The sequence below is a fragment of the Hordeum vulgare genome, chromosome 2H (assembly GCF_904849725.1).
Source record: "Hordeum vulgare subsp. vulgare chromosome 2H, MorexV3_pseudomolecules_assembly, whole genome shotgun sequence".
Lineage (NCBI taxonomy): Eukaryota > Viridiplantae > Streptophyta > Magnoliopsida > Poales > Poaceae > Hordeum > Hordeum vulgare.
This window is the reverse complement of record NC_058519.1, coordinates 217,212,042-217,284,130: the sequence shown is the minus strand read 5'-3', so window position 1 is coordinate 217,284,130 and position 72,089 is coordinate 217,212,042. Positions and strand designations below refer to the sequence as shown.

The window sequence follows — 72,089 nt, the reverse complement described above, 5'->3', positions numbered from 1 at the left end:
GATACTTCGAGAGAGATTGTCCGTTTTGTACACGAAGTGCATCCAGTTTTCGTTGCTCAACTTTTTAGCACATGCTATGTGGGTGAAATGATGATACCATGCCAACTTTCAACATTTTCAGAGTTCATTTTTAGTGCTTTTCAATTTCAGGGTCAACTAGCTCAAAAAATATAAGTAAATGCACGAAAAATACCAAATGAAGTCAGAAATTGTTGAAACTTTGTGATGTGCCTTTGAATGGTGCATTTTGAACACACAAAAAGTATGGAGTTCAAATAAGTTCAAAAAAATGAAATCCCTTTGTAACACATGAGTTCTCGTTCGAAACCCTCATACTTCGAAAGAGATTGTCCGTTTTGTATACGAAGTGCATCCAGTTTTTGTCGAAACCCTCTCAACTTTTTATCACATGCTATGTGGGTGAAATGATGATACCATTCCAACTTTCAACATTTTCAGAGTTCATTTGTAGTGCTTTTCTATTTCAGGGTCAACTAGCTCAAAAAAAATAAGTAAATGCACGAAAAATACCAAATGAAATCAGAAATTGTTGAAAATTTGTGATGTGCCTTTGAATGGTGCATTTTGAACAGACAAAAAGTATGGAGTTCAAATAAGTTCAAAAAATGAAATCCCTTTGTAACACATGAGTTCTCGTTCGAAACCCTGATACTTCGAGAGAGATTGTCCGTTTTGTACATGAAGTGCGTCCAGTTTTCGTCTTAACCCTCTCAACTTTTTAGCACATGCTATGTGGGTGAAATGACGATACCATGCCAACTTTCAACATTTTCAGAGTTCATTTGTAGTGCTTTTCAATTTCAGGGTCAACTAGCTCAAAAAATATAAGTAGATGCACGAAAAATACCAAATGAAGTCAGAAATTGTTGAAAATTTGTGATGTGCCTTTGAATGGTGCATTTTGAACACACAAAAAGTATGGAGTTCAAACAAGTTCAAAGAAAAGAAATCCCTTGGTAACACATGAGTTCTCGTACAAAACCCTCATACTTCGAGAGAGATTGTCCGTTTTGTACACAAAGTGCATCCAGTTTTTCTCGAAACCTTCTCAACACATGCTATGTGGGTGAAATGATGATATCATGCCAACTTTGAACATTTTCACACTGTATTTGTAGTGCTTTTCAATTTCAGGGTCAACTAGCTCAAAAGAATAAATAAATGCATGAAAAATATCAAATGAAGTCGGAAATTTTATAAAGTTCTTTTGTTAAAATATTTAATAGAAAACAAAAAAAGAGTCAACTAAAAAGAATCAACTAAAACATTAACTAAAATGAATGAATTAAAAATAATCAACTAAAATTATCAAAGTGTTTATTTGTTAAAAAGAATCAAGTAAAACATTAACTAAAAAGAAACAAAAAATATCAACTCGAAAGAATTTTCATAAAATTTTTTTGTTCAAATCCTTAATAGAAAACTATAAAGTAAAGTTATTCACAAATTTCAAAGAATTCAAATTTGAAAACTAAATATTTAGTTGTAAGTATTTCGCTGTAAGTAGGAAAAAAGAAAATAAATAAAGCAGAAAACAAAAATAATGGAAAAATTGAAAATAGATGCGAATTTATAGAGAAAATTCAACCTAAATTCAAAGTGCAGTTAGCACTTTGAATTTAGGTTGAATTTTGTCTCTAAATTCGCATCTATTTTCAAATTTAGGCACACAGAGTGCATTTAGGCCCGTAAGCGTGCAATTGAGAGGAGCTCAAGACGGTTGTGGACAGCGGGGCTTATAAACCAGTTGCAGCTCCTCTCGACAAGCAAGGTGGGACTAAACTTAGAACTTCCGCCAGCCCAGGTCTTTAGTCCCGGGTCGTGGCTCTAACCGGGAGTAAAGATCCCCTTTATTCTGGGTCGTGGCTCGACCCGGGACTATAGGGGGTCTTTAGTCCCGGTTCGAGCCACGACCCGGGACTAAAGCTCCGCCTACATAAGCGGGAGTTGGAAATTTGTGATGTCAAAATCGCCGGTTCGATCTTCTTCCTCCCCGCGACGGACGAACGCCTCGACGCCGCGAGGCTGCGCAACGGAAGAGCCCCGACGCCATCACCGCGCTCCTCCCCACCGCCGTCACCGCGCTCCTCCTCGCCGTCACCCTCCTCCCCGCCGTCGTCGCCGCGCTCCTCCTCATCGTCTCCCTCTTCCCAGTCGCCTGTGTTGTGCGCTCCTCTGCCTCGAGCCCTCCTCCCCCTCGATCACCGGTGTCGCGCGCGCTCCTCCCTGCCTTCGGCATCCTCCTCCGTGCCGCCGGTGAGCAGCTCCTCTCCTCTCGATGGATCGTCAAATATGCAAGTTAATTTAAGTGATATTTGTATAGATTATAGAATATTTGTAGATATTGTACATTGTACATTGGTGAATTTTCTTGTAGATTGTAGAATATTTGTAGTGTATATGCACATGATTCAATCTGTAGAATATTTATGGAATATTTGGTGAATTCCATGAATATTTTTAGAATATTTGTAGTTTAAGTGATATTCAAATATGCAGATGATTCAAAAAAATGTGGAATTTTAAAAAGATAAAACAACGTAACGAAATGTAATAGAATATTCACGGAATTTGGATTCAAAACCTAACGAATATAAAAGTTGTATGTTTAAAAAATATAATAAAATGTTACAAAGTGCATAATTAAAATTCAAGTTTAGTTACATTCATGTGATTTCTCAAAAAACTTTATACAATGTCATAATATGTCTTTTAGGTGTAGGGTAATCTAGAGGAAACAACATTGTTAGTGTTAATAATGGATTTATCAAGACTGCCACATTATGTATGTGCACAAAAGTTGATTCAATTTTTTGATCTCATCTATGTAACCTAGCTAGCTAGATTTTATATGTCACGTTGTTGTCTGTCAAAGTATTGAAGAAATACATGGCTTCATCATTACATGGTAGTAACAGCCGCATGGTGCTATCAAGCTCTCGAAAGTTGTTTTGGAACGGAGTTTCGGATAGAATAATTCGCTTTTTGGTACGAAGTTAAGCCAAGTCCTTCCAAAGAGTGATATTCGGATGGCTCTTTTTGAACTGAGTACCAAAAAGCTAATTATCCTATTCGGAATTCCGTTACAAAACAACTTTGTAAAGCTTCATAGCATCATGCGCCTCTCACTACTAGGTAATGATGAAGTCATGGTCCATGGCTTCATCATTACCTGGTAGTAACAGACGCATGCGCTATCAAGCTTTAGAAAGTTGTTCTAGAACGGAGTTCCTGATAGAATAATTCGCTTTTTGGTACGAAGTTCAGCAAAGTCCTTCCAAATAGCAATATTTGGATGGCTCTTTTTGAACTGCGTACCAAAAAGCTAATTATCCTATTCGGAATTCCGTTACAAAACAACTTTGTAAAGCTTCATAGCATCATGCGCCTATTACTATATACTAGGTAATGATGAAGTCATGGTTTTCTTCAATCCTTTGACAGTAGACAAAGTGACATATAGAACAAGGGTAGATGATATCACGAAAAATATGGATCATTTTCTACACATCCAGAATGTCGCCATTTTGTTAAATCCCTTAAATTAAGGTTAAGGGAATCCGTTAGACGTATTTTAGAGTATAGATTCACTCATTTTTCTCCGTATGTAGTTTTTTTATGAAATCTTCAAAAGGTCTTATATTTTGGAATGGAGGTAGTACAAGTTTAGAAAAGTTCATTAAATAGTAGGAACTTCAATAGCAGGACATACGATGCCCCGCCCGCATCCTCGTCGTCGAATCGGTGGCGACCACCTGCTTGATAGGCGCCAGCATGTGCGGAGCTAGGCTCCGTCGGGCTGGCACTAGGAGGAATTACCTTCCGGGGCATGCAGCTTGGTGAGGAACCAGGCTCCCGTCATCGACACTGAGCTTCTTTGGTGGCGGTCGCGGGGCCACTTTCGGTGCCTAGGTTGCCGGGCCCTGAGGAGGACGTACGTCGCCATGTCAGGGAGGAGGACGAGCATGTCCGTCGGTACATGGAGGCGTTGGATGCCAGGTTCTCCACTACCTAGCGGGTTCTTCAGGGATCTCACCCGAGCTATGATCTGGTGATGGTCCCTGCTCTTTGGGTGTCCACCGCTCGCGCCTTAGTACAGCGACGGCTCTTTGTTGGTTGATCAGTTATATATTATTCGGTGTATTACTGTATTCGAGAGATATATTATTTATCTATTCCAGATTATATATTCGATAATATTAAGTGGATTATTCGATGATGCATTAGTTAAGTGGATTATTCGGTGATGTTTAATTAATTTGTAGATACTATGGATCCAATACACGGCAGAGACGAATATCAGGAAGACGTGATGCATGGTGTCATCCGCGGGATGATATTTTAGTTTGCGATGTCGATGTCACGAATCAGTTTCTGAACGAGTCCGGTGAGGGAGATGAGTCCCTCAACACATGAGGTAGAAGCTCCGGTGATGTAGACGCCCACGCCACGGGCGAGGGAGGAATCGGCGGCTCCAATGAGGAAGAAGTCGACCGCTCCGGCGAGGTGCATATATATAGTAATAAATTAATCCTCTGCTCTCTATATACATATATTAACACTCTTTCTTTTAGCCCTCCGGATCGAGCAAATCTTCAGTACGGACGAAACGAGGCCCAACCAAGAAGTTGGATGATGGTAAGAGATACAGGATCGAAACAATCTCAAATGTCGGGCAACCAATTGCTCCCATAGATGTAAAGCAGAAGTTTGTGAAGGCATGCGGAGTTGTTGTTAGGGACCACGTCCCTATCACCACTCGAGAATGGATTAAGCCAAGGGAGGAAGGAGTCTCATATGTCGGCACAGCAGCCAAAGAAAACCTTTGGAGAAAGCTCATGCTTCATTTCACCCTGCCGGCGCCAGAGGTGGATCCAGATGAGGAGGAGCCAAATGAGGAGGAAATGAAGAGGCGAAAAGAGGCCCTAGAGAAAAAAAAAGTCAAGGAGTGGGCTCTCAAGAAGATGGCCGGTCTATTCAGGGGCTCGAAAAAAAGATTGCACCAGGATTTTATCTTGAAAGATAAGACTCCAGATTTCGATCACGGCTATGAGAAGATTAAAGACTATTGGGCCGAATCTGTGGCGTACAAGAAATCGGAGGACGCCTTGAAAAAGTCTGCAACAAATAAGACGAATGCAGGTAAGAAGAAGTACCACCATATTATGGGGCATGGTGGCTACGGCAGTAAGATGGCTAAGTGGGAAGAACTTGAGGCATCATTTCTGGACAAAAATATCACTCCAGAGCCCTTAATATGGCTCGAACGGGCAAGAAACTGGTTTTACGGGCATAGGGGCTTGTTGGACGCAAAAGGGAAGGAAATGTATAACCAAAGACACAAAGATAATCCCCTACCCATCGAGGAGATTAGACGTGCAGTACAGGATGTCGAAGAGGAACCGTTCTTACCCGATAGAGAGAACGACGAGCTCACACGCGCCCTTGGGAATAAGGAACACAAAGGGCGAGCACGAGGCTTACCAGGCTCCCCGCCATGGATTCTTGCGTTCTTCGAGGAAAGGAAGATATCTCCCGATTGAAGCCATCAGAGGAGAAAGGAAAAGGAGGGACGTGATAAAGCGGCTGAGGCAGACCGGCTGCATAATCTAGAAGAAGCAGTAAAGCGGCTGCAGGAGGATCAAATCGATAAACAACAAGGTAGCGGCAAATCTCAGTGGCTCATGATAGAAGATGCATCGAATCGGAAAAGCAGTGTCGCTTCCACGCTGCTCCAGGATGATGGTGATGATGCACTGACGATGGATCCTCCTCGTCAGTACCCAGTGGATGATATCACAGAGAGCACACCTTGTGAGCTAAAGGTGAAACTTACTAACTTAAGGTTGACAGTGGCGGTCGGCATGGCCTTACCAATTGGACATAATTCAACTTGGCATTGCTCTCCGGTTCCACAAGGGTACACTGTTGTCACGGTGGATGAAGTGATGAAAGATTATGAGGAGTTGAAGCTCGACCACCCTACAGGTGAAGATTCGGATTTGACTCAACTTGGAGAAGTCAAGAAACAAATCGTTGTATGGCCAAAGGAGGACATCTTGCTTCCAAATTGGATGCCAAGCCCACCGACTCCTCATAGCAGCAATCCTTCTTTGCCTCCACCTCACCAGTCTCCAACGCAACCATCGTCTTTGCCGACTAACCAATCTCCAGCGCAACCGTCGTCTTCGCCGCCTCACCAGTCTCCAGCGCAGCCGTCACCACCACCGCATTAGCCGTCTCCACCGCCCCGTCATCCGTCTCCATCCACTGAGGATCAGAGCAAAAAGCGGAAACGTACCCCCGCTAATAGTGGCGGCAGAAAGGGGATTCGATAACCAAAAATTAAGTTCTTGCCCCTCCCAAAAGTACCTCATAAGAATATGAAGAAGAGACCTTGGGACTATACTGGAGAGGACAATATTAAGAGGGCAGACGCCCAGCATCAATAGTGGAAGGCTCAAGTGGCTAACAAGAAGAAACCGAAAGAGCCAGAGTTCCCGGACACCCCAGAAGAACATGCCACGTGCGTGAAAATGCTAAAAAAAACCTTGCAGATCCCCCGTCACCGCCAGCAGACTATGAACGCTCTATTCTCAAGTCGGCTCAGGCAAAAAAGCAGCGGTTGAAGAGTAGTATGACCAGCGGGAAATCATTTGCCCAGCTCAGACAACAGAAAAACCAATCGTGCCCCCCGCTCAAAGTGTATTCCGATACAAATGTGTGCTCGAGTGGAGCTGTGGTCCAGCAAAGGAATGATGAAACAACTGGCATCGATCCGTATTTTATTGCACAATACGGAGAAGCGGCCAAGGCTCAAGGCATGTCTATTGATGAATACTTAAACCATTTGGAGGTATTCACTGACATAGCATACACGTACCGGTACGGGGGTCCTCTCATCAAACCTGAGTTAGTCAACGAGCTACCAACAAAGATGCGAATATGGCATGACTGGTACATGCAAGCATGTGTTCAACAGGCAAACTGGATATACCTTGAATTTAAAAACAAGCATTTCGGGCATGGAGATGGCGTGGTAATGATTGAATTCGATGAATTATTTCAATTATACCAACAAGACACCCTCGACAAATCTATCATCAGTGCCTATTGTTTGTAAGTATTATTAATTTATGTCATTAAATCTTACTCAGCTCATTCTTTCATGTATAATCTTACTCATCACTATATTAATTTTGCAGAATGAAGATTCTCGAATGCAAAAGAGGACAAATCTATGCCATTGGGTTCATTGACCCATATTTCATTCATCACCAAAGTCTCGCAACGAATCCCCGTGATACACAGAATAACTTGGTACAAGGGTTAAGGTTTTCCGGTACCAAAAGGGAAATACTATTTCCTTACAACTTCAAGTGAGTGTTACTACACACATTCTATTTTCGCTTACCCGATGTTATTATAAGTGTATAATTGACTCGTTATGCATGCACATGTTCCACTTTATTTTTTTAATCATTGTACTTGACAAGGGAGAATTAATAGTCATGGACCCGAAACGCACACCCCTCGATGAATGGACGAACATGCAGGAATGCCTCCAAAGGTAATTTCAATCATTATGGCACTATATCGGCAACTTCCCGTTCATTTCCTGATTGTAAGGAATTAATATAGAACTCCTTTATTCATTTCCTTTTCTTGGCAGGGCTTGGAAATGGTTCACCGCCAAGGCTCGGGGTGGTTGGAAGTCAGAGCTTACATTTAAACAAATAGATGTAAGTAACTACTAGTTAGATCCGCGCATCTCTTTATTCTAGTTTCAATACCATTATAATTCTTGATTATGTTTTTGATTGAACTCTCTTCTCGTAAACTGCTTGAGGCAGGAACATGGGAACAATTTATGTGGATACTATGTTTGCGATTTCATTCGCCACACGACCCATGAGAAGGGAAAAAACCGGGACATAAAAAAATCAAAGTATGATAAACAATACTCACAGCTTTACTTAATTACCGTGAATTGTGTTCGGTTTCATTGATATATATATTGACCCATTCTTTAAATTAGATCAAACAGTTGAGGAAATTGTCGGATTCTTAGATGCAGAGGTCCTAGGTGTGAAGGGAGAATATTATTGCCCGTCGATGAGAATGGTATGAAATGTTATAGTGTAAAAGAGACATATGTGCATATGTGTAACTCGTCTCTACATTTTGTAATATGTTCGACAAAGCACGACGGGTGAGATGGTGTAATATATTCGTGACGATGATGTGCAATATATTTGTTCTTTTATTGTTGTGTATGTACCATCCAATTTAATGCAAAATAAGAATTAAAAAGTGCCCAAAATAAATAAATGGGAAAATTGGGGACAGCAAAATAGCCCCATCCAATTTAGTGCAAAACCCGAAACCCTAAAAATTGCTCAAAAAACAGCGAAGAAATAGCCCTGGTTCGTAATACGAACCGGGACTAATACCCCTCCTCCCCCTCGCTCCTAGCCCCGGCTCGGGGCCGAACCGGGGCTAGCATTAGTCCCGGGTGATTAGTCCAGGTTCGCGAACCAGGACTAATGGCCCAACCGAACCGGGGCTAAAGGCCCTTTTTCTACTGGTGTCTACTTGATCTCAACCCTGTTTCTTCCAAGTCAGCCTCGGCCTTGGGGACTACTCACTAACCAGGACGTTTGAAAGGCCATTATAAACATGTCCTCAGACAAACCTAAGGATTTGCAAATCAAATGCAAAAATATAATTAGTTGCATGAGGATAAAGGAGTACCTCGAAGCTTGTAACGAGGCCCTTAAATACCTCATGTATTCCGGCCTTTGTGGACCGGAAGCCATGTAGCGTCGTGCCTATCAAAGCACGGTGCTCTTCCTTTGGGGAGGAGACCTTTAAGGCCTCCTATACCTCCTCGGTTCACCCCGTGTTGGCCCTTCCTAGGGTAGTAGTTGGGAGTGGAAGGACCTCGGACCCGAGCACCTAGATGTTGGGCAGAGGGGTCTTTGGTCGTGGCATGGGAACAGGGGTACACTCTGCATGGGACGATGAGTGGCCCAAAATTTCATGGGCAATCTTGGAGATTTCATCCCTCGCCCTGTAGGACCGAGGCATCAGCCTCAGCCATGACGGTCGACCCTCCGACCCCCATTGTGTCAATACGAGGAGCTAGAGTAGAAGTCGCCTCTCCCGGCCCCTCATGGGTTGGTGAAAGAGGAGAGAAGTTCGGGGATCCGCTTGGGATGGTAGCCCGCTTGAAGAATAGCTTGGGCATACATTTGGAAGACTGCGAAAAGATGCTCACATAAGCTTACTCCCAAAATACAGTCTTAATAAAAACATAGAACGTGGAAAGCGGTAGCATACCACTGGGTGTTGGTTTCTTCCTCCCCAGGACAAGGGCATCATCCTCAGAGTCATCGAAAAGCACGATCCTTCCCAATGACTTACCGGCGCCCACGCCAAGGTTTTCTTCAACCTCTTTTGTCCTTTTAGCCACGTACCAGCCTCAGCGTCTTCTGACGCCGCTCTCTTCCCTTTACAGAAGGTTCGTCCTCCACCTCTTCATGGATGGCAGAGGTATGGGTCTCCTCGGACCAAGAAATTGAAGCCTACCGCTTCCGGAGACCCGCCCAGCCCCCGTGGGACTTCTTCCCCTTTGGGACCAACACGTGCATCTCGTCGATCAGGAGTGTCGTAAGCTGAGGGGTTCTTTCCTCCTTAGGGAGTGGGGTCAGGCACCGCATGTCGTGCAGTTTGGCTGACCACTTCTGTACAAACCAAGCAAAATGATTCATTTAGGATCGGTCTCACCATGTGTGTAAGAAAGAATACAAATACGTGTGTTCGAACACTTACCAGCGGAGCTTCATAGCCGACTTCAAAGCCGCGGTCCTGTCCCTCCTCGGGGATGTCGACCTCGCCTAGCTAGAATAGTCGCGTACACATGCTGGAGAGGTTGGTATGGAAAAAGTGAACAACCGGTCCCGCCTCCTGGGATAGTACGCCATATCATCTTGGCCCAAAGTTGGAGTGGGAGTATCTCGCGGTTGAGCATGACGTTGATACTTGTGATCTGCGTTGGGTTTTTCTTGAAGAGGAACAGGTGATGCGACATAGTATAGATAAGTATTTCCCTCAGTAGAGAACCAAGGTTTATCGAACCAATAGAAGTAAAAAAACCTGTCTTCAATGACTACACACAAAGAAGCAAACACTTGCACCCAATCCTGCACTCCAGTGCTCTTGGAGTGACTCGGTAATGGCTGGAAGGGGATAATGGGTTTCGCTTGAAGGAAAGATGCAGGATTGGATCCCGGCACCAGAGCTCGATGAAGCAATATACAGGGGAGGGGATGAGAGCGTGGTTACTTATGCCATCTCTCTACTCTCTTATAGGTTGTTGAAAGGCTAAGGGTCTCCCTTACTGCGTTAATAAAAGCGCCACTCTCACAAAGATGTCGTTATGCGCATGGGGGGAACTTGATAATATTGCTAATAAAATGGGCATGATTTCCATCTCGATGGGCCTTTCTAGTAAAAAAGGATGCCTCGGGTCGCGATTTGAGGAAGACAGTAACTGCTCGACCGCTCAGTGGATGTGCCGCTTCGATAAAGTTGTGAGGGTAAAACGACACTATTCACACCTGCGTGATCGGCCTTCGAGGCTAAGCTCACCCACCTCTTCGGATAAAAAATAGAGTTTGGCTCGATCTTGTTATAAGGAACCATTTTCTTTTCACGATAGTTCGGGCATTTTGAAATCATGAAGGGGAACTCGTCTGCCAAGCCAAGGTCTTCAGATCTGAAGTTATTTTCATCAAGGGAATTGTCCTTGGTGTAGAAGACCAGATCGGGGCTATTAACGATGTCATGGACTAGGGGGTCCTAACCTAGCTAGCCTAGTCTCTTCGGGCTGAGCCGAGGAGTCCTCTGTCCTCTTGAGATGGACTCGACAGCATGATGGAACTTGATGAAGACTGCATCTATCAAAGGATTGTCGTATGCTCTAAGACTTCTTTGCCGCCTTTACCCTAGGATTCTGACCTTGTAACACTAGATACCCTACTCGGCGTGTATATAAGACGTGGGGTTTAGCCCATAGAGGGACTCAAAGAAGACATTACTCACCTAGCCTTAGGGTTAGAACATATCTCATGATCTCGAGGTAGATCAACTATGTATTCTATACTTCTTCATCAATATAAACAAGAGAAGGACGTAGGGTTTTACCTCCATCAAGGGAACACGAACCTGGATAAAACATTGTCTCCTTCGTGCCTGTTACCATCGATCTGAGATCCATAGCTTGATACCCCCTACCCTGAGGTCAGCCAGTTTTCACACGGACACTAGAGTAGTCAGATGGTGTAGTTCCAAGGAAAGCGTGGTAGCAACATCTACATGTGAGGAGGAATATATAGTTGCTTCGGAAGAAGCGTAGGAAGGTGTCTGGATGAACCAGTTCATGATGGATCTAGGAATTGTGCCTAGTGCATCGGATTCGATGACTCTCCTTTGTGCATGGGACGAGGAGGGGTGGACCAGCCCCTAGTGGGATAGGCACCACTCCGTGCCCAAGGCCTATGTGCCAAGGGTGGGAGAGGAAACTGGAAACCCTAAAGGGGACACCCCCCCCCCTTGTCTTGGGTGCCAAGGCACCCCTAGGACACCGACCCCTCCCTTGGAGGAGGGGCTAGGGCTGGCGCCCCTCACTCCTTGCCCCTACATATAGTGAAGGAGAGGGAGGGCAACCACACCCTAAGTCATGGCGCAGCCCTCCCTCTCGCCCTACCCCGTTTTCTCCTCCATCCACGATGTCGGAAAGCTCGATGAAGCTGTGCTAAGATAGCACCACTACCATCGCCATCATGTTCTCGTGTTGTTAACGGTCCCATCTACTACTCCTCCCTCACTTGCTAGATCAAGGAGGTGGAGACGTCATCGAGCCGCATGTGTACTAAACACGGAGATGACGTTCGTTCGGCTCTAGATCGGATCAGATTGCGATTGGATTGTGAAGAGTACGACTACATCAACCGCATTATATACACTTCCACCTAATGGTCTACAAGGGTACATAGATGCACTCTCTCTCTCTCATTGCTACGCATCTCCATAGATACATCTTGGGTGGTTGTAGGAATTTTTTGTTTTCCATGCTTCGTTCCCCAACAGAAAATGGTCGCTCTCTCGGTTGCGATTCAACCTTGGAGTGTGCCCTGGATCGAGCCTTGGAACAACTGCCGCTACCTACTAAGGTGGTCATGGACGACCAACACAACATCCACAATATCCTTGTTGTCAGATAAATAATTATTCAAGTCGCAAATGAAATTGTGGAAAAATAACTCATCGGTAGAGTCCATTCGTACCTTGCGGCCAAACCTTCAAACAACTTGCATGCGTCGTAAAAGATGCTGGCCGGCGAAGATCCACACACCGCCCCTCGACCTGGCAGCAGGCCTTAGCGGCATCCCGCGAGCGTTGTTGCATCACACGAGCGTCACAGCATCGTCGAAGAAGATGGACGAGGGCGCGAGGTGCGAGGTCATGCTGACGGCGACGTTGGGGTGAGTTACGACGGGCAGCCGGCGATGTGTTGGTGGCGGCAAAGTTGGAAGGTGGTGTGTTGGGGGGAGCTATGTGAGTGCGTATGGCTTGCGAGGGCACCTGCCCTAGGTGACAACATCGACTCAGTGGGGAGGCCGGGTGTTGGCTGTCAATGGGAGGAAGATAATGGCCTATATGCCAGTAACTTGCGGGCCATGATGAGGAGTAGGCAGGCGTCGCGCGCGTCCACTTCTTCTTCGTGCCGACGCAAACGAAGCCAAAATTTGGGCCTAGAATGGGTTGCCTGGCGGATGAAAAGCACGCGCGCATCCGTTTGGGTCGGCGCGCTTGGCCGACTTTTCTGTCCGCTTTGACCCAAGCACACACGCGCAAACGCAATGAGACTGCCGATTGGAGTTTCTCTCAACGCGCCGACCCAAACATATGCACGCTTTGTCCACTTTTTCTGTTTGGGTTGGATCATCCGCCCCTTTCTGCGTTTGCGTCGGTTGTGCACCCAAGGAGGAGACCTAAATCTTGTTCACACATAATTTTAGAAAGGCATGTGACCAAATATCATGCCAGCAGCCTTGCCATCGCCCACAGTTCATGTCGGTGCCATGTGAATGGCCTACATACATGCAAGCCTCCAACAAATGCACCACACAGTTCATGACAGCACACTTGCAAGCGGTTGGCACACATGCGAGCAAACAAAAAGGGGTGGGAGTTCAACCAAGCCATCTCGACCATGGTTATGCCGGCACACTTGCCGGCATACAAAAAGGATGGCGCTCTCCATCATAGATCACTCATCATCGAACTTGAGCATGTCAGCCTACATATTCTCGTATCAAGGCCTCTTCCTCGGGTACACCATGCTCAAGTCCACCTTCACGATCTTCACCACCATCATCATGCTAGTGAGCGCCACTTCTTTTGGCTTGGTCTTGCCATTGGTGGCCTCGATCTCGAGAATCTTTCTTTGCTTTTCTATCTCCATCTCGAGCTTCTTCGCTTGCTTCTCTACATCAAGCTCAAGCCTCCTCCTTTGGATCTCCATGGAGGCCTTCATTTGCTCTTCGTTGTCTTGTCGGTGCTTCTCCTCCCTTATGTCCTTCTTGGTCGTCATGCCCTCCAAAGTGGCATGCAAGGCAATCAACGCTGCATCATGCTTGTCCTCTTTCTTGTAGTTGGTCTTCCCATGTGGATGTGACTTCGCTCCCTCACCATGCTCCTCGGTGGGTTCCTTCCCTCCATACACCTTGATGGTAGCATATTGTGCTTTAACTTCTCCTCCTCGTTGTTGACCATCCAACAATGGGTGAGGTTGAAGGGCTTGTCATGTTGGGACTTGAATGCCTCCAAAGCTTGAAATGCCTACAAATGAATAACATGCAAGCATATGGGCAAATGGATATGCAAGCATACTGGCAAATGGATATGCAAGCACAACGGAAACAAAGATGCATGCATGTATACCATGTCTTTGTTGTCGAGGCAGCTCACGGGACGTCCCTCTATGCTGTCAAGGGTGGCGCAGAACTTTTTTGCACTCTTGTTGTATCACCCTCCAACACTTCGAGATGGACACAGACCCGTGCTTGCTCTCCATTTGGTGCGACACGAACTTCTTGCGTTCATGGAATTCACGATGAACATGTAGCCAAAAGGTTGATGCCTTTTGCTCGGTGCCGACCTTGGGGTCTTGTCCAATGTCTATCCAACATTCAAAAAGGAGATTGTCCTCATCATTTATGTATGCCTTTGCCCGCTTCCATTGGCGCTTCTTTCCTGCATTGGCTTGGGTGGATAGCTCATATTCAAACAAAGGCTCCCCGCCGATGTCAATTTCATCTTCTTCTTATAGGCCGTAGTCCTCTAGGAACTCATGGTCGATGGGGAAGGTGTTGCTCATGTCATCTTGTCCTTGCATGAAGGGGTCGATCGTGCCACCATGGCCCATGGTGTCAGCCATGAAGGGGGCTGGGCCGTCTTGGATTTGGGTTTCCTCGGGATCGAAGGCAGCAATACCCGTACCAACTTTGAAGCCGGTGTTCTCAATGATGAAATGTTTGACCGTCTCGTCGTCTGTGGCCGGCATTCTGTTGAACAAGTAGCGGCCACCTGGAAGCATGTCGGCTAGGCTCTCCCACGGGTGTTTCCTCTCGCCTCCGGAGGATGATCCACCGGCCACATTTGCGATGTTGAGGTCGATGGCCATGGGCACGGGCATTGCCGGCGCCACCACGCTCACCTTCGGCAAGCATTCCCCACATAGACATGAGGCTTGCGGGTAGGTATGGAAGCCCAGAATCAATGGCATGGTAGACGTGCGCGGTGAGTCTTGAAGTGGCACACGAGGAAAGGCCGATGAGCTCGTGCTATCCACGACCACGGAGGCGGCGGTGGCGAGCCCGTGCTGACCTAGGTTTAACCCTACGTAGATCAGTGCCTCCCTCAACGCCGCAACGATTCTCGCAATGATTTCCTCTGGTTGTGCGGCGGTGGTGAGGGCAGTGACGGACTCGTCTTCGAGCTTGCGTTCATGTGCGTGCCTTTGTTCCTTCCTCTTGGCCCGCTGCTCGTGCGTCAACTCCTTCTTCTTGGTAGGTGTCGCCGTCTTGCGGGCGGCGCGGGGCTTGCCCTTGGTGGTGACAACGGGGCTCGGTCGAAGGAGGCTAGGGAGGCGAGTCCGAAGACGGCAACGAGGGTCGGCACGTAGTCCATAGTGAGCGTCTGGGAGCGCGAGGTGGCAGGAATATTTTGGGAAAGGGAGGGAAATGAGGGTGGCTATACAATCGACTCGCGGGCGAGGGGAAGGAGTAGGCAAGCGTCGCATGCGTCCATTTCGTATCGACGCCGACACAAACCAGGCTCAAATTTGGGTCTGCAATGGGTCGTCCCGCGGACGAAAAGGGGACTCATTTATGTTTGGAGAAATTCCTATTTACCGCTCCCTGCGGCAAGTAGTTGGGGCGACGCACAAGGACAGTTCGAGAAGCATTCGGATGAGCCGGCCCGTTCAAACATTTGAGCGATTTTGGGTTTGGGAATCCTCCCACCGATTTTTCTCGTTTTGGAAACCTTCTAAAAGGTTCCTAATCCGTTTTTTCTATTTCCCCTTTCTCCCTTATTGTTTCTTTCCTTTTTCTGTTTCTTTTTCGTTCTAACTTTTCCTTTTGTTTTTCTGTTTTCTTTTCTTTTCTTTGCTCTCGCTTTTTTCCTTTTTCATGTTGCTTTTTCCAAAAATTTCAAATATTTATTCGGAATTTTATAACATGTTCTCGTTTTTCAAAATTTGCTCCCAATTTAAAAAATGTTCAGGAATTTTAAAAAATGTTCCCATTTTCAGAAAAAGTCACAATTTCAAAAAATGTTTGTGTTTCAAAAAGTCTGAGGAATTTAAAAAATATTCTTTTTACAAATTTTGTTCACAATTTCAAAAAATGTTCAGTATTTTCAAATAAATGTCGTCATTTTAATATTTGTTATGTTCATGTTATCAGGAAATATTGTTAAGCAATATACACATATAAATATTTTTCTATTTCTGTTTCTATTCATTTTTATTTTTATTTTTGTTTTTCCTTGTTCTTTTATCTTCTTTTTTTATTTTTTTATTTTTCCTTTTAAAATTTTAATATCTTTTTCAAAATGTTCATATGTTTCAAAACTGTTTCTATTTTTTCAGAAATGTTCATGTTTATAATTTATTCAGGAGTTTCAAAAAGTGTTCATGTTTCCAAACATTGTTCAGGTTTTCAAATTTGTTCGGGAGTTTCCAAAAAATCATGTTTTCGAAAAACATTCGTGTTTCCAAAAATTGTTCCCATTGTAAAAATATGTTTGCAAAATTTCAAACTATTTCCCCGTAATTAAATTTTTTCTGGAGTTTTAAACAATATTCTCTTTTCCAAAATTTGTTTGCACTTTCAAATTTTGTTAGGACTTCATAAAATATTCCTGTTTTAAAAATGTAATTATATCCAAAAAAGAAAGTTTTCATGTTTTAGAAAATATTTTGAGTGAAAAGTGTTCACGTTTCATTAAGAATGAACAGTGTTTGAAATCATGAACATTTTCCAGAATAGCGAAGAATTTCTGAAGTTTTTTAACTTTTTTGTTAAATACGAACAAGTTCTGAAAACACGACCATTTTTTGAAATTTGTACTATTTTGTTTTTGAAAACAAACCATATTATGAATTTGTGAACAAAATTCTGGTTTGAGAACATATTTTGTAACTTCCAAAAAAAAACATCAAAAACACGAAAAGAAAAAAAGAAGAAGGAAATGTTTAGATCTGCGTTGGTATTGGTTCTTATAGTCTGCGCTTATAAGTAATCACTAACTCTCATAATCTAGGGTGGTTAGCATTATATGATTCTTTGTTGGAGGTCTCTTGTTCGATCCTCGGTATTGCTTGATTTTTTTTGCGAATTTATCGTTGCAAAAGTATTCGATCGCTGGCACATCGCTCGTTCGCAAGTGGGTCGGCCCAGTTGGGGCCGCGTGTGCGTTTGCCCGACACGCTGCCGCAATAAGCGATAAATAGGACCTCCATGTGTTTGAATCGGCGTGTTACCGACTTTTCTGTCTGTTTTGACTCAAACGGACACGCGCAGACGAAATGAGTTGGCGCGTTGAAGTTGCTCTTAGGACCATCTCACTAGGGTAATAAGTTTCTACCAAGAAATTGCATATCGGTGCACATAGGATTGCATAAACAAACCTCTACTCCTAAAGGGTGAGCTTGCGGTAGTGATGGTAGGTTCGTACGTCGTTGGTTCATCGATCTCCATCTTCTCCTCCCACGGTTCTTTACCCATCGATGCTCCCTTCCACATTAGTTATTTCCTTCCAATCCACTTAAAAGAAGTTATTTCCTTCCAGTTATACCGCTTTATTTCCATGATTGCTTTCATTGTTATTTCCTTCCCTTATCCTGCCTTATTTCCAAGATTGCTTCCGTTCCAGATTCTTTTCTCATGATAAACGCACCTTCCTAATCTCCCCATAAATCATGCGCCCTTTCCCTCTCACCTTTCTCTCCTCACGAACCCTAGCTCTAGGGCTTCGGCGCCGCCAGCCACATGTTGTCGCTACCACCGCTAGTTTGGCTACAACGCAAAGAAGATCGTGGATGCGCTGATGACGTCTCACACATGGGATGAGAGAAGGAGGATGCAGAGGAGCTGGAGAGCTTGAGCATCATGAACATGTTGCAGGTTCGTGATGGTAGGTTCCCCGTCCCTACCACCGCCTCACGTTTGAGTCTACGAAAAGTATGTTGGGGGTGCGGCTTCGCGAGTGAAGATATCCTCCATGGTGTCATCGAGTGGATCTAGCTGACCCAGGTCCATGTCGTTCCTCCTCCCTTGGCATCATTCCCAAGGCGATCATCGAGAAGAACCATGTTTTTCTATGAGTGACAGCTAAGATCATGGTCCAGACTCTAGGATGTGAACTATTACATGTACTAAGTCTATCCTTGATCTCTCGTTTGTGCCATATTGTTACCTTTCTTGTGCCCATATCCTTGCTGATTAGGATGGGTGTGAGCTATGTTTTCACTTAAACAAAATGCGTACAAGTAGCTAATGTATTTCATTCTGAAAAAAATAATATTTCTGAAGAATGTGTTCTTGTGGTTGTATCCGTACATAAATCACTGTCATCAGGTTTCTATTTTGTACATACTCACACAATGAGAGAGCAACAAATCCGACGTGGAAGAGAAAACTATTCTCCTTGCGATGGTGCCCCCTCGGGGTTGGGAGGAGTGTGGTACTCAAGTAAGTTAGAGGCACTCTTCTTCTTTACCAGGACATGCTCTCTCATATATAAAGCTTGACCAATGCACTCATTTTCTCTACAATCGATTGAGTTATAGAGTTATTTTTCAATATATTTAAATCACCTTATGGTTGTTTGGTGCAGTAGGAAGAATGAGAAACAAGAGTGCTATCATATTTTCATAGATTAAAGCTCCGGGGATAATAATTATTTGGAGCTGCAAAATGTGACTTTTAATACTTGAAATACTTGCATACTTTATTATTATTGATTGTTCTTTTTGCAGAAGCCAGAGACTAACTACAATTATAGGTAAGCTTGATATAGCCAATAGAAGTTGCTTGTCAGTTAGGAATCAAAATGTCTCAGTATTTATTACAAAATCTTCGTTTCTTGGACTTTCAGTACTAGCATGTTGAAGAAAGACAATACAACGCTTTTCTCTCATGGAATCAAGTTGCACTCGCTGTTGTTGTATTCCATTCGATAGGCTGCATACAAATGGAATAATTTGATTAAGGACGACGGGAGTTTGGGAAAAGAGGCATGGTGTTGGCACATCAAACTGACATCATTGGTATAATTGTTTTATGCATTGTTCATCAAAATTTATTCTCGGTATTATCCCCATCTTGCTAATATGTTCTCAACAAATCTATTTGCTAAAAGGATGTGATTTCTTCATTAAGGACCCATTCGGATCTCCTCCACGATCCAGCTTCCCAAGAAGCTAGCGAGAAGCCACCTGAAAGGTTCAGCTCCGGAATCCCGCTCCAGGAGAACGAGCGCCCCGTAGTGCAAATATCTGGAGCAACAGAAGCGTAGCTTCAAGTAAAGGAGAAGGAGAAATTGCTTGTAATTACATGAAAATGCCTTCCCGGAGTGCCTCAATGCGAACCGCTTTCTTTCGCTCAAACTGTTTTCCTGTCGTTACGAGCCACCAAACTCGGCCTCAAACTCGCTTCCTGGGCGCCCATGCTGACGGAGAGGAGCTTCTCAGTAATGTCGAACATATTCTTCTTCTGTCCAAAGCTGGCGACGGCTGGCTTCTCAGGAAGCTAGCAATTATTTGATCTGGAGACGATCCGAACAGGACATAAGAGATGAAATAAACTGCGCTACTAGGACTTCATGGAGAAAATCAATATAATTGTTACATGGTGTGACTTTTATTGGCTAATTGTATAGCTTATGAATATATAGAGTTTAAAGTTGTTTATCCAAGTTTTTATGATATCAGGAAACAAAGAAGGAAATGACTATGTCAAGGATTGCGTATGATGCAATGTAGAAACAACATTTCATAACTGAATTAGTTTGGTAATATGCTTTTCAAATTGCTGATATCTCAGCTATTTTCCAAAATTCTTTATAAATAACGTGCAAGTTCTATGGAGGCCCAACTATAGTTTTAGAAGTTGTAAATCTTTTTCAAAACCAAAATCGACTATTTTAACGAAATTATATCATTCAACATAATGGAGCCATAGTGGATCTATCAGGCAAATGCCATTTTTTGTTGCCAACTATAGTCAACCGATCCATCAAACGATCGCCCTAGCCTACCAGTGGTAGTGTGGACGATTCAGGGGACAATCCACGCACTAGCCTACGACACATCTTGTTCACGGACAGTGTCCACACTAGCCTATCATCTTAGATCTAACGCTATCAAGATGAAGATTAGGCTAGAGAACTTATTTCGACAATCCATGCACTAGCTTACGACACATCTTGTTCACGGACAGTGTCCACACTAGCCTATCATCTTAGATCTAACACTATCAAGATGACGATTAGGCTAGAGAACTTATTTCGACAATCCACGCACTAGCTTACGACACATCTTGTTCACGGACAGTGTCCACACTAGCCTATCATCTTAGATCTAACACTATCAAGATGACGATTAGGCTAGAGAACTTATTTCACCCGTTGACTCGTCACTAGGAAACAATGGCAAATGCACGAAAATGGATTAAACATTGGACAAAGAGTTGTATTCCCTACTGTGTGTCAGTGCATGGATGGCGACCAGTGGCGAAGGAGAAATTTTTTAATGGTCATTATGAATAAATCGTTAACATGAAAGAGATGTTAGCTATGTGAGTTTCCACGTATCGGCTTTGATTAGCCCTTATGCATCAGCAGTCATGTCGAGAAATATAACATGACAAGAGAAAGTTGTTTGATTAATGGTTTACAACATACTAGCTCGGTATCATAATATATGATGTTTTAGTAGCTCAAATGAAGTGCTAAAACGTCATATATTATGGTTAGGAGGGAGTATGTTTTATTGTCTGGTGGCGACGCACGGGTAGTTGGCATATGGATGGAGGCGGGACTGCATAGATAAATTACTCTGATTATACATTTGGCATCTCCGAACTGAAATCTTATGTATCTCGCACCGGGCGATAGAACAGACATCCTTTTTTGTGCTATGAGAAATTATTACAAACACAGACACAGACCAAGCAAGATAAGTACTAGAAGAGAGGAGAAAAGGAGGCAAAGAGTTATATATAACAGTGGCAGCTCAGCCCAGGGAGGAATCAGCCGGACAGGGCGTCGGCGCCAGCGACGATCTCAAGGATCTCTCCGGTGATCTTGGCCTGGCGTCGGCGATTGTAGACCATGGAGAGATTTTTTCGGAGATCGATGGCATTGTCTGTGGCGCTGCTCATGGCGCTCATCCTGGCTGCGAGCTCGCTAGCGAGCGACTCCTGGAGGGCACGCAGGATCTGGCTGTTGAGGTAGAGCGGGAGGAGAGCGTCGAGGATCTGGACGGGGTCCTGCTCGAACTGGACGACGGGGGAGAAGGGCTGCATCTCGATCTTGATCTTCTCGCGCTCCACGGTGAGCTTGCCTTCCTTGGTGGTGAGCTTGAAGAGCTCGTCCTCGGTGGCGTCGACACAGATGCCGTTGACGTCGCAGATCTCGCCCTTAGGGGACATGGGCAGCAGCGTCTGGATGATGGGGTCGGAGCGGACGAGGTTGACGAACTTGGAGTAAACGAGCTCCACCTTGTCGACCTCCTCGGCGACAAAGAGGGAGTAGATAAGGTCGCAAATGGCCTGCGAGTCCTTGACGGTGGGGATGCCGGCGAGCTCGAGGAAGCGCTCGGTGGGGATGTAGTCGCGGCGCTGGAAGTAGGCGTTGCCCTTCTTGCCAACGCTGATGACTTTGTACTCGACGCCCAGCTGCCTGAGGTCCTCCATGCGGGCCTCGGCCTTCTTGAGCACGTTGTTGTTGAAGGCGCCGCATAGGCCACGCTCGCCGGTGAGGACGACGATCGCGACGCGCTTGACGGCGCGCTGGCGGGTGAGGGGCAGGTCGATGTCCTCCGACTGGATCTCCTGGTTCATGTTGTAGAGCACCTCCACCAGAGCCTCCGAGAAGGGGCGGGAGGAGACCACGGCCTCCTGCGCGCGACGGACCTTGGCGGCGGCCACCAGCTTCATCGCCTCCGTGATCTTCTGCGTGTTGCGGACAGAGTCGATGCGGTTGCGGAGGTCCCGGAGGGAGCACCGCACCACCAGGCTGCTGCCGGTGGAGGCGCGGCGGCGGGTGGAAGTGCTGGCAAGCGCGGATGAGGACCACGCGGTGGAGAGGTGGGAGCACGACATGGCTGGCTAGCGGCTGGCGCGTCACCGGCGGCCGCAGAGGCGGAGGCGGAGGCGGAGGCGGAGAAAGGAGAAAGGATGGGAGGGAGGGAAAGATTTTGGATTGGGTTTGGGTGGAGAAGTGAGCAGGTGGGGTTTTCAAGCCGGGCTGAGTGGTGGAGGGCTAGTCACTGCGAGATTGCCACGGATCATGTGGCGCGCCCTGGCCGCCTACCCTGCACCTTGCCTGCTTCCATTTCTCTATTCATATTATTATTTTTTGCCTTGCCAAATAAATAAAACTCATAAAACTACAGCGAGAAGGGAACTTCTCTATGGGAGAGGACAGGAGTGGATACACTGCGGATATACTACAGTAGATACTTACCCCAAGTGAATCAAAATTCGAATTTTCTTTTTCATACAAAAATCTTGTAAAATTCCACAGTTGGAAAAAGGCCAGGTGCAGCATACCGATATTATCCGGTGATACAAGCATATATAGGCTTGATGATGAAATGCAAACAACTTTATAAAGGAAAAGCACTGATCCTCCTAATCAGTCAGCAGGCTGAGGCTCTTGGCTGGAAGGTTTGTACACACTGAAGTCGCCGAAATCCCTTCTTCCACTGCAAAGAAAATTCTCGGTAAATGAATATCTTGATTTCAAATGAAAAAAAAAAATTGGAGGAAAGAGCATCACGATTCACAGAGAGAGGGAGAGGGAGAGAGAGCGATCGAACTTCTAAGGCCACTGGTACAGGTAGGGCGGCCATTCCAAGCACAAACAAGTTTCATGTGTTGAGCAATTAACCAACCAAGCAGCAAAAGGTGATCCTTTTTTACCTGTGCTTTATATTCCAACCAGAAGGGAGATAACGGGGGTGAACCGCTTCGACAAAAACATGCCTCCATCTTTGGCAAAACTGGTGAACAGCCTCCTCCCCACCGTTGGTCAGCAAAAGCTCGACGACTTGTTTACCATGGTGCCCGTGTCCTAGAAGTGATATCTTCTTGTCAGCATTTTTGGAAATAGTTTGGCTAGAATTGTCACTGCTGGCTGGATCCTCGTCGAGATGGCCATTTTCCTGAGTACCACTTGGTCGCTGCATGCCATCTGACCCAAGCTTCTCCGTGTTAGGGTCACAAGTGGAATCATCTATACTGGCTGACAAACTTGCACTCTGGATCACAGTTAATTCTTCGGCCTGGATATTACACCCAGTCCCGTCAGCATCTTGTTGACCACTGCTCCCATTCCCATCTTCTGAAACTTGCTCTGATAAAGCATGCCTATTTTCTGAATCATGCGCCATGTCTTCTAAGATGGCCTTGTTGCTGCTCTTTCTTACAATGTTTTCAGTCTGGGCTCTAAAAGAATGAGGATACCCTTTTTTCTTTTCAAGCCTCCTTCGCTCTTGGGGGCTCATACCTACCAGTAATGCCATCTCCAGGTCTTCGGGAGTCACATCCCTACCACCGTAGTATGACTTCACAGTCTGCAACGAAATGAATGTATCGGTAACACAGATCTACCGCTAAGAACCAATACATTTTTAATCAGGAAAAAAATAGGGTCTTTTACATTTGTGTCCCTAACTCGAACCCACGTAGTACAGGAATATTGACCTGTTGTCCATCGACTACGCCTTTCGGCCTGATCTTAGGCCCTACTACTTAGATTTGCCCCTAATTTTAAAGCATGCTCAAATTTGCCCTTCTGCTGTTATGTGACCTTACAGAAATGCCCTTCCATGCCGTTTCCGTCCAGTCAAAGGCCTCTGACCGTCTACCGGACGTTTCCTGGACAATTTGCCCCTGCCTCCATGTGTCACTTACATGTGGGACCCACTCATAAAAAAATAAAAATAAAAAACACTTTCTCTTACCCCTCTATCTCTCTCACTTACATGTGGGCCCCAACTAATAAAAATAGAAATAAAACTAGATATGGACTGGTCATTGTTCTATTATTTTCTTAAATGTTGTTTACTGATTTATTTGATGAGTGGACCCACTTGTCAGCTTCTGTAAAGTGAGTGTTAATTAAAACTAATAAGGGTTTACGGTAATCTGGGATTAGGCTAATTAAAAACACGCCGGTGCCCACGCATGAAGACACGGCGACCATGTACGGGAGGACCCCGGAGCTGTCGAGCGGCTGCAAAATCGGGCTAGCGAGGATGCGAGAGAGAAGATTCAGTGGCCTGAGGTGGCTGGAGAGTGGGGTGCCCAATGTTAGAGTTATAATATAAGTCATGTACCCCTTTGTATTTATCCCATTGTATAAGGGGTTTCCTGCATATGTTCCAACCTGTACATGTATATATATCGGCCTATGGCCTCATGGGAATACAAGTTGCTTATTTCTAACATGGTATTAGAGCATTAGGTTTTTTCTCTCCGCACGCGCAACTCGTGCTCTGATCCAATCTTCACGCAGCCGCCGTCTGTCTGCTGCTGCCGGATCTCGCTGCTACCTCTCGATCTCCTCCTATGGCTGCTTCTCGCTCTACAGCAGGTGCCGGATTGAGCCACCCAAGCCGCCGGATCCAGCCCCTGCCTCGTCCTTGCTGGATCTCGCTACCCCATCTGCCAGATCACCAGTGCTGGCCAGATCGAGATAGCACCAGCGCGCAGTAAGCATCCTCGTCTGCCTCAAGGACCTCCCCGAGATCGTCTACTGCATCCTCCACCACCTCCGCGGCATCCGCGGGCTCGGCAAGTCTGACCGGGAGGGCTTCTACGCCGCTGCGCTCTGACAGGTTCGGCTGCCTCAAGGACCTTCCCAAGATCGACTACCGCCGGGTCCTTCTCCTGCTGCTGACTCGATCTGCAGTCCTCCTCATCTTCACGTGTTGCATCAGCCGCTCCACCAGCATATGCCGCGTCTGCACGTCGTCATGCTCCAGGGCGTGCGGTTTTGCACTCCCGATCGGATCTGGTTTTCCCTGGTCGTTGACCTCTAAGAAAATGGTCTACACCAACACGCAACGTTGCAGTCCCTTGCTTCCCGTGACTCCTGACGGTTGTGTTGGTAGTTCTTCTGTTGCTCCTGCAAGCTCTACATATGGTAATTGTCGCTCTACACCGACTCCTCTCACGACTTTCATCGGTGCATGTCGCTCTTCCCAGACACCTCTTGCGACTTTCACCGGTTGTCATGGTGCCTATGACTCCATGGACTGCTCTTCGTCCACGCGTCTTCCCTTGGCGCTTGGTGCTTGTCTGCACACGGCCTTGTCTTCTTCACCGGTCTTTGCCGACGATACTGGACATGCTACACCGCCACATTTAGCGGCTTCCACAGGTGGTGGTGGTTGCTTCTCTCCTCGTGCCATTACGCCGCCTACTTCAGCTGTGTTCTTCACCGAGGACGAGATTGCGCGACTTCGCGCCGTGCTGCTTGCCTTCGACTCTCCGTTGTCGGGTGTGTCTACATCGACATCTTCAGTTGCGCCCTGACTGAGCAGGAGATTGGACGATTTCAATGTCTGCTAGCTCCATCTGTTGTTTCTTCATCGACAGGTTCTGTTGGTTCTGCTACGGACTCTTCTGGCATTGTGAGACCACCTTCTACCCACACAGGTACATCTCTGTGGGTTCTTGATACTGGAGCATCTTTTCATATGACTCCTGATTCATCCACTCTATCATCTACTCGACCTCTTGATTCTCCTGTTCGTGTTCTTACTGCTGATGGTACTTCTCTCCCGGTTACTGGCCGAGGCACTCTTAGCACTTCATCTTTTCATGTTCCCGATGTTGCTCATGTTCCTCGGCTTACCATGCAGCTCCTTTCTGGTGGCCAGATTGTTGACTCTGATTGTCGGGTCATTCTTGACTTTGACTCATGTTCAGTTCTGGACCGTCACATTGGTGCTCTTCTTGGTGCTGGCCCCCGGCGCCGTGACTCTCAGGGTCTCTGGGAGCTTGACTGGCTTCACCTTCCATCCGCTGCCACCGCAGCTAGTCTCTCCTCCTCTGTTGCCTTGTCTACCAGCTCTTTTCAAGAGTGGCATAATCGTCTGGGTCATTTATGTGGCTCTCGTCTCTCATCCTTAGTTCGACGTGGTCTTCTTGGATCCATCTCCGGTGGTGTGTCTTTAGACTATCAGGGCTGCCGGCTTGGTAAACAGGTTCAGTTACCTTATCCTCATAGCGACACTGTGTCTCAGCGTCCTTTTGACCTTGTTCACTCCGATGTTTGGGGTCCAGCTCCCTTTTCCTCGAAGGGAGGCCATCGCTACTATATTATCTTTATAGATGATTTCTCTCGATACACGTGGATCTATTTTATGTCTTCTCGTAGTGAGGTATTATCTATCTATAAGCGTTTTGCTGCCATGGTTCACACTCAATTCTCTACGCCTATTCATGTGTTCCGTGCTGACTCTGCTGGAGAGTATATCTCCAAGATGTTGCGTGGATTTCTCGCTGAGCAGGGTACACTTGCTCAGTTCTCTTGTCCTGGTGCTCATGCTCAGAATGGTGTGGCTGAGCGCAAGCATCGTCACCTTCTTGAGACGGCTCGTGCGATGATGGTTGCTGCCTCTCTTCCGCTCATTTCTGGGCTGAGGCCGTCTCCACCTCCACCTATCTCATCAATCTACAACCTTCTGCTGCTCTACAGGGTGGTGTTCCTTTTGAGCGTCTCTTTGATCGTTCTCCCGATTATTCGATGCTTCGCGTGTTTGGTTGTGTCTGCTATGTTCTTCTTGCCCCTCGCGAACGCACCAAACTGACCGCTCAGTCTGTTGAGTGTGTCTTCTTAGGCTACAGTGATGAGCATAAGGGCTATCGTTGTTGGGATCCTATCGGTCGTCGGATGCGTATCTCTCGGGACGTGACTTTTGACGAGTCTCGTCCCTTCTACCCACGCCCATCTTCCTCGACCTTTTCAGTGGAGGATATCTCTTTCCTCACTTTTCCAGATACACCTCTCACCCCCATCGAGCCTTTGCCTATTCGTTCCGCTCCCTCTGCTTCTCCACCTCCTGTCGATTTGCTACCACCATCTCCCACGGTTTCCTCTCCTGGCATGTCACCGGATTCTGCACCTTCATCTCCGATGACTTCTACATCTTCACCCCTCGATTCTACCTTGGCGATCCCCCCTTGCATTGTTCCATCTTTTCCTCAGTGTTACACTTGTCGTTCACGTCATGTGGATGCCTTTGCGAATGCCCCTGTGGATGTGTCGTCATCCTCATCTCAGCCTCCCTATGCCTTGCATTCTCGCCCTCGTCCGCCTGTTGATCGCCTTGGATTTCCCACCGTTGGTGCTGCTGTTCTTGAGCCGACTTCCTATCATCAGGTCGTTGTTCATCCTGAATGGCAGTTTGCGATGGCAGAGGAGATTGCTGCTCTTGAACGCACTGGTACGTGGGATCTTGTTTCACTTCCTCCCGGAGTCCGTCCCATCACTTGTTAGTGGGTCTACAAGATTAAGACTCGCTCCGATGGTTCTCTTGAGCGTCACAAAGCTCGTCTTGTGGCTCGTGGTTTTCAGCAGGAGCATGGTCGTGATTATGACGAGACTTTTGCTCCTGTGACCCATATGACCATTGTTCGTACACTTCTTGCCGTGGCCTCTGCACGCCACTGGTCTATATCTTAGCTTGATGTTAAGAATGCCTTTCTTAATGGTGAGCTGCGTGAGGAGGTGTACATGCAGCCACCACCTGGGTATTTTGTTCCTGATGGCAATGGTATGTCGTCTTCGTCGCTCTCTCTGTGGCCTTAAGCAAGCCCCTCGCGCCTGGTTTGAGCGTTTTGCCTCTGTGGTGATTGCCGCTGGTTTTTCAGCGAGTGCTCATGATCCAGCATTGTTTATTCACCTTTCTCCTCATGGTCGGACTCTTCTTCTTCTCTATGTTGATGACATGATCATCCTTGGGGATGACCCCGAGTATATTGCCTTTGTAAAGGTCCGTCTTAGTGAGCAATTTCTTATGTATGATTTGTTAGGAAGTATTAGTATTAGTCTAGGAGTCCTTATTAGTCTATTAGTATTAGTCTAGGAGTCCTTATTAGTCTATGTTTACTTTCATTGCACCTCAAGTCTTGTGTAATATATATATGCCCCTTGGGCCTTCAATAAACATAAGTTGCTTTCCTAACATGGTATTAGAGCCTTAGGTTTTTTTTCTCGCACGCGCAACTCGTGCTTTTCCCTCCTTGCCGCCGCGTTCTTCTTCCCGACCGCGTCGTGCTCCTGCTGCAGCCTCGGCGTCTCCAGATCGAGGATCTGCTACCGCCCCTGCCCTCCACCCTAGCCGCGCCATCCTCTCCAGATCGTGCCAGGATCGCTGCTCTGCACTCCAGCCGGGCCGCCCTCTCCAGATCGCCACGTCGTGCAGTCCAGATCGAGGATCTGGACGCCTCGCGCTGCCTCCAGCCCAGATCGGGACGCCCCGCGCTACCTCCAGTCCAGCTCGCGAATAGTCTTCGCTCTGGAATAACCACGCTTCACTCCGCGTTGACTCCAGATCACGTTGTATCTCCCGCATCAACTACCTCGCTCTGGAGGCCGCTGTTGCTACTCGATCTGGTGATTCCCGCTGGACTGCTCCATCTGTCCCTACTGGATCTCGATCTGGACTGATCCTCGAAGAAAAAAAAATGTTTGCTGCATTCGGCTACGTTGTTGTTCCTCGTTGTCCGGTGATCTTTGATGGCACTAACTACACCGAGTTCATTGGCTTCATGCGCATTCACATGCGTGGCATCCGTCTATGGGGTTTTCTTTCTGGCGAGGTCTGTTGTCCGCCATGTCCGGTTCCTCCCATGGCTCCTACTCCGCCGACCCAACCGGCTCTTCCTGCGGATGCTCCTCAGGCCGCAAAGGATGCGGCTAAGATTGCTGATGAGACCGTTGTAAGTGCTTATGATGAGAAGGTCTTGGCTTATGAGGAGGCTCTTCAGGTGTATCACGGTGCTCTGTCCGCTTACACCCAGTGGCTTGATGATGATGCTCGTGCTGCAGCTGTTCTCACTGCTAGTGTTCTGCCTCAGTTTGCCTCTGAGTTTTTGGGCCTTCCTACTGCCTTTGAGATGTGGACTCGCCTTCGTTAGCGCTATGCGCCCTCTGGTGATGCCTTATACCTCTCCGTGGTTCGTCAGGAGCATGCTCTTCAGCAGGGTGACTCTACTGTTGATGACTTCTATGCACAAAGTTCTGCTATCTGGCGCCAGCTCGATTCTCTCCGCACTGCTGGTTGTTGTACTTGCCCCTGTTGCTAGGCTGTCTAGGCCAACTTGGAGTTGCATCGCGTCTACGAGTTCCTGTCTTGGCTCCGTAAGGAGTTTGAGCCCCGGCGTGCTCAGTTGTTTGCTCGTGGCCGTATTTCTCTCATGGAGGCGCTTTCTGAGATTCGTGCTGGGGAGACTCGCTTACGTGGTGCTGGTTTGCTGGAGGTTCCCTCGGTGCTCGCTGCTCGGGCTACTTTTACGCCCCCTGCTGCACTGACCCCTTCTCACTCGAGTGCTCCGCCGCTCTTGCCCACTCCTTCTGGAGGCTCAGGTCGCCCCCGTCCACATTGTAGCTACTTCAACAATGATGGTCATATTGAGTCCCACTGCTACACGAAGAAGAAACACTTGCGCCAGGCGCAATCATCATCTACAGAGACTTCGTCATCTACCTCGACAGCTTCAGCCATCGCTTTGACTGAGCAGGATATTCTGAGACTTAAGCGTCTGCTCGCTGCTTCAGGTTCTTCCTCGACGGGTACTGCTGGTTTTGTGACTGAGGCTTCCCGCACTGAGCAACCACCTTTTACACAGTCAGGACCGTCTCCTGCACACTCTGGTTGGAATTGGCCTTCACCGCCATGATATTATTTTTTCTCTTCCGCTGCCATCATCCCTAATCTAGTGTGTGTTTTCTAGTTTTCTTTGTTTTCCGCTGCGTCCACCAAATCCGTTGATATTTTTTGTTTTCTCATGCCATGCGAGTCCACCATACCTTAGTCCTTTAGCCTTTCTCCGGTCCTGATCCTTTCTATGCAACTTTTGTGGCCTACCTGCCCTTGTTGTTTTCTATAGGATTTTCTGGACTTCTTTTTGCATTGTCGATCTACGTCCATCGTGCCTTATCCGCCGAGCTTCTTTCGACGACGGTTGTCATGGACTATGGTTTTCTACGCAATGCTTTCTTCTCTTGATGTGACATCTTCTTTTGACAACCCACCTTCTCTTGATACTTATGTTGTATCTTCAAGTGATGCGGTGTCTTCCTCTGATGTGCCAACTCTTCGGTGTCTTCCTCTTGATGTGCAATCTTCTTTTGACAACCCATCTTCTCTTGATACTTTATCTTGTATCTTCAAGTGATGCGGTGTCACATCTGATGTGCCATCTCTTCGTTCTCTCCTTCGGCGACTCGACAAGTTTTGAAGACTCTTCATGCTATGACGACACTCTCAAGACGCGGATTTGGATTATCATTTTTTTAGTATTACACTTGTTCAAATGCAATGCTATTGCATACGCTTTGCATTTGAGGGGGGGTGTTAGGAAGTATTAGTATTAGTCTAGGAGTCCTTATTAGTCTATGTTTACTTTCCTTGCACCTCAAGTCTTGTGTAATATATATATGCCCCTTGGGCCTTCAATAAACATAAGTTGCTTTCCTAACATGATCTTGGACCTCTTCGCTACTTTCTTGGGATTGAAGTCTCTTCTACCTCTGATGGCTTTTTTATATCCTAGGAAAAGTATATCCAGGATCTTCTTGCTCGTGTTGCTCTTACTGACGAGCGCATTGTTGAGACTCCTATGGAGCTCAATGTTCACCTCCGTGCTACTGATGGTAATCCCTTGCCTGACCCAACGCGTTATCATCATCTTGTTGGCAGTCTTGTCTATCTAGTTGTCACTCGTCCGGATATCTCTTATCCGGTTCATATTCTGAGTCAGTTCGACTCCGCTCCCACATTGGTTCACTACAGTCATCTCCTTCGTGTTCTCCGATATCTTCGGGGCACGATCTCTCACCGTCTATTCTTTCCTCGCTCAAGTTCTTTACAGCTTCAGGCCTATTCGGATGCTACGTGGGCTCAATGTTCGCCTCGGTGAAAAGTATATCCAGGATCTTCTTGTTCGTGTTGCTCTTACTGACGAGCGCACTGTTGAGACTCCTATGGAGCTCAATGTTCACCTCCGTGCTACTGATGGTAATCTCTTGCCTGACCCGACGCGTTATCGTCATCTTGTTGGCAGTCTTGTCTATCTAGCTGTCACTCGTCCGGACATCTCTTATCCGGTTCATATTCTGAGTCAGTTCGTCTCCGCTCCCACATTAGTTCACTACAGTCATCTCCTTCGTGTTCTCCGATATCTTCGGGGCACGATCTCTCACCATCTATTCTTTCCTCGCTCCAGTTCTTTACAGCTTCAGGCCTATTCGGATGCTACATGGGTTAGTGATCCTTCAGATCGCCGTTCACTTTCTGTTTACTGTGTGTTTCTTGATGGTTCTCTCATTGCCTGGAAGACGAAGAAACAGATTGCAGTTTCCCGTTCGAGTGCAGAGGCTGAGTTGCGAGCGATGGCTCTTTTGACGGCAGAGGTGACTTGCTTACGGTGGTTGCTTCAGGATTTTGGTGTTTCTGTCACTACACCGACTCTGCTCTTATCTGACAGTACAGGTGCTCTTAGCATTGCGCGTGATCCCGTGAAGCATGAGCTCACCAAGCATATCGGTGTTGATGCTTTCTATGTGCGCGCTGGTGTGCAGGATCAGGTTATTGCTCTTCAGTATGTGCCTTCCGAGTTACACTTGGCGGATTTCCTGACGAAGGCCCAGACTAGAGCACAACATGGCTTTTATCTCTCCAAACTCAGTGTTATTCATCCACCATGAGTTTGAGGGGGGGTGTTAGAGTTATAATATAAGTCATGTACCCCTTTGTATTTATCCCGTTGTATAAGGGGTTTCCGGCATATGTTCCACACCTGTACATGTATATATATCGTCCTATGGCCTCATGGGAATACAAGTTGCTTATTCCTAACACCCAAGAGGATGGACAGTTGCGAGCTTGAGCAGCGGCGACGGGAGGCGCTCGCCGGTAGAGGTGCTAGGGGAGGCGAGGATAATTGGGAGCCGGTGGAGGATGTTCAGGAGGAGATGTCGGAGCTCAAGAACCCGAGGTAAGCCTGCGGTGCTCACGGGTGGAGGAGATCAGGCAGTGGCTGCGTGACACCGGAGCTGCGTGATCGGGCAGCGGCTGCCCAGGAGGAAGGATCCATCACTATGGGACGTTTCAATCCAATTAACCCCAAAGGAAGACGAATTGGAGAGCGGTGGGCCTATCAGACATTTTATTGGAGCTCCGCGTTCTCGTTGGACATGTGCGCGAGTCAACGCCGGCGATGGTTGCTTTGATATTCCCTGGCAAGAGAGAGAGAGGGAGAGGGCGGCGGAGTGATGGCGAGTAGTGGGTTCGAGTTAGGGACAGAAACGTAAAAGACCCCAAAAAAATACTGCAAGTGATAGACAAAGCCAGAAATACTAGAAGGATGTTCGCACCTGCATTAGCTCTTCACATCTCTTCAAAGGCATAGTGGATCCATGCCGCAGAAGGGCCATTGCAGCAGTCCTCAGCAGCAAAGGTGACACACCCTTTTCATTCAATTTATCTTCAGATACTGATGCATCGGTTATTAAACTTCTATCACCCGAGTTCACTATTTTTTGTACAAAAAGGGGTATTCCCAATTCTTCTGCCAGTCGCCTCTTGTATTTCTCAGCAGCTGAATGAGCAATTTCATGGCAATCCACACACAGAAGTACAATATCATGTGAACGATGGCTCTTCAGATGCTCCGGAAAGTGCATCCTGTAGCAAGATGGTATTATTCTATATCTGATATAGTGGCTTTTTTCTCCACATCCAACACAAATATTTTTTTTGCTCTGAATATAAAATTCATTATCTTCATCCTCGGGACGACCCTTAGGTTCAAACAGAAGCATTATTCCTGGAGGATTATCTTCTACTAACTTTGCCAAATCCCGTTGAATATACCTGGGAAATAAAATCAATCAGTTTGACAAAATAACTACTCCCTCTGTCCCAAAATTCTTGTCTTAACTTTGTCTAGAAATGAATGTATCTAAATACTAAAACTTGACTAGATACATTAATATCTAAACAAATCTAAGACAAGAATTTTGGGACAGAGGGAGTATGATATTAGTGTCACATACTTTTATAACAACTTATGTAGCATTTAAGAGACAAACCATTCCAACTTTTTGCGGTCACAGTAGCAAAGTAGTCTTCCATCACTAGCGTAGATCCTGCAATTGTGATAAACTGGGGACTTACATGAAAACTTTTTAATGAATGATTCCCGGGAAGCCTTTTTGTTAGGTGGTGCTGTCAACAACTTTTCTCCACTTGATGCAAAAGCAAATATATTTGCTTGCTTCAAAGTTAGCTGTGATACAAGGTTATAATTGTAAACTGATAGTCGACATAATCCACTTGGTTCTTTATACTTCCCAAGCAAAGTTGTAAATAAGTTATCCATGCTGACAGTGGTATCCTCAATCAGATAGCAGAGTTCTTCAATGTGAGCGACAACTACAGGGGATGGTGACGACAAAGGATGTATAGTTGAAGCACTTGGCTCTGTTTCTGCTATGACAGCACACATCTCCGTTCTATCTTTTGGAACTCTTACAGCAATGGCAGCTATAGCCTGGTCTGACAGGATATACCGCAAGCTTTCATCATGCATGCGAGCCTGGAATGAGATCCCAAGACATTTGAAGAAATTAGAAAGGAGAAAAGACTAGAAGGCCCAGAACCACAATAATGCAGATATGCAATTTTTTAACATAATATACCTTCAATAGGAGAAAAGGAACTCAAGAAAATACGAGCGGCTGTGCAGAAATATGTTAATTATGTTAAGCTTCATGCACTAGCCAACGCAACCAAAAGTCCAAACTGATGAAAAGGGCTAGGCAATCCACATATAGTGTAACACCCCCTCTCACTTATGACAGGGAAGACAAGTCAACACGTGCAACCGGAAGAGAGTGACGGCGCGCGAAGCTCACGTATGACTCAAGAGGCCTAGCCAGGACTTGAACTCAAGACCTTAGCTCTGATACCATGTTAAGCTTCATGCACTAGCCAACGCAACCAAAAGTCCAAACTGATGGAAAGGGCTAGGCAATCCACATATAGTGTAACAAATTATAATCTATGCATGAGTAATCTGATCCAGCTAATGTCATGTAGACCATGCCTATTCACGCCGCTACAAGGTCCCATCGGGTTTGTTGGCTTAGCCTCCAACGCAGGTGTGGTTATATTCTACCAAAATTTATTTATTTGATTTGGTTTGTTCTAAGTTGGTCACTTTCTATACCCTTAAAATGTTTCCAAACTTCTCATATATCTAATCCCTCTATGAAAAGAACAAAGAAATGTTCAAGAGACCAATCTACACAAGAAGGAAGATCAGGCTCGCTCCAAACACTGAGCTGCTTATGTTGCCAAGTATAAGCTGTTGCCAAGTATAAGCTGCTACCAAGACACCACCGAGCCGAAGGCAGTGTTAGAGCATTTCTAGTAGAACCCTCAAACCCTCGAAGCAGTTTTAAGGGTTGAGAAGTGCCAGTTTATGGCACTTTTAAGGGTTGAAAAACAGGGGCAAAGACTAGAACCCTCAAACCCAACCCTTAAACTGTTTTAAGGGTTGGATTTGAGGGTTCTAGTCTTTGCCTCAACCCCAACCTTTAAAACTATCATTTTATATATCACACATTTCATCATATGACATATCACAAATTCCATCACATTTGACATAAAACAATAATCATTCTAGTTATTATTACACCACCGAATAAAACAATAATCATTCAAATTATTACAACAATGTGGCTACAATTAGTGCCAATGAAGCAAAAATTAAAAACTAAAAAAGTAAAAAAAAATCTCACCGGGGCGGGGCGGGGACGGCCGGCCGAGGCGGGGCGCGGGCGGGCGGCGTCTGGGGCGGGGCGGGGACGCAGCCGGGCGGCTCAGGCCGGGGCGGGGCGCGGACGAGCGGGGCGGGGCGGGGCGCGCGGAGGGGCAGCGGGGCGGCGGACGGGGCGGGGCGCGCGGAGGGGCGGCAGGGCGGCGGACGGGGCGGGGCGCGCGGAGGGGCAGCGGGGCGCGCGGAGGAGCGGCGGCGGGCGGCCGGGGCGAGGCGGCGGGGCGACGGACGGGTCGGCCGAGATGCGGAGCGGCGGGGCACGAAGGGGCGGCGACAGGGGCGCGGAGGGGCGGCGGACTGGCGGCGGGGCGGCGGACTGGCGGCGGCGGCGGCGGATTCGGGGGAAGAGACGAGCGCGGGGAAGCAACTTCCTCCCGCGCGAAGGTGGAAATGGAGTGCGGGTTGGGGGGAGTTTTTCCTCCCAACCCTCACTTCTACAGGCTGGGAAGGTGTTTGAGGGTTGGACCTCTAAAATTTTTTACGGGTTTAAGGGTTCTAGTCTACGCCGTTTTTTCGACGAAAACTGTAAAAAAAACGGTTATTTTTAAGGGTTTGAGAGTTTGAGGGCTCTACTAGACTTGCTCTTACTACCTTGTCCCTTAACCTACCACAGCTACACTGCTACAACCTAGACTTGCAACTAACAAGGTTCAACAAATGAAAGAGCATAGTCCAACAGAAATGCAAAAAACAATCAGAATGGGAAATAAAATTATGTTGGCTGACCATTAAGTCCCTCCACGCGCAAATTTTCCGAACAAGATCCTACATAAGATTAAATTGTTTAGAACTTAAAAAATCACTGGTGAGCTGGCTGACCAGATGCATAAAAAAAGGAAAACAAGCACCTTCACTTCACTAGATTTCTTGGAGTCAAGTCCATGAGTTTGTACATTTCTTGAGAGAATAGATGCTGCAGAGGAAGCTCCTGGACGACATTCAATTTCCTTTGTATATAGTTGCATGCACACCATGTTTGAACGACGGCAAGCCTCCAAGAAAAAATTGATTTTACCATCGGGAGAATCTGAAGCATAATTGATATTACAACCGGTCAAAAACAAAAATTACGTAGCGGGGGGGGGGGGGGGGGGGGTATTAATATACTATTGTCTGACTTGATTTTAAAATGCCAGCAAGATGTGGAGTGGAGTAAAAACGTAAAACATTATTTTGGCAGTTGAGCAATAGAGTATCGTCAGTTCATTATAAAATCTTCTTTTATCGGTCCCGTAATGTTAGTTTCATTGCTTAACAATAGAATGGAAATGAACTCTCATTTTCTTGGCCCCCTTGATGTAGTTCCATTTCTTAATCATAGATAAGGATTGCATACAAAGAATACATAGTTAAGATCACTGAATCTCCTTTTCTTGGCCCCCTTAACGTTGCTTTTGTTTCTTAACTATAGATCAAGAATGCATACACATATTTAAGACTGTTTATTTTGCTTAAGCTTCTGTTGAGGTCATCAAAGATACTTGTCAAAAGAATAAAAATATAAGCCTCCAGTTTTTGCACATCAACATAAAGTTGTAGTACCTATTAACATCTGCGGTAAGTTGTAAGTGCTCTCAGACAAAAAAAAAATAAGGATACACATTCAACAAGATAATGAAAAATTCAAAAATGTACATATTCGAATAATATATGCAAATATAATTGTTGTGGACAAAATATGTCCATTTGCATTCTGTGCCCAAAATAATATCAGTTTCCCTGTTCTAGTTGTACAGCACTGACAAGAAAATTCATTTAACATGTACATCTCCGAACTCTTTTCAAAATATGTAAGTGATACGTTCGGAAATTTCAATCCACATGCTTCCGGTTAAAATCGCACTGACAAGAAAATTCATTTAACATGTACATCTCCGAACTCTTTTCAAAATATGTAAGTGATACGTTCGGAAATTTCAATCCACATGCTTCCGGTTAAAATCCACAATTCTTAATGGGGCGAGCTAGGTGTCAGCCGGCTGACTCGCACCCCAAATCAGCCGTCCCAACTACTACTACGATTCGGCACTGTCGCCCATCCGATTCGTGACACGTAGCATCACCATCCACACCGACGCTAAGCAACATCTTGTTGAAATCGGGAGAGAGAGGTACCTTCAGACAGCCAAGCTCTCTTGTCTGGTTTCTCGCTTGACTGTTGTGTGTGTGTGGCGACTCTCGGACTCAGAACAAGGACGAGCTCCTCTCCCTTAGGTTAGATAGTCACTATGGGCCTGAGCCACTTGGGCCAGTAATACATGGGCCATGAGCCCCTCATCCAACACTCCCTCTCAAGAGGGGTGACAGATATCTATCATTCCCATCTTGTCACATGCTAGATTGCATTCTTTAGTTCCCAATCCTTTAGTCAAACAATCTGCAATATGTTGTCCAGAACCCACATGCTCAATCTTGATGATCCCAGCATCAAGCTTTTCTTTGATGAAGAATCTGTCTATTTCCACGTGCTTGGTTCTATCATGTTGCACTGGATTGTGTGCTATGTTGATTGCTGATTTGTCATCACACCACACATTCATACAACTAGTCTTCAATATTTTCAATTCTTCTAATAAATTTGGCAGTCACTCCGTAGCGGCGCCGCATATAAGTCTTACCGTGCGGCGGCCAACTAATCTCCTTACTAATGCATTTTAAGTGTGGCACCTCCCGCCAATCACTCTCTGGCCCTAAAAAACTGCCCGATGGACCACATGGATGAGCTATCCGGCGACTAAAAAACATACAACACCACACGCAAGATTCCCTTTCATGTTTGAAATTCAAAAAGTTTTATCTACAAAACCGTTAATTCAATCGATGATCCGCTTTCACCACACATTCATACAACTAGTCTTCAATATTTTCAATTCTTCTAATAAATTTGGCAGTCACTCCGTAGCGGCGCCGCATATAAGTCTTACCGTGCGGCGGCCAACTAATCTCCTTACTAATGCATTTTAAGTGTGGCACCTCCTGCCAATCACTCTCTAGCCCTAAAAAACTGATGAGCTTGTTAGGAAAGCAACTTATCTGTATTGAAGGCCCAAGGGGCATATATATATTACACATGACTTGAGGTGCAAGGAAAGTAAACATAGACTAATAAGGACTCCTAGACTAATACTAACAGACTAATAAGGACTCCTAGACTAATACTAATACTTCCTAACAGAGCTATCCGGTGACTAAAAAACATACAACACCACACGCAAGATTCCCTTTCATGTTTGAAATTCAAAAAGTTTTATGTACAAAACCGTTAATTCAATCGATGATCCGCTTTCACCATTGACTTTCTCGCGACGAGTTCTTCGAAACTAGATCCCATGTTGATATGTTCCGTCAACTATTTTTTTCCGTTCATACTTGCCACATTTTTGGACCCACTTGTCATATTATTAACCACTTACTTGCCTAAGAAAAATAACTTGATTGTCACTTTTTAATGTTGTTTCGTACAAAAAAGCCTTGTAGCAGATTTCATTATACATGATATAAAAGCATGTCATAGGTTGTGTTTGCCAAGTTAAAATATATCAACTTGTCATATTTACATATAACTTTGCTAGAAAACTATTTTGTGTGCTTGTTAGTTTAACTATGCCGAGTTGTCATATTTACAAAGGATGACCAAATATTCTTGTGGTCACCGGTTTTAAAATGTTGAGTTGTCATATTTTTGCGCGTAATCGCCTAAAGAAAGTTGTTTGTGCTTGCCAGTTTGATTATGTCAAGATGTCATATTATACGCAATTTCTAAAAATATGGCGATTAAGTTATTTTTTGTCAAACAAGTACTTACTAATATGACAACTAAGTACAACAAATGTGGTAAGTACGAGCAAAAAAAAAAAGTTATCGAAACATGTCGACATGGGATCTAGTTTTGAAGATTTCGTCGAAACAAAGTCAACGGCGAAAACGGACCATCGATCGAATTAACGGTTTAAGAGATAAAACTTTTAAAATCCGGTCATTTAAAGCGAATCCGATGACATCATTGCATGAATGCATGCATGCATGAAGAAGAGAGCACACACAAATCGATCCGCAAGCCGCCGCACGGTAGTGACAAAATGCGGTGCAGTTAGTTAGATTTTCCCAATAAATTTCTGGTCCACAACTTCTCACTCAGCCCCTTAGACATGGCTCTGTATTCAGCCTCTGCAGTTGATTTGGAAACAACAGGTTGTTTCTTGCTTCTCCAAGATACTAGATTTCCTCCTACAAAGACACAATAGCCTGAAGTTGATCTCGTGTCATCCATGAAGCTAGCTCAATCAGCATCACAATAACCATCTACAACAAGGTGTCCATAACTCTTGAACAACAGTCCTTTCCCAGGAGTACCTTTCAAACATCTCAAGATTCTATGTACTCGAGATGTCCACTTCTAGGCTCATGCATGTATCTGCTCACAACACTTACTGCAGATGCAATGTCTGGTCGTGTATGACACAGGTACAACAACCTCCCAACTAATCTTTGATATCTCTCCTTATTCACTGGCTCTCCTGACTGAGCTGTCACTTTGTGGTTTTCATCAATTGGAGTTGATGCAGCCCGACATCCTACCCATCCCTACATCGCTTAGGAGATCTAAAGTATACTTCCTCTGAGATAGCGCGATCTCCTTGGCAGACCTGGCCACTTCTATGCTGTAGGATCGAAAGTATGTCTAGAGGGGGGAGGGGGGTGAATAGACTGTGATGTCCCGTCAGCAGTACATATCGTGTTACTTTCAGAGGCCTGTAACAATGCATCGTTTCTTAGTACGTTCTGGGACTTAGGCCTGTGCCAATGCATCGTTTCTTAGTACGTTATCATAGGAGCATTAATAAATTAAGAGACTACTAACCCAATGCATTGTTTCTTAGAGGTTGTCTCTAAATCTAATGATTTGGTGCTCATGCATAGATGTGATTGGGCTGTTAACCATTTTTACCTATGGTGGCGTGCAAATGTTGTATCTTAGCTAAGATAGAACCCTACTCTCTCTCATCATTAACTAGTGTGACACATCAGCAAAACGCCTATGAACCGGCGCTAAGAAACCTCCATTGGCACAGGCCCTAGAACAAGGACGAGCTCCTCTCCTTTAGGTTAGATAGTCACTATGGGCCTGGGCCACTTGGGCCAGCAATACATGGGCCATGAGCCCCTCATCCAACACATCTCAACACCACGCATGCTGCGACCAACGTCATAGTTTCCCCCCTCGGCCATGCATGGGACACACAGGTTGGTACTGGCGCGCCGCTCCGGCGAGAAGCAGCCGCATGCCGGCCTAGCAGCAGCGCTCGGGCACCACAGCACCCTCGCAGCAGACAGTGTGCACCGCTCGTAGCATCGCCAGTCGGCTCGCCGCGGCCACCAGCCGGTTCGCAGCACGCGTCTACCGCCTTGCGGCGTCGGCAACAGCCCCCTTCAAGCAGCTCTCGGCCTGGCCTGCAGCATATGCCATCGCCGTCCTTAGAGCATCGGCGGGCTCGCGGCGACGCCGCCTCGCTAACTTGCAGCATCGAGCGGGCTTGCAGTGGTTCTGCCTCACTGGCTTGCAGCATCGGCAGGCTCACAGCTGTGCCGGCTCGCTAGCTTGCAGCATCCTCCACCACCGCTCGGATCATCATGAGCGGCTCGCACCAGCCTATGGCCCCTACCTCCCCATCCTGCAGCCGTCCAACGCTTTCCTTGCAGCAACAGCGGAAGCCTTTGCAGCGCCCGGCGGCATCCCTGCAGCAGTGGACGGCTCGGCTTGTGCAATGCATCTCTGCTGCAGTCGGCGGCGGCCGGCTTGCTGCGCACATAGGGGGAGGAAGCAGCGCTCGCATCTGTTGTCTAGAGGTTGGGGAAGAAGCCAAGAAGCTTCAGGGGGAATAAAGACAAGGAGAAATCGAAAAAGAAAAAAAGTTGGGAGACCGTGCATGTGGGGACCACGTGCACATGTGACATGGCAAGTGAACGACCCAGCTGATTTCTGCGTAAAATCAGTCAGGCCTATTAGACTGTTTCCCATTCTTAATATATGAATAAAAAAATTGTTTGTAGGTTAAGAGCATACCATTTCCAAAATCTTTTGTAGGTAGAAAGCAAAATAGATAGTTCTCCTGCAACAGCTGGCAGTTGGAGACTTAGAGCACAAAATGAAAATTACACATGTTTCCCGAGAATGAAGGATTCAAATTCCACAGCTACATCAAGTAAGCTCCATTTGCAGGCAATAGGAAAAGGCTGAAGGGTGAACAATCCAAAAAATACTGATGGAAATCAGCTCTATTTACTGCTATAATTCATGGATACAAAATCAGCTGTATTGAGCATTCATTGTTGACTTTGACTGTGCTAAACAGAAAATAATTACAATGTATGTTAATGACTTATAATGTACTAAATGGCAGTAAAGACTGTTGAAATGGAAATAAGAGCACGGCACTTAGAAGTTAGAACATAGTAACATACCACAGGATTTTGCATGGAGCTCTGATGCCAAACAATTTGAAATGTTCAACAGATAGTGAGCATCACAACGGGCATACTGAATCATTTCCACTGTCAGCGGGCGTAATCTCCAATCTTCACGCTGAAATCTCAAAATAAGGTAGAATGAAAAGAAATAGCGGTAATTATGGAAGCAATTTCGAAATTTGAAACTGATATATCCTGTGCCTAGCAAACTGAAATTATTATTTTTTCAAGAAAACGCAAGGAGCGTTTGCGTTTCATTTCATTGAAAAGGTGGGAGATTACAGGCCTCCTAAGAGGTGGTGGTTACAAGGCCAATTCCTCATCAATGGACATCCCAGGAGGCGGGCAGCACAACCCTCAGCCCCTGTGCCCCAGCTTGTGTCCAACATTTGGCTTCTGCTTTGATCCTATCAACTAATGAATCTATCGAGGGTCTCGCATTGTCGAAGACACATTCGTTCCTCTGTTTCTAAATCATCCAAGATTTGATGATAACCCCCCCAGGTCACTTAAACCCCACATGTCAGTGACACATCAAAGGGGCCTGTGAGCAAGGATCGGTCAACAAAGGGGGTTATTGTCAATTATCTGCATCTAAAGGATGTGACATCCATTTCAAGGCCAGGTTGTGAAGGGTGTCAAGGCCAATGATCAGGAAATCATGTCAGAGCTGACTAGGTATCATGAATAATTACACAAGAAGACAGTTAATAGAACATTACTGGGGGAAAACCTACTGCTGTACTGGGTTCTAGTATCATGAATAATAACATATCAAGCAGGATTCAATACAATTAATGTTTTCTAGGGCTTATGAACTTAACTGAAGTGAAACATATACCTTCCTGTTGGGCACTTCTAATAAACCGAAGTAATAAAAAGGGTGGCCCGGTGCACATAGCTCCCGCTTGCGCAGGGTCCGGGCAAGAGGCTGTTTCCAGGACTCTAACCCATGACCTCATGGTCATAAGGTAACAGCTTTACCGCTGTGCCAAGGCTCCCTTTCCCCGGTAAATAAACCAAAGTAATAGTTTAAAAGAATTGGTAAATATCTTTTTGAAAACCTCAGTTGCAACTTCTATAAACGTTGTCTTCTACATCATTTGGAAACCTTACAAGGAAATACCAAGGTTTGTGGTTTGGCTCAATATGTATATAGCGCCATCAATAGTTCATTTACTTTCTCACATACCGAAAAGTATTCATGTATAAGTTGAGAAGACACATGAGATTTAACCAGCTACTAACTGTCACTGAACACTTGACTGGCTTTATCAAGCTCGCTGTTTAAACCAAACTTACAAAATACTTGCCTGCAATGTCTTGTCGGTAGTCACTCCACAATATAATTCTAGCAAATACGCTAAGGATTTCTGTGGCTTTGATAGGACCTCACATGCCTGAAAATGTATTGATTTCAATAAGCAATTGAGCAAAGCTCATAAGCGTAGCATAATAACAAAAAAGTGAGAGCACAAAGGCATATAGGACAGCCTTATGAACAGCAGGGGCAAAGGTACCAAGCAACAAAGATGCTCAAGAACCAAAATATTTATGGACACGGACTAATTCAAAGGAAACTGGTATTGTAAACTAATTCTGATTCTGAGCTGCAATAGCACTCTAGCACAAATATAAAGCTTTTTGTATTCCAGTTGATCAGTTCATATAAATTCGATTTCCTGATGCTTCGAGAACTGTATGAATTTTGTGGTTGAAACTGGAAACTTAAACCAACACAACTGAAAAAGAAGCAATTGACTCTAGCAATACTCATACAAAAAATATCTGAAACTAACAGAGAAGTACCAAACACAATATAAGATGATGATACTCGGTGGCACATCTTTTTTCCCACAAAGACATTGAAACCTTCTATTCAAAATTAAGAGAAAGGGAACAAGAGCAGGCGACACGAAATGGGTACCCAAGAAGTTCATTTTTCTTCGAGAAAACGCAAGAGATTTTGCGTTTCATTGCACTGAAAGGAGAGAGAGTTTTACAATCCTCCTAGGAGGCAATTACAGGTTTCGAAACAGGAAAATCAGTGAACATCCCATGTTTGGAGGGTGATGGCTCTAAGCCCTAAAGCACCAGCGCTTGCCCAGAGAGCGGCCTCGTTTTAATCTTCGTAAGCAGGGTATCCATCGATGGTTGTCCTCCACTGAAAACGCAATCTTTGCGCTGTTTCCATGGGACGAGGAGGGTCATGATGCCCAGGCCTTTGTGCATGGGCGCTGGGGAAAATTGCCGTGCTGATTGCCACCGGTCAAGTAGAGAGGGCTCGCTGGCCGGTGCAGCGCATGGGTTCCACAGCCAGCACAGCGCTTCATGCCAGATCTGTCTGGCGAAGGGGCATGCAAGGATGAGGTGGTGCATGGTCTCAAGTGCCTGGTCGCAGAGGGGGCATCGCGCAGGGTGTTGCAGTCCTCGACGGGCAAGCCAGTGTGCGGTCCAGCATCGGTCGAGGTGGGCAAGCCAGTGGAAGAAGCGGACGCGCGGAGGCCCCCAGTTTTTCCAAGTGAGCTTCCAAGCGGGGCAAGTTGTGGATCCGGCGAAGGTGGCGGCATATGCAGATTTGGCGGAGTAGACGCCGTTTGCGCTCCATTTCCATGTGAGGCAATCCAGCTCAGCAGAGAGGGTTGTGCCGTCGATCATGTGCCAAAGCCGGAGGTATTGCCCGATTTCGTGGATGCCCACCGTGCCCTTGTCTTGCGCCCAGCGGTTGGCCACAAGCCCCTCCGCAACCGTCCTGATCTTGCGCCGGCGTTTGGGGATGCACGCGTATAGTAGCGGGGCGATCTCAGGATGGAGCATCCGTCAATCCATCGGTCCTCCCATAAAAGGGCCTCCCTGTCGTTCCCCAGCTGCATAGTAGTGGAGGCAAAGAAGAATGCACGCTCCTCGTCGGAGAACTGCAGGTCTAGGCCCGCCCATGCTCAAGTGGTGTCTGTGCGGCTGAACCAAAGCCACCGAGTGCGCAGCGCGAGGCCGGCGCGTGCAAGGTCGTGGATGCCAAGACCGCCAAGAGAGATTGGTCGGGCAACACGTTGCCAGTTGACGTGGCAGTGCCCGCCATTTGTCTTTGCAAGCCCCGCCCAAAGGAAGACGCGTTGGATCTTCTCGAGCGCCTTGAGGGTCTTCTTGGGGGTGCTAGTGCTAGCAGCTGGTGTATCGGAATTGCACTGAGGATGGCCTTCACGAACGTGAGGCGGCCGGCCCTGTTCATGAGATGCACCTTCCAGCATCGGAGCATGTGGGCGGTCTTGTCAACCACGGGCTGCAGCTGGGCAGCGGACGGCCGTCGTAGTGTAAGGGGGATACCCAAGCAGGTAATGGGTAGCTCGACGATGGGGCAGCCCAGCAGTTCCACAACATGCACGACCACATCCGCCTCGTTATGAATCAGAGTGGCCATCCTCTTTGCGAAGTTGACCCGAAGGCCGGAGGCGCGCCCAAACAGCTGCAAGATGCTCTTGATGGCGGAGATGTCACTCAAAGCGGGTGACAAAAGAGGATCATGTCGTCCGGGTAAAGGGAGACCGATGGCATCTGTCGTCGCAGGTGAAGTTGTGCTTATTGCTAGTGTTCTGCCTCAGTTTGCCTCTGAGTTTTTGGGCCTTCCTACTGCCTTTGAGATGTGGACTTGCCTTCGTCAGCGCTATGCGCCCTCTGGTGATGCCTTATACCTCTCCGTGGTTCGTCAGGAGCATGCTCTTCAGCAGGGTGACTCTACTGTTGATGACTTCTATGCACAGAGTTCTGCTATCTGGCGCCAGCTCGATTCTCTCCGCACTGCTGGTTGTCGTACTTGCCCCTGTTGCCAGGCTGTCCAGGCCAACTTGGAGTTTCATCGCATCTACGAGTTCCTGTCTCGGCTTCGTAAGGAGTTTGAGCCCCGACGTGCTCAGTTGTTTGCTCGTGGCCGTATTTCTCTCATGGAGGCGCTTTCTGAGATTCGTGCTGAGGAGACTCGCTTACAAGGTGCTGGTTTGCTGGAGGTTCCCTCGGTGCTCGCTGCTCGGACTACTTCTACGCCACCTGCTGCACCGACCCCTTCTCACTCGAGTGCTCCGCCGCTCTTGCCCACTCCTTCTGAAGGCTCAGGTCGCCCCCGTCCACATTGTGGCTACTGCAACAATGATGGTCATATTGAGTCCCACTGCTACACGAAGAAGAAACACTTGCGCCAGGCGCAATCATCATCTATAGAGACTTCGTCATCTACCTCGACAGCTTCAGCCATCGCTTTGACTGAGCAGGATATTCTGAGACTTAAGCATCTGCTCGCTGCTTCAAGTTCTTCCGCGACGGGTACTGCTGGTATTGTGACTCAGGCTTCCCGCACTGAGCAACCACCTTCTACAAAGTCAGGACTGTCTCACGCATACTCTGGTTGGAATTGGCCTTCGCCGCCATGATATTATTTTTTCTCTTCCGCTGCCATCATCCCTAATCTAGTGTGTGTTTTCTAGTTTTCTTTGTTTTCCGCTGCGTCCACCAAATCCGTTGATATTTTGTGTTTTCTCATGCCATGCGAGCCCACCATATCTTAGTCCGTCGACTTTTCTCTGGTCCTGATCCTTTCTATGCAACTTTTGTGGCCTACTTGCCCCTGTTGTTTTCTATAGGATTGTCTGGACTTCTTTTTGCATTGTCGATCTACGTCCATCATGCCTTATCCGCCGAGTTTCTTTTGCCGACGGTTGTCGAGTACTATGATTTTCTGCATAATGTTTTATTCTCTTGATGTGCCATCTTCTTTTGACAACCCATCTTCTCTTGATACTTATCTTGTATCTTCAAGTGATGCGGTGTCTACCTCTAATGTGCCATCTGCTCGTTCACTCCTTCGGCGACTCGACAAGTTCTGAAAGACTCTTCATGCTACGACGACACTCGGCGATTTTATTTTTTTTAGTATTACACCTCTTCAAATGCAATGCTATTGCATACGCTTTGCATTTGAGGGGGGGTGTTAGGAAGTATTAGTATTAGTCTAGGAGTCCTTATTAGTCTATTAGTATTAGTCTAGGAGTCCTTATTAGTCTATGTTTACTTTCCTTGCACCTCAAGTCATATGTAATATATATATGCCCCTTGGGCCTTCAATATAGACAAGTTGCTTTCCTAACAAGTATTAGTCTAGGAGTCCTTATTAGTCTGTGTTTACTTTCCTTGCATCTCAAGTCATGTGTAATATATATATGCCCCTTGGGCCTTCAATACAGATAAGTTGCTTTCCTAACAACTGAAATGTGCTGTCCTGAACATAAGATTGTTCAACTGCATAGATCCACTGGGGTGTAACCACAGAAATAGCCATGAGTGAATTTCTCCTAGAAAGAGCATCAGCAACAATATTCTCCTTCCCCTTCTTGTACTGGAGAGTAAAGTTGAATTCTAGCACTTTGAGCATGAGTTTGTGCTGGATACTTGTGGTTATCTTTTGGTCAGTCATGAATTGCAAACTCTGGTGATCAGTCTTGATGATGAGGTCATTCCCAAGGAAATAGTGCATCCACCTTTTGAGAGCAGCAATGATTGCTAGTGCTTCTTTTTCATATGTTGAAAGTGCAGCATTTTTTGGACAGAGTGGAGCTATAGTAAGCCAGGGGCCTACCCTTGGAAAGCTTGACAAAGAGCTGATGTTCTTTCAGGAGCTGGAGAACAATTTGTATGTGCTCCAAATGTTCAGAGAGGGATTTGCTGAAGATGAGGATGTCATCAAAGAAAACCAACACAAACTTTCTTATGTATGGACCAAAAATGTTGTTCATTAGGGCTTGGAAAGTCCCAGGTGCATTAGCCAGACCAAAGGGCATAACCAGAAACTCATAATGACCAAAATATGTTCTGAAAGCAGTTTTAGGTATGTCTTGCTCATTCATTCTCACCTGATGATAGCCAGATCTCAGGTCCAATTTAGTGAAATAAGTAGCACCCTGTAATTCATCCAACAAATCCTCAATTACAGGTATTGGGAATTTATTCTTGACAGTAGCAGCATTCAGTTTTCTGTAGTCAATGCACATTCTCCAAGTGCCATCCTTTTTCATGACCAGAATTGCAGGGGAGGAATATGGGCTTTCACTAGCCCTTATAATTTTGTCTTTGAGCATGGAGTCAATCTGCCTCTCTAGCTCATTCCTCTGCATATGTGGTACTCTATAAGGTCTAGAGTTTGGTGGTATTGCTTGCTCTTTTAAAGGGATCTTATGGTCATGATTTCTCTTGGGTGGCAACCCTTTTGGTTCTTGAAAAACTTCAGGGAATTGTTGCAGTACTTCCTGAACAGGTTGTGGTACTTCTTGTTGAACTGGTGCTTTCAATGAAGTGTCTCTTATGAGATGCAGAACATAGCCAGGTGCACCCAAGGCTAAGAGTTTGTCCACTTCAGCTGCTTCTATGGGAGTTGCATCAGCCAGGGTATCACAGGCTCTAATGGTCACTGGTGTGTGTTTATCCATCATGGCAGAAATTTGTCTTGGGTTGTAATGAAAAGCCACAGGGCTATGTTGGGCCATCCAATCACTTCCTAGTACTATATCATGTCCAGGGAGATCCAATACTCTGAATTGTTGTGTGAACTTGGTGTTGCCTGCAATGAAGGTTGTGGGTGGGACATAGGAGCCAGACCAGAGTGTTCCTCCTCCAGCAACAGTGACTGCTCTTGAGGTGTCTTTCAGGATAGTGCAGTTGGTAGATAGGGTAAACTTGAGGCTGATGAAAGTTGAGTTGCTTCCAGAGTCCACTAGTGCAATCCCTTGTTTTCCCCAATCTGAACCAAAAGAGAAATGGTATTGACATTGTCAGATTTCATGGCTTGTGCAGAAAGTGTCATACAATGCTCTTCCTGCTGCAATTGTTCTTCCTCCTCTTGCTCCTCTATTTCCTCAGGTTCCTTTGCTTGTTCAGTAGGGTCTTCTCTAGTCAGTACATTTAGGACAGGAGCCATTTTACATTTGTGGCCATGGAACCATGCATCTCCACATCTCCAACATTTACCAGGTTCTCTAGCTCTTTGATTGATAACAGCAGGTTTGGATTCGGTTGGTTTCTCATGGAGGACAGTGTTACTTTTCTGGTGGCCAGTGGAAAACTTAGTAGTCCCAGAGTAGCTGGTGTATGATTTCTTCTCAGCTGCTCCCTTTTCCAAGTCTACTACTAGCCAGTATGCTTCTGTCAACCTTGTGGGTCTTAGAGCTCTCACTTGAAACTTGATTTGAGAACGCAGTCCATTCACATAGCATCTGACAAACCAGTTCTCATCCATGATGGGATTATCTGATTGTACCTCAGCCATTAACTCTTCAAACTGGTCAGTGTACTCTGATACAATGAGGGTGCTCTGCTTGAGGGTATTAAACCTATCAGTCAGTTCATAGGAACTAGCTAATGAAAACCTGCGCAATATCTCCTCGCAGAATTGTGCCCAAGTTAACTGCTTCTTCAAAATCCCTGAACGGCGCAACCATACATCAGCTCTCCCTGTCACATATAGTTGTGCCAAGTTGACCTTGAATTCGGCAGGTGCTCCAGCCATTTGAAAATATTTCTCACATTGACGGATCCAGCCCGCTGGGTTATCGCCATCAAAGCGAGGGAAATCCATGCGTGGACCCTTAATGATGCTTTTGAGAAATTGAGTACGCATCTCTTGCTCATATTGTTTCTCGAAGTCATCCCAATTCTGACGAACACCGGGTGGTTGAAACCCATGGAATCCTGGGGTACGGGCAGATTTATATGCCACAGTGGGTGTCGCATTGCCCCAATGTATCTCCAGTGTCTGGTTTGCTCAGAAACCTGGTGGGATAGCAGGCCTAGGTACCTGGATTGGTGCTAGGTGGTTTGGGATCTGTGATGCAGCTAGCCTTGTTTTTTCTTGTTCCAGCACGAGACGTCGTCGCATTTCTTCAGACATAGTTCTCTCCACTGCTGCTGCTTCCTTCTGTGGTTGATCAGGTGATAGTTTGCCCTGTTGTGCCGAGCTCGAGGCTTCCGTGGGTCGAAGGGATTTGAGCACATCTGCCATGGTAGATAGCTGCGAACTGAGGGTGGAGACGGCTTTCTGTACTCCATCAAGAACAGAAACCATGGTGTCTTGCTTGAGATTTATGCTATGCACATCCTTTCGCAGGTCATCAACTTCGCCCCTCAGATCTGCTGTTTCTTCACGGTGTTGCAGGAATTCTCACTTCATTGCGAGCAGATCCGCTACGTCAGACTCTTCAAGTCTGGATTTAGAACGCCCCATCGTGATTCAGTGGCTACAGAGAGGAATTTTACTGCCGGAACTTCTCCGGTAACCCGATCTGGCACTGAATCCTGCCGCCGCCTGCGATTTCGCCTCCGAAAACAGCACCACCCGTAGCTTGACCTGGGATTTTACTGGAAGAGCAAGATGCTCCCCAACCAGTCGCGCTCAACGAGCTACCGTCGAATTAGTCTACCGCCACCACGACCCCGCCACCTACGCCGCCATTGCTGCCGAGAAAAGGGAGGGAAAGGGTGGGAAAATTACTACGGCAGCTCCGATCGATCTCTTCGCCGAGGAAAGACTGCACTCATGATACGAATTGTCACGCCCTAGCTGGGATCGTAGCAAGCAACAAGGGGGATTTCACTCAGATCGGCAACGGAAACAGTGCTGGAAATACTACAGTTAGCGGCACCTGAATTAACTACAGTAACGGCGAGTAGCGAGAGCCGTTGGATGCGCAGGATCTTGGCCGTCCGTTAACTGAAAGGGGCGCTAACACTGGGAATGCAGGTTCAGTCCTGACATGTCAAAGCTGGACTTGAGGTGGTTCTGGCGACGTCGCAGTAGGACCGCGCAAACGACTCGCCGTCGGAGTCCAGCCAGCGGCGCGAGCTGGCGGAGCCGAGGTCGAGGTCGTCGGAGCTGCCGCTGGGGGACGCCATGGGACGAGAGGAGGAGGGCTACCGGCGGGGATTCGACGACGGCGAGGCTGGTGGGGGCTAGGCTAGGCAGAGCACATGGGAGCCATCCCACCTGGGCGTACCCAAGAAGTTTGAAATGGTCAAAATAATATACCATTTGTGTAAGAAATTTCATTGTATAAAACTACCTAGTCACTTGAATGAAAGTGTGTTTCATGCCGCCTCTAAGTAGTGAATGACACACCCACATAACTGGCTGCTTAAGGAAAAAAAAATACGGGACAACTACCAGATATACTTGTTCACAAACTGCATAAGTCTCTGCAGAAGTATAATAAATCTTCCCAGATATAGAGGAACTTACTTTGGCAGTATCAAACATATTTACGACATAAATATGGAAATCTCTCTGAAGCCAAAGAACATCATTGTCAGCTCCATGGAAGATCTGAAGCAAAAGAAAGCAGAACATAAATGATTGCGACTTCTTAGAAACAAAAGCATTGTGAATATTCTGTTGAGGTAAGCATACATCAATATTTCAAGGAAGTCAAAACATATTGAAGAGGGGAAGTACATAGAATAGAATAAGGAAGACATGGGAGAGTTATTATGAGAAAGTGGGCATGCAAGAATCAGGATCACATGTGCGCACATTACATCATTGTGCCTTTGTGCTTATATGTGAGGTTCTGTCTACTAATTCACTCAATCACCATGATTTCAGTTGCAAGGTCGAGCTACAGGAGGAAGAGAGAGAGGGATTACAGAAAGGGGAGGAAGAAGATGAAGCCAAGCCTCGGTCGAAACCGCCGTCCTGATCCAAGCCAAGCATCCCCTGGTCCTCCCTTGTTGATTTATAGTAACTAGTCCTTCTACCAACTGGGCTGGGCCGAGCCGGATAAGGGAGGCCCGTGGTAGGGTTGCTGACAAGCCCCCCTTCTTAAATTTCGGCTTGCCCTCAAGCCGATTACATATCAAACCACCAGGATCCCAAAGCATTTGTACCGCAAACTGAAACCAATTACTAATCATCTCACCCGGATCCCAACTCATTTGCAAAGCTTGGGAGGTTAGCTCATCATGAATCATAGTTGGAAGCAATGCATTCGGTTGACCCAATTTAGACCAAAGAGTCAATCTTGTAAATACTGGACAATGGGAGTTGTAGGCCTCGTCGGTACTCACTGACCAGAGCACCCAAACAATCTTCCATATCATCCAAGGAGAAGCACTGGCGTTTACAAATTGATAGCTGACTATCTCAATATCAGAGTACTCGACAATGGATTGCAGATATGTATTGTCAGAAACAGAGCAAGCATAGGAATACTGAGCTGGGACAATGATAACCATGCTGAAACCATATATCTTCACAGACAAGGGAAAGCAAGAAAGGATTATGTGCACAGTTGCAGTCTCCCGAACCATCAGGCAACTGAATTCAAACCCCGGTTGTACAAAATGGCCATGATAGAAAACAGAGGCATGAGCTTGTGAAAGGGTGCAGTTCACTAACTCAAGAAAAGAGCACCGAACCCTGATTTTCAGAGATTTTTCGTCAGAGAACTCAACATGATTTTGAAATTTTTGGCACCAAATCACTGCTGCTTAACACTCACATAAGAACCAGATTGAGATCTTGTCGATGACAGAAAAGTAATAGCAGAGTGACCAAGCGATTTTCCACTGAACTTGTTCCGAAATAGAGAATGAAACAACTCCACAGATGCAAGATAGAAGTTCATGATGTAATAATGCATCATTGAATGACCAAGCAATCCTCCATTGCGGCAACTCAAAACCACAGGAACTAGAGTATGTCTTGAAGCAGGAGCTAATATTGTCTTGTAAGAGCAACTCTAGCAGACCCCGCATCCCGCCCCGGCCCGCAAAATAACCGCCAAAGTGCGGGTCGGGGCGGAAAAACCTGCCCGATCAGACCTCGCATCCCGCCCCGGCCCGCAAATATTTTTGCGGGGCACGGCAAAATCTCGGCCCCAACCCGCGTATTCCCCCCTCGCCGCTGCGGTGCCCTGCATATAAGTGGGAAGCGGTTGGTGGGGGGACATTTCAGCCCGCGCTTTCCCCCCACCAACCACCTCCCCTTCTCCCCCCTTCGCCCAAGATTCCGGCCGCCGGATTTGGCTTTTGCCGGCCGCCGATGGCTGCGCCAAGCGATGGAGTGGTCAGGGAGCATCTCCCGCAGCCCCGGCAAGGGCACATCAGCGCATGCAGGGACGGGTTCGTCCTCCCGACGCCGCCGACGATTTGCGGGCATGGATTCGTCCGACCGTCCACCGGGCTCGGCGCTCGCGCAGCGGCTCTGTGGCTCGCCGTTGCCGCTCATACAGTGCGACGACTGCACGCGGACAGTGTTGCGGCTTACTTCGGGCACGCCGAACCACCCCGGATGGGTGTTCTCCAAATGCGAAAACGACGGGGTACGTGCACTTGCGATATCTCATTCTTTGGTTCAATTGCGGATCCTCATTCCGAACATGGTTATTCTTTTGTGTAGGAATATGGATGCTCATTTTGGTTTTGGGAAGGCGAACACATTGATTTATTGATAGTAAAAAAGTTAATAGATGTCGATGCACTCCTTAGTAGAATAAAAAACAATGATGCGTCTGCATGTGCAACGTCTACTTGTTTCGAACCAAAGATGAAGAATGAAGAATGCAAGATGAAGAATCCGCAGATCAACAATGAGTGCATGGAGAAGATATTGCTTCAACTAGTTGGAACAGTTATGGAAGTTGGAAATCTTCTAAAATGCATACTTGTGGTTCTTGTTTTCTTTGGTCTTGCTATTCTAGCAAAGATGTGGTGATGTTTATGTATCCAAATGTTGTTGGAAAAGCAAAGAAATGTATTATTCTAGCAAAGATGTGGTGCAAATTTAGGTTTTCCGGGCCGAGAGGAGCTGCGCCAGAGCAGACCCTGCAAAGCCGACCCGTAAAAAAGCATATTTATGCGAGGTCTGCATCCGCGGCCGTGCGGGCCGGCCCGCAAAGGCGTTTTGCGGGCCGGACGGATGCGGGGTATGCTAGAGTTGCTCTAAGGGACCAATCAGCCATGCAATCTCCCACTGAATGTGTGCAAACATATATCCATGTAATAAGGATTTTCCCATAGGGAAGAACTGGAACCCATTCTTCAGCAGAGGTTGTAACCATGGAATCTGACACTGCAGAAGTTCTTTGTCCACCATAGCAAACAATGTGTTATAGCATGCAGCATAGTCTCCTTTTCTTGTACATAAGCAGCTGCAACACTGCAATTCCTAGCTGTATACTTGCTTGTTGGAGCATACCAGTCAAGGGCAATGGTCGAAGATAATGAATCACTTCCACCACTACAGTTCAATACCACTGCAAAAGAATTCACACCATCCAAATAGACTTGGCTAGATATACCCATTGATTTCTTCAGCAGAGAAGCTCTGAATGGCCTGCAGAGAATGCCCTGAGTTGAGGACCATGGAGATTTCCACTCGAGCAGCTCAATACCACACTGAATAATTTGCCCTACAACAGGGTACAACAAAAGTAGCAAACATGGCCATTATGGTCTGCGTCCACTTGCAATTCAGTTTATGTGACCAAAAACTATCAGGCTTCCTGCGTACAAACTATACCACTGTCGGAATCGGTGCTCAGCAGACCCAGAAAGGTTCAAACTCTGGGGTGCGCTCGCTCTCCTGTTCTATCTCTCAACTTCACTGCGGCTCTCTGATGGCACGAGCTAAGGAAAGCGAACAAGAACATGCGAGCAGTTTACCCAGGTTCGGGCCACCTTGTGGTGTAAAACCCTACTCCTACTTTTATAGATTACTTGAGGTGGAAGACGAGTACAAAGGCGGGTTCTTGTCCTAGTGAAAATGGTAGGGATTCGGGCATCCCTGCTACAGAGGTCGGGCCTCTTTTTTATAGTGGCCTTGGTCCTCTTCCCTCGAAAACACATTCCATGGGAAGGGTCGCCACAACGGCCATTTCGAAAGGGGACAGGACTGCGGCCCGCTCTGACAAAGGTGGTCTTCGCCTGCAAAAGCCCTTCTTCGTGACATGCTGGTGGGCTCGGGGGGTGACCTCCGTCCTGCCGAGCCCCCAGCTTTGGATCCCTAGCACCGATCGGGAAACCTTTGGAGGGTTGCTTTGGGAACCCGCGGCTGGCTCGGCTCGCTTAACACCAAAGGGAAAACCTCTTTGTCCGTACCTGTTGGCACCGACTCTGGCGCCACACAGTGTGGCTCGCGTCACCCATGTGGGGGGTTGGACCGTGCAACCCCGGCAGGCCGTCCTTGGTAAGTCCACCCCTCGGCGAGCCCCACGGGGAACGGCCTCGGGGGGGGGGGGGGGGGGGGGGTTCTCAATGATCAGCACCTCGTGAGGGTCGGACCCCTGGGCCTTAACGGGGAGCATCCCCAGGCCCACAACGCGTACGGGGCTTTGGGCCGCAAGCAAGCGGGCCTGAGTACCCCCGGACCCAGAGCCCCGACAGTAGCCCCCGAGCCCGTGCATTTATGACCTGACAATAGGGGCAAAATGGTGCGGGCTCTCACCGCCTGTAGGCCAGGTCAAACGGGTGGTGCGCGATGGGGCAAGGGGCACCCCGCCTTTTTGCAGCGCCTTGGTATCCGCCCCGGCTGACATAAAGTGGGCACGCGGGAGGGGAGCCGCCATCACTCACCTTCACGCCGTGCCCACCTTTCCGCATCTTCTCTCTCCGCGCAAGAACGCGCCAGATCCATTCTCCGAGCGAGTTGCCTTCTTGCCCCTCTTGCGGCTCCGGTCCACAGACGACGCCCATCGGCAAGAAAGGGAAGGCCATGGCTTCTGCCGCGAGCCCTGCCGCTACGGGGCCTGCTCTCATGCCCTCCCACATCTCCAAGGCGGAGGACCTGGGCCCAGTACTCCCGCTAGTGGCCGGTGACACGAACGAGGGGGAGCGACTGCCATCCGGCCGGGCTCAGCAGCGTCGAGCTGCCTGGTGAAGACTGCCTACCCCTTCTTCCTCCATAGTATTTACGCCGGGCTGGTCCCGCCGTTCTCCGATTTCTTCTACGCCATCCTTTCCCATTACTAGACCCGATCCCTACACCTTCAGCCCAACTCCGTCCTCCTCCTGGCCATCTTCGCCTTTTACTACGAGGCCTGCGTGGGCGTGAGGCCCGCGGTGGCACTCTTCCGCCACTTCTTCAGCTTGCGGTTCATCACCCAGGTCAGCGTTCCGCGTGCGTCTCATTTGTAGACGTCGCCGGCGCGGGCACCTACCTGAAGGCCGAGAAGGTGGAAGGCTACCGGCTGCGCACCCCTATGGCGCGCCAAATGTCGGAATCGGGGCTCCGCAGACCCAGAAAGGTTCGAATCCTGGGGTGTGTTCGCTCTCCTACTCTGTTCTACCTCTCAGCTTCACTGCGGCTCTCCGATGGCACGAGCTAAGGAAAACGAACAAGAACACACGAGCAGTCTACCCAGGTTGTGTACAACCCTACTCCAGCTTGTATAGATTGCTTGAGGTTGAAGACGAGTACAAAGGCGGGTTCTTGCCCTAGTGAAAACGTTAGGATTCGGGCGTCCCTACTACAGAGGTCGGGCCTCTCTTTTATACTGGCCTTGGTCCTCTTCCCCCGGGAACACATTCGGCGGGAAGGGTCGCCACAACGGCCATTTCGAAAGGGGACAGGACTGCGGCCCGCTCTGACAAAGGTGGTCTTCGCCTGCAAAAGCCCTTCGCCGTGACGCGTTGGTGGGCTCGGGGGTGACCTCCGTCCTGCCGAGACCCCAGCTTTGGATCCCTAGCACCGATGGGAAACCTTTGGGGGTTGTTTTGGGAACCTGCGGATGGCTCGGCTCCCTTAACACCAAAGGGGAAAACCTCTCTGTCCATGTCTGCTGGCACCGACTCTGGCGCCACACAGTGTGGCTCGCGTCACCCATGTGGGGGGTTCGACCGTGCAACCCTGGCAGGCCGTCCTTGGTAAGTCCGCCCCTCGGGGGAGGAACGTCAGGAGGCGTCTTCTAGATGCGAGCCCCGCGGGGAACAGCCTCGGGGGGGGGGGACTCAATGATCAGCACCTCGCGAGGGCCGGACCCCTGGGCCGTAACGGGGAGCATCCCTAGGCTCACAGCGCGTACCGGGCCCTGGGCCGTAACGGGGAGCATCCCTAGGCTCACAGCGCGTACCGGGCCCTGGGCCGCAGGTACGCGGGCCTGGGTACCCCCGGTTCCAGAGCCTCGACAACCACTATAGCTATGTTCTTTGTTTTTCTCCAAACCATCAGCCCCTTGTAAACATGATCATGAATAGCTCGCAATTGTGTTGAAATTAGGCAAGGAGAACATGGTTGCTGATGTTGAATACAAGGGGTGTGCTGAAGTTGTAGCTCCGGCGGCGGCCAAGCCAGGCACCGTTCCTTTCCTATGCCATGAGATTTCCTGTCAACTATACGCAACTATACTGGGAACCTTAACTGTAATCACCTTGCGCGATAGAACGACAACCAGCTTGGTAATGACAACGTTGCCAATGACGTTGGCGTCAAGCTCCCAGCTGAATATTGGTCGCATGGGAGCACGCTGAGAACCAGTGAACATGGGTACGATTGATTGTGTAGTGTTCAGCTTCAGCAAGGCCACATTGTCGTCATCAGCTTGTTGAGACTTTTCATTGAGCAACTTGTGTGTCGAATCCAGCTGAGCATTGGTAACAAACAAGGGATAATGCAGAGGAATGGGCGTCGCCGAGCATCATGGTGTGCGTGCTGACTTCAAAGCATTCAGTTGAACATTTGGCAGGAGCTAGCTTGCCAAGCGTGATATCCAACAAGGGATGTAGCATTTCGATGGTTGTAACCTCTGTGGGTGTAGGAGCCGAAGTGGGTACCTCCAGCAGAGCCATGGAACTGACCTCCGTGCTCACCTCACACCGTCACACGTAGCAGGAACGACACCGGTCGAGGTTGCCAGTGTTGCTGTTGTAGGAGTGGGTGTGGCTCTTGTTGCATTGTTTCCTTCTCCTGAGCACTCGGTCGAACACATGGTGGGCGTAGCTAGAGCAAGTTCTAAATCATCTGAGGCGGACACTGTTGTCATGGAGGTGGAAGAGGAGAAGGCCGCAGATTGTTCTAGGGTCACAACGAGCTCGGGTAGCGGTACCTTGTTGACCTGGATGGCGTTGGCGGCAGGATAGAGACCCAACGTCGAACAGGTGATGGGCGTCTCCAACACATGGTCCTCCTCGAACTGCATGGTGGATGCAGGCACGCCGATGGGACACGTGGACACCAGAGGAGATGTGTATGGTGCCGCACCGGTGTCTCCTCCTGGGCTCGTCGAGTGGTTGGTGGACGACACAGCGAGGGAAGTGACGCCGCATGATTCGGGGGCGGCGGAAGTCGCGCTCGCCACGGAGATGCCCGTGGCCGCTGGCGCTGGAGCGGGGTTGAAGGAGAAGGCGGCAACCTCCGATTCATGGGAACCGTCGGTCGTGATGCCGCTGCTCGAGACGCACAAAGGCCTCGTCGAGCGCGTTGCTGACGAAGTCGGAAACGCCAGGTCGAAGAAGACATGGCTCATAGCCTGTGTCGACAGAGCAGGCGCAGTGGCGGTCACGATTTCCTTGGCGCGCTCAGCGTCGTCGCGGCAGGGGACTCGACTGCATTTCCGGCGGAGGCCGCCGAACAAAGCCTCCACGCCCTTCTCTAGCCTCTCCTTGGACTCAACGAAGCACCGATCTAGTTCACGGGCTAGCTGGGTCCTGAGCACCTCATACGTCGCTCGACCCTCCGGCGAGAGAGTCGCCAGGAGCTCCACGCGCCGTTGTGAGTCCATGGAATTGATTGGGAAAAAATTGGGTGGATGTTTGGTGCAGAATTGAACGGCTCTGATGCCAATTGTGAGGTTTTGTCTACTAATTCACTCAATCACCATGATTTCAGTTACAAGGCCGAGCTACAGGAGGAAGAGATTGAGAGAGATTACAGAAAGGGGAGGAAGAAGATGAAGCCAAGCCTCGACCGAAGCCGCCGTCCTGATCCAAGCCAAGCATCCCCTGGTCCTCCCTTATTGATTTATAGTAACTAGTCCTACCAACTGGGCTAGGCCGAGCCGGATAAGTGAGGCCCATGGTAAGCTTGCTGACATTACACTTAGGGCAACGCTATGCGTCCCTCGGCGGATAAAACAAAAAAAATGGCCGCCTCCCGGGCCATCCGATTGACGCAAAAATAGCCATCGGATCTTTTCAATCGCGTGCGTCATGAATTGCAACAAGCTAGTTGTTGCGATTTTCATTTTGCAACATCGGCTTCGTTGCAAAACCACGTGAAGCATTTTTGTTAGCGTGACATGTTATTTTCTTAAGCGTTACTTTTGCAACAAAGTTCAGGTTGGAGAAAAAAATACTTGCAACATAGCTTGCGTTACAAGAACTTTTTTTGCCTGTTATCTTTTTGCAACATAGATGATGTTGCAAAACAATTTATGCAACAAGGGTGATGTTGCAGAAAAACTTTCAATGAAAAAATTAACACACTAACTACTTGTTGGGGCTTCATTGTTTGTAACATACTATGTGTCACAAACTTATGTTTGCAACACTCCTAATGTTGCAAACTTGTTCACCGTCTCACGTAACGGTACGTGACATATGATTGAAGTTAAATCAAACGGCCACGGAGGAGGCGGATACGCACGAATCATCCGCTGGTTGAAATGTAACATTTCCCTTACACTTATTGACACAAATAAGATGCTAGCATATCTAAGAAGCTCTATTTCAGTTTTTCTGTGTGGTAAAGCCAAAGAGAGCTTGGAATTGTTAGGAAATATGCAACTTGTATTTTCATGAGGCCATGGGCCAGTATATATACATGTACAGGTGTAGAATATGCAGGAAACCCCTTATACAGTGGGGTAGATACGAAAGGTTACATGAGTATATATATAGTACTCTAACCACCCCCTCCCCCTCTCAAACTCATGGTGGATGAATAACACTGAGTTTGAAGAGATAGAAGCCATGTTGCACTCTAGTATGGGCCTTCGTCAGAAAATTCACCAACTGTAACTCGAAAGGCACATACTGAAGAGCAATAACCTGATCCTGCACACCAGCGCGCACATAGAAAGCATCAACACCAATATGCTTGGTGAGCTCATGCTTCACAGGATCGCGCGCAATGCTAATAGCACCTGTACTGTCAGATAATAGTAGAGTAGGTGTAGTGACAGAAACACCAAAATCCTGAAGTAACCACCGTGACCAAGTTAACTCAGCCGTCAAAAGAGCCATAGCTCGCAACTCAACCTCTGCACTCGAACGGGGAACCGCAGTCTGTTTCTTCGTCTTCCAAGCAATAAGATAACCACCAAGAAAAACATAGTAAGCAGAAAGTGAACGGCGATCTGAGGGATCACTAGCCCACATAGCATCCGAATAGGCCTGAAGATTTAAGAACTGAAGCGAGGAAAGAACAGACGGTGAGAGATCGTGCCCCGAAGATATCGGAGAACACGAAGGAGGTGACTATAGTGAACCGAAGTGGGAGCAGAGACAAACTCACTCAGAATATGAACCGGATAAGAGATATCCGGGCGAGTGACAGCTAGATAGACAAGACTCCCAACAAGATGATGACAACGCGTCGGATCAGGCAAGGGGTCACCATCAGTATCATGGAGGTGAACACTGAGCTCCATGGGAGTCTCAACGGTGCGCTCATCAGTAAGAGCAGCACCAGCAAGAAGATCTTGTATATACTTTTCCAGGGATATAAAAAAAGGCATTCGAGGTAGAAGAGACTTCAATCCCAAGAAAGTAGCGAAGAGGTCCAAGATCAGACATAGGAAACTGCTCACTAAGACGGGCCTTTACAAAGGCAATATATTCGGGGTCGTCTCCAGTGATGATCATGTCATCGACATAGAGAAGACGAAGAGTCCGTCTATGAGGTGAAAGGTGGACAAACAACACTGGATCATGGGCACTCGTTGAAAAACCAACGGCAGCCACCATAGAGGCAAAACGCTCAAACCAGGCGCGGGGGGCTTGCTTAAGGGCATAGAGAGAGCCACGAAGACGACATACCATTGCCATCAGGAACAGAATACCCAGGTGGTAGTTGCATGTATACCTCCTCACGCAACTCACCATTAAGAAAGGCATTCTTAACACCAAGCTGAGATACAGACCAGTGGTGTGCAGAGGCCACGGCAAGAAGTGTACGAATAGTGGTCATATATGGGCCACAGGAGCAAAAGTCTCGTCGTAATCACGATCGTGCTCCTGCTGAAAGCCACGAGCCACAAGACAAGCTTTGTAACGCTCAAGAGAACCATCGGAGCGAGTCTTAACCTTGTAGACCCACTTACAAGTGATGGGACAGACACCTGGAGGAAGAGAAACAAGATCACCTGTACCGGTGCGTTCAAGAGCAACAATCTCCTCTGCCATCGCAAACTGCCATTCAGGATGAACAATAGCATGATGATAAGAAGTCGGCTCAAGAATAGCAGCACTAGCGATTGAAAAACCAAGGCGATCAACATGCGGAAGCGGACGAGGACGCAAGCCATAGGTAGGCTGAGACGAGGAGAACGACACATCAATAGACGCATCCACATTACTAGAACGGCGAGTATAATACTGAGGAGAAGACGGGAGAATACGAGGAGGAATCTCCAGAATAGGCGATGGTGACGGAGAAGACACCGGGGATGAAGGTGCAGAATCCTGTGATAAGTGAGGTGAGGAAACCATGGGAGATGATGGCGTCGAATCTGCAACGGTCGGAGAAGCAGGGGAAGTAGGACGAACCGGCAAGGGCTCAACATGAGTGATAGGTGTGTCAGGAAAAGTGAGAAAAGATATATCCTCCACTTCAAAGGTCGAGGAAGATGGACGCGGGTAGAAGGGACGAGACTCATCCAAAGTCACATCACGAGCAATACGTATCCGACGGCCATCCCAACAACGATGGCCCTTATGCTCATCGCTATAACCTAAGAAGACACACTCAACTCATTGAGTGGATAGTTTGGTGCGTTCACGAGGGGCAAGAAGAACATAGCAAACACAACCAAATAAACGAAGTGCCGAGTAATCGGGAGAACGATCAAAGAGACGCTCGAAAGGAACGCCACCCTACAAAGCAATGGACGGCTGAAGGTTGATGAGATAGGTGGAAGTGGAGACAGCCTCAGCCCAAAAGTGAGGCGGAAGAGAGGCGATGATCATCATCACACGAGCTGTCTCAAGAAGGTGACGATGCTTGCGCTCAGCCACGCCATTCTGAGCATGAAGAACTAGAAGATGGAGCTATCAGTCATCAAAATCGCACAATCCCAGGCTCGATGGAAGACAGCACCAGCGGTACAGCAGGAGCGGCTCGATGGAAGTAGCCAGGCTCGATCCCGATCCAGACGACGAGGCAGGAGAGGATCGGTCGTGGGATCGACCGGCAGCAGGAGCGGACGTGGGGACCGGCGGCTACGATGGGGGAGAAAAGCAGCAGCGGCGCCACGAAGGATCAATAGCATGAGTTGCGACGTGCAAAAAATCGACCTAGCTCTAATACCATGTTAGGAAATATGCAACTTGTATTTCCATGAGGCCATAGGCCAGTATATATACATGTACAGGTGTAGAATATGCAGAAAACCCCTTATACAATGGGGTAAATATGAAAGGTTACATGACTATATATATATATATAGTACTCTAACAGGAATCATGTGCTCCCGGCTCAAAAAGCATTTTTCCAAAAAACTCCTCACCTGTAGATGAGTCATGACTCATGAGTGAGCAGTGTTTCATGCTTATCCCCCTACGTGTAACTCTATATATACTGGCCTGGGATGCAGGATGAAATAACCTGTTTTTGTTAGGATGTACAGGCTATCCCTGTAATACCCGTCCTAAACGCACAGTGCTAAAAGCATACGCCATAGGCAGCGTGTTGCCTAGTCACCGACGTGTACTATTCCAGACCTTCCAAGGCCCAGTTTATTACTGAAATGCATAAATTTTAAGTACTACTTTTAAGCAGCTAATTGTAGTGCTGGAAACGAAAATAAATGGCTGCCTAATGACATCAGATTTAAAAGATAGACTACCTTACAGATGGACGGACTGGCAAAAACTGGACGTAGAATAGCCATCACATCATGTAGCGCAATTGTGTCTATCAAATAGTCTTCCTTCTGGGTAGATATCTACAAAGAAAAAATACAACCTTATAATAAACTAATAAGCAGAAAAGCATCAATAATGCATCTGTTGGCAGTTACCTGCACGAGTGCAGTATATCCTAGGAATGACCGAAAGCTATGTTGCTCTGTATCAACACCGAAAGCTTTTTCCTCCCCCAACAATCCAGCCAGATGCTCCAATTGAGCTTCTGTAGTGACCCAATTGTATGATGCACTCATTTCTGGGCATTGGCTGCTCGGTGTGAAGTTACAAAAAGTCGAATATCTGGTGGGGTTGTCCAGTAAGGAAGTAATTTCATCCTCAAATGGGTGCATCTTTTGTGATGATTCTGAAATGATGGCAAAAGGGGCATTAATTTCGGGTTATGATCAAAGGTACAATTAATTTGCTTATAGTGAACATTTAAAGATTATTAAAAATATTGTACAAACAGCTTTTAAACTTCACAGTTGCACTATATCGATGTGAATAGCTGCTTAGGCTCCTGGGATAAATAAGCACAAAAAGATTTAGTAAATTGTCTAGTGAGGATTATTACTTTATTGAGAGCAATCGATTGTTTCAGATATTTATATGACTTATATGGATGTACTCGCTCCGTTTCTAATTATAAGATGCTTTAGATATTGCAATATGGACTAGATACGGGTTTAAATGAGTGAATATACACACTAAAACGCGTCTAGATGCATAAGAATCTGAGAAAAATAGAGAAAAACTAAAAACATCTTATATTTAGGAACGGAGGGAGTACAAGTGTACGATCTTATATATACAGGGCAAAATACAGTTTCTAGTGCTGATACAGCAGAAGGTCACTACCTTCATTAGCTAAGTACTCCCTCTGTACTAGTCATGGGCAAATGGAAGCATGCAGCGGACCAGCATTATGCTGCACTTTACACATGGTGGCAACGCGGCAGCTGCACTCCAATACGAAGCGTATTGACCACCTAACCCGACAACTGTAGTTTGCAACTGCGCGTGACTAGCAGCACGGTAATGCACACCCTGAATGCAAGTGTGGCAGAAGGACAGGTCAAAATTCAGCAGCAATAGTCAAACTCGGTACGACCTTCGGACGAAGTGTTCGATGAAATGCCCCACACAACATATACTACTACAGCCGAGTCTTAATCTCGTCAGTCAGCCATCGCAATGTACGGTGGAGCTTCACAACCTCGCAACCCTACACGCCAGCTCCTCAAATCAAAAATAAATATCCCGTGCAAATGAGCGCAATGACGAGGCCAAAATGAGCGGCGCACCTTGCGGTTGCGGCTTAGCCTCGCCGGGGTGGGCGTCAACAACCTGATCGGCACCCTGACGGCGGAGGTGCTTGAAGGGGGAGTAAGAGTTATCTGCGAGCACGCGCTTGAACCGGCCCTGCGGTTTCACCTCCTCTTCGCAGGCACGGCGCGCGCGGCGGGAGCGCCGCTCCTCGACGCGACGAGGCGAGGTGGGCGATGTACCTCGGCGGCGCCTGCGATGGAGAAGCGCCGCCGCCACGAGGAACGCGAAGCACGCGGCGGCCGCCGCCAAGGCGGGGCGCGACTTGAGGTTGACGGTGTGCATCTCGCTCGCGGTAGTGACGGACGGATCTTTGCTCGGTTTGGTATATTGGACCGTTAACGGTAAGATAATAAAGGGTGTTTGTTTATAAGGACTTTTTTTTTATGTAGCCTATGTAGCTTATGTCAAACAAACAGGAGGGACTTTAGGTCCTATAAGCCTTTGTAATGTTGTTTATAAGATCATATCTAAGATGTTGGCTAATAGGCTGAAAAAGATTCTTCCAGAAGTCATTTCACCAACACAGAGTGCGTTTGTCCCTTGGAGACTTATCACTGATAATGTTCTTGTAGCATATGAATGCTTTCATGCCATAAAGAAAAAACACACGAATTTGCTGGTTTATGTGCTGTCAAATTGGATATGCACAAGGCATATGACAGGGTTGAATGGGGATTCCTGGAATCAATGATGCAATGAATGGGGTTTCATGAGCACTGGGTGGAGCTAATGATGGAATGTATGTCTTCAGTACGTTACAAAATCAGAGTCAATGGTGATGAAACAGAGGAACTGATACCAACCCGGGGTTTAAGACAAGGGGATCCATTATCCCCATATCTATTCCTAATTTGCTCTGAAGGCTTATCTAGTATGCTCTTGCAAGAAGAAGAAAATGGGGGACTGGAAGGAGTGAAAGTGTGTAAAAATGCACCTTCAGTTTCACATTTGCTATTTGCAGATGATTCATTAATTTTAATGAAGGCCAATCAGGAAAGTGCTCTCACATTGAAAAAGGTACTTGATATGTATTGCCAAAACTCTGGCCAGATGGTATCCACGGGAAAATCCAGTATATTCTTTAGTCCCAATACAGCAGTTGCAGTAAGAGAAAGCATCTGTGGTACACTCGATATATTAACTGAGGCTTTAACTGACAAGTATCTCGGTTTACCAGCAATGGTTGGAGTTGATAGAAGTGACTGCTTCCAGCATCTTGTTGATAGAGTATGCCAGAAACTAAAGGGATGGAAAGAAAAACTATTATCATTGGGAGGTAAAGAGACCTTAATCAAGGCAGTGGCACAAGCAATTTCATCTTATGCCATGTCAGTTTTTAACCTACCAATGAACATTTGTAAGGCTATAACAGATGAAATTGTGGGCTTCTGGTGGGGAGATGATGAGCTGAAAAAGAAAATGCACTGGATGGCGTGGTGGAAGATGTGCGTTCCAAAGAGGATGGGAGGACTTGGGTTTAGGGACCTGCATAGCTTTAACCTTGCTATGTTAGCAAAGCAGTGTTGGCGCCTAATCCAAAACCCAGAATCTTTGTGTGCTCGTGTTCTTGGTGCAAAATATTTTCCTAATGGTGATTTGCTAAAGGCTGGTCCAAAGAATGGCTCTTCATACACTTGGCAGAGCATTGTGGCCGGAATTCAAACCTTTAAAAGGGGGTGTATCTGGAGAGTTGGTACAGGATAGAAAATAAATATATGGACAGACCCTTGGATCCCTACAAGCAACAACCGAAAGGTTATAACACCTAAGGACGTATGTTACTATCAAAAGTGGAGGAGCTCATTGATCCTTATACTAGACAATGGGACGAAGAATTGATCTATGACAATTTCTTCCCTGTTGATGCACATCGCATCTTACAGATTCCACTGAATGTGCATGGATTGGATGATTTTGTGGCATGGCATTACAACAAATCGGGCACCTTATCTGTCAGATCCGCATACCATAGAGAATGGGAACACAAATTTGGACAGAAGTTACATGCAAGTAATGGCCAAGGTAGTATGCAAGTGAATGAAGCTTGGGGTGGGCTTTGGAAGCTGAAAGTCCCGGGGAAGATTAAACATTTCCTATGGAAAGTCTTGCATGGTATCCTACCATGTATGGGTGTTCTTACCAATCGGTATATTGCAACACATGCACATTGTCTAAACTGTAACCAGGGGGCTGAAGATATTCAGCACTGCCTATTCACCTGCAAACGGGTCAAAGAGATATGGAAGGAGTTGGGTTTATTGGACAATATCAGGAAAGCAACCTGCAGGGATAGATCGGGTTCAGTTAATATGGAACAATTGCTCTTTGATAAACCAGAGCTTTCTGCCTCAGCAGACTTGACGTTCCCTGAACTTGTTGCGGTGGCTGCATGGTACCTATGGTGGCAACGAAGACAGTTAAAAAAAGGGGAACACATTCAGCCTGTAGGGAGAGCTGCAATCACGATCAAAGCTTTGACTTCCAACTTCTGGCATGCATCTGATAAAAGGGTGGAAAGAACAAAAGAAGAGCATAGATGGGTTAAGCCCAGACATGACTTTCTGAAAGTAAATGTGGATGCATCGTTCGTTGAAGAGGATAAGGCTGGGGCAACAGGAGCAATTATCAGAGATGAATGGGGACATTTCATAGCAGCAGCAACACAGTATATTCCAAATGTTTCTGATGCTGCAGCGGCCGAGGCACTAGCTCTTCGGAATGGGCTCATTCTCGCAGCTCATATTGGATGTTCAAAACTAGAAGCTGAAGTTGATTGCCAGCTGGTGATTGAGGCAGTTAAGGATTCGGTTGGTTTCTTAGGAGCTGAATATGCAACTATCTTTGAATGTAGGCAGATTGCCAGTGAGATTGGGCAGATTCAATTTGGTCTATGTAAACAGGAAGCTAATCAAGTAGCTGATGCCTTATCCAAGGAAGCTTATAAAACTAGAAGCTCTATTACTTGGGATAATGACCCTCCTAGTTTCATTACATCTCTAATTGTAAAGGACTTCTCTATTCTTTGATGAATGAAATGATCACACTGTCAAAAAAAACAGGAGGGACTTTAGGCCCCGCTTGGTTTGGGTGTATTTTTATACACTGGGTCTTTTGGGGACTTTTTGGCACAATTTTCAACAGTGTCCTTACTTTTAGCATGTCATTTAATAATTTCTAGTACATTACTAGGGGTAACATGGTCCTTTTGCATGTCATTTAATGACCTCTGGTCCTTGTTTAGTACATGAAAACAAACGGGTAGGGACTAGGGACTTTTTAGTTGGGTACGGCCTCATATCGTGTCATTCGACGTAGCGAAACGCATGATGATCTTCATAAGGATCTCATCAAGGAGTGGTGGACATGTAATGGACGACAAAACGCATGATGATTTGTATGTTGGATGTACATTTTATGTTGTAGTGTCGAACTATTTGTTGTATTGGAAGATAAACAATTTGTGTGTATTGTAATAAAATTGGACTATTTATTGTTGATTATTTTCTATGTGTTTGATATTTTTGGTTTTTGTTTGGAGTGTATATGTTGTTTGTGTTGTTCGCGCTGTTTATTTGCAGCCCCTGTTGGAGCGGCTCACGCACGCTATAGTTTTTAGCAGCCGCTGGAGCCAGTGCTCGGGTGCACGCAAAAACCGACTATTTTGACGCGATAAAGTGTGAAAGGACGTGGATGTCGTCTAGAGGGGGGTGAATAGGCGCTTTAAAATAATTACGGTTTTAGGCTTGAACAAATGCGGAATAAAACTAACGTTTAATATGTCAAGCACAAAACCTAAAACAACTAGGCTCACCTATGTGCACCAACAACTTACGCTAAGCAAGATAAACAACTAAGTGATAGCAAGATATATGACAAGAAACAATATGGCTATCACAAAGTAAAGTGCATAACTAAAGGGTCCGGTAAGAGATAACCGAGGCACTGGGAGACGATGATGTATCCCGAAGTTCACACCCTTGCGGATGCTAATCTCCGTTGGAGTGGTGTGGATGCACAATGCTCCCCAATATGCCACTAAGGCCACTGTAATCTCCTCACGCCCTCGCACAATGCAAGATGACGTGATTCCACTAAGGGACCCTTGAGGGCGGTCACCGAACCCGTACAAATGGCAAACCTTGGGGGGCGGTCACCGGTACCCGTACAAATTGCTCGAGGCAATCTCCACAACCTAAGGATTATTCTAAAGCTCCAACTGTGATACGTAGGGGTTACATTAGACCACTTGCACCCCCTGAGGAGATTAGAGTTGAACCTAGTGTTGCTATTATCAAAGATCTCTTAGCCGAAGACATAGACGGGCATGTTATCAAATTATGTGAGGACTCCGCTAGAATTGCTAAACCTCACGCGAAAGACAAACACGGACCTGTAGTTGGCCTGCCCGTTGTTTCTGTTAAGATGGGAGATCACTGTTACCATGGTTTATGTGATATGGGAGCTAGTGTTAGTGCAATACCCCGTTCTCTATATGATGAAATCAAAGATGAGATTGCACCTGCTAAGTTAGAACCCATTGATGTCACTATTACGCTAGCTAATAGAGACACTATCTGCCCTCTAGGAATTGTGAGAGACGTAGAAGTCCTGTGTCGTAAGACGAAGTATCCTACTGGTTTCCTCGTCCTTGGTACTGCACAAGATAGCTTTTGTCCCATCATATTTGGTAGACCCTTTCTCAACACTGTCAATGCTCACATCGATTGCATTAAGCAGACCGTCATAGTAAGTTTCGAGGGTGTGTCTCATGAATTTAACTTCTCCAAGTTTGGAAGACAACCCCATGAAAGAGAGTCGTCTGGTAGAGATGAAATCATTGCTCTTGCCTCTATTGCCGTACCTCCTACGGATCCTTTAGAGCAATATCTGCTTGAGCATGAAAATGATATGCATATGGAGGAGAGAGATGAGATAGATAGAAATGTCTTAGAACAACATCCTATTCTCAAGAATAATCTGCCTGTTGAACTGCTTGGGGATCCTCCCCCACCAAAGGGTGATCCTGTGTTCGAGCTTAAACAGTTGCCTGTTACTCTTAAGTATGCCTATCTTGATGAGAAGGAGATATATCCTGTCATTATTAGTGCTCTCCTCTCAGAGCGTGAAGAGAAGAAGTTACTAAAAACTCTGAGGAAGCACCGCGCTGCTATTGGATATACTCTTGACGATCTTAAGGGTGTTAGTCCTACTCTATGTCAGCACAAGATTAAAACCGATCCTGACTTTAAACCAGTTGCTGATCATCAAAGGAGATTAAATCCTAAGATGAAAGAGGTCATTAGAAAAGAAATATTAAAGCTTCTGGAAGCAGGAATCATTTATCCTGTTGCTCATAGTGATTGGGCAAGTCCAGTACATTGCGTACCTAAGAAGGGAGGTATCACCGTCGTTCCTAATGATAAGGATGAACTAATCCCACAAAGGATTATTACCGGCTATAGAATGGTGATAGACTTCCGGAAACTGAACGAGGCAACCAGGAAAGATCATTATCCTTTGCCGTTCATCAACCAAATGCTAGAAAGGCTATCAAAGCACACACACTTCTGCTTTCTAGACGGTTATTCAGGTTTCTCACAAATACCTGTTGCACAATCTGATCAAGAGAAAACCACTTTCACCTGCCCTTTCGGTACCTTTGCCTATAGACGTATGCCTTTTGGCTTATGTAATGCACATACCACCTTCCAAAGATGTATGATAGCCATATTCTCTGACTTTTGTGAAAAGATTGTCGAGGTTTTCATGGATGACTTCTCCATTTACGGGTCTTCCTTTGATGATTGCCTCAGCAACCTTGATCGAGTCTTACAGAGATGTGAAGAAACCAACCTCGTCTTGAATTGGGAGAAGTGCCACTTTATGGTTAATGAAGGTATCGTCTTAGGACACAAAATCTCTGAAAGAGGCATTGAAGTTGATAAGGCTAAGGTTGATGCAATTGAGAAAATGCCTTGCCCCACAGATATCAGAGGTATACGAAGTTTCCTAGGTCATGTTGGTTTCTATAGAAGGTTCATTAAAGACTTCTCTAAGATTTCTAGGCCTCTTACCAATCTCTTGCAAAAGGATGTTCCTTTTGTTTTTGATGAGGATTGTGAGGAAGCCTTCGAAATACTTAAGAAGGCTTTGATAACCGCACCTATTGTTCAACCACCTGACTGGAACTTGCCCTTTGAAATCATGTGTGACGCTAGTGATTATGCTGTTGGTGCTGTTCTCGGACAAGGAGTTGACAAGAAGTTGAATGTCATTCACTACGCTAGTAAAACTCTAGACAGTGCCCAAAGAAACTATGCCACTGCGAAGAAGGAATTTCTAGTAGTCGTGTTTGCATGTGAAAAGTTCAGATCTTACATAGTTGACCCCAAAGTCACTATTCACTCTGATCATGCTGCTATTAAGTACCTCATGCAGAAGAAGGACGCTAAGCCTAGGCTGATCAGATGGGTTCTCCTGCTACAGGAATTTGATTTGCACGTCATTGACCGAAAGGGTGCTGATAACCCTGTAGCTGATAACTTGTCTAGGCTAGAGAATGTCCTTGATGACCCCCTACCTATTGATGATAGCTTTCCTGATGAGCAATTAAATGTCATCCGCACTTCACGTAGTGCACCGTGGTATGCCGATTATGCAAACTATATCGTAGCCAAATACATACCACCCAGTTTCACCTATCAACAAAAGAAGAAATTCTTCTTTGATTTGAGACACTACTTTTGGGATGATCCTCACCTTTATAAGGAAGGAGTAGATGATGTTATTAGACGTTGTGTGCCTGAACACGAACAGGGACAGATCCTGCAGAAGTGTCATTCCGAAGCCTACGGAGGACACCATGCTGGAGATAGAACTGCCCATAAGGTATTGCAATTAGGTTTCTATTGGCCCACTCTCTTCAAGGATGACCGTAAGTTTGTCTTGTCTTGTGACGAATGCCAAAGGATAGGGAACATCAGTAAGCGTCAGGAAATGCCTATGAACTATTCACTTGTCATTGAACCATTTGATGTCTGGGGCTTTGATTATATGGGACCCTTCCCGAGTTCCAATGGGTACACTCACATCTTAGTTGCTGTGGATTATGTTACTAAGTGGGTAGAAGCTATCCCCACTAAAAATGCCGATCACCACACCTCTATTAAGATGCTTAAAGAAGTCATATTTCCAAGATTTGGAGTCCCTGGATACTTGATGACTGATGGCGGTTCACACTTCATTCATGGTGTTTTCCGCAAGATGCTAGCTAAGTATGATGTCAACCATAGAGTTGCATCTACTTATCATCCTCAGTTAGTGGTCAAGTTGAGTTGAGTAATAGGGAGATCAAGTTGATCCTACAAAATACCGTCAATAGATCTCGAAAGAACTGGTCTAGCAAACTTGACGATGCATTATGGGCTTATAGGACTGCTTATAAGAATCCCATGGGCATGTCACCATATAAAATGGTTTACGGTAAGGCCTGTCATTTACCTCTTGAGCTGGAACACAAAGCTTATTGGGCAATCAAAGAGCTCAACTTTGATTTCAAACTTGCCGGTGAGAAGCGGTTGTTTGATATCAGCTCGTTAGATGAATGTAGAGCCCAGGCATATGAGAATGCCAGGTTGTTCAAGGAAAAGGTTAAGAGATGGCACGACAAACAAATACAGAAACGAGAGTTCAATGTAGGTGATTATGTCTTGCTATACAATTCTCGTTTGAGATTCTTTGCAGGCAAGCTTCTCTCTAAATGGGAAGGTCCCTATGTTGTCGAGGAAGTATATCGTTCCGGTGCCATCAAAATCAATAACACGAAAGGAAATTTTCCTAGAGTGGTAAATGGTCAAAGAATCAAGCATTACATCTGTGGTACTCCCATAAATGTTGAGACCAATATCATCAATGTCATGACTCCAGAGGAGTACATAAGGGATGTTTATCAGCCTGTTTCAGACCTTGAAAACGAAGGTGTATCTGTTTCGGCAAGAAATTGGACTCCGATACTTTTCCAATAGGAAATTTCTTCCGTTTTGGATTTTTTGGAAAATTAGAAAAATAAAAAGCAGTCCGGGGAGCAAACGAGGCAGCCACAAGGGCCCACTCCGCCACCCCCCTGGTGGGGGTTGGCAAGCTTGTGGGCACCTCGTGTGCCTCCCGGACTCCGTTTTCCTACGGAGGACTCCTTCTGGCCCAGAAAAAATCAATATATAGTCGCCTGAAGGTTTTGATCTC

General features: G+C 46.7%; 2 protein-coding genes across 3 annotated transcripts; both read right to left on the bottom strand.

Moving 5' to 3' along the window:
- Positions 1-20,700: 20,700 nt before the first annotated feature.
- On the bottom strand, positions 20,701-22,189 carry LOC123425909 (ATP synthase subunit gamma, chloroplastic). Its single transcript, XM_045109675.1, has one exon. The coding sequence runs from the start codon at positions 21,978-21,980 to the stop codon at positions 20,907-20,909; it is 1,074 nt and encodes a 357-aa protein (XP_044965610.1). The 5' UTR covers positions 21,981-22,189; the 3' UTR covers positions 20,701-20,906.
- Positions 22,190-22,325: 136 nt separating this feature from the next.
- Positions 22,326-64,339, bottom strand: LOC123425908 (protein RRP6-like 3). 2 transcript variants are annotated; one of them, XM_045109673.1, is made up of 12 exons: positions 63,824-64,339; positions 62,633-62,883; positions 62,459-62,557; positions 50,701-50,784; positions 42,743-42,829; positions 41,424-41,544; positions 35,810-35,988; positions 35,688-35,726; positions 33,211-33,716; positions 32,494-32,992; positions 22,803-23,455; positions 22,326-22,585 (listed from the first exon to the last, which is right to left on the bottom strand). In XM_045109673.1, the coding sequence occupies exons 1-12, from the start codon at positions 64,128-64,130 to the stop codon at positions 22,516-22,518; spliced, it is 2,895 nt and encodes a 964-aa protein (XP_044965608.1). In that variant the 5' UTR covers positions 64,131-64,339; the 3' UTR covers positions 22,326-22,515. The 2 variants fall into 2 exon arrangements, with proteins under 2 accessions (XP_044965608.1, XP_044965609.1); XM_045109674.1 differs by lacking the exon at positions 63,824-64,339 and adding an exon at positions 63,378-63,728.
- Positions 64,340-72,089: the final 7,750 nt, after the last annotated feature.

Excerpts from the sequence above, each read along its gene's own strand:
- LOC123425909 (XM_045109675.1), bottom strand. The coding sequence starts at position 21,980 with ATGTCGTGCTCCCACCTCTCCACCGCGTGGTCCTCATCCGCGCTTGCC.
- LOC123425908 (XM_045109673.1), bottom strand. The coding sequence starts at position 64,130 with ATGCACACCGTCAACCTCAAGTCGCGCCCCGCCTTGGCGGCGGCCGCC. Across the intron at positions 42,830-50,700 it reads ATATGTTTGATACTGCCAAA|GCATGTGAGGTCCTATCAAA; the intron begins GTAAGTTCCTCT and ends ATACATTTTCAG. Across the intron at positions 33,717-35,687 it reads GCGCGTGGAGGGACTTAATG|GCTCGCATGCATGATGAAAG; the intron begins GTCAGCCAACAT and ends ATCTCATTCCAG.